The sequence below is a fragment of the Pelodiscus sinensis genome, chromosome 3 (genome assembly GCF_049634645.1).
Source record: "Pelodiscus sinensis isolate JC-2024 chromosome 3, ASM4963464v1, whole genome shotgun sequence".
NCBI lineage: Eukaryota > Metazoa > Chordata > Testudines > Trionychidae > Pelodiscus > Pelodiscus sinensis.
In genome coordinates, this window is record NC_134713.1 from 13,472,951 (window position 1) to 13,545,039 (window position 72,089).

Consider the following 72,089-nt stretch of genomic DNA (forward strand, 5'->3'; position numbering starts at 1 on the left):
CCAACAAGAAACATTCATTTTGAATCAATTAAAATGCATTTTGAACAATTTTAAATGAAATTCATTTCAATCAGAAATTGGAAAAAAATTGAAATATCTTTTTGTGAAAACCTTATTAAAAAAGATGGTTTCTTGAAATGAAAAAGTGTTGACCAGCAGAATTAGAAATATTGTTGGCTTGCTTCTGAGTAGTGTTGAAAGCTCACAGCAAAAACTAACTTCAGATTTTAGCTTCTTCTGAGAAATCTAGGAGTATATATATATATCCCCACTACGTACTTTTCATTTCAGATTAAAAACAACAGAGTTCAGGTTTGTCTACATGGTGCTTTTTTTGTCCGCACTAGTGTGTGTGGGGGGGTGCATTCTAGCACACACTAGCTAACTGTCCCATATCAGCCCTGATATGGGCTGATAAGTTCCTAGTGCCCTGGGTTTCAACCATGGGCATTTATATTCTTGAGGGTACACAGAGGTCTTCTAGGGAGTACAGGCAGTCCCCGGGTTATGTACAAGATAGGGACTGTAGGTTTGTTCTTAAGTTGAATTTGTATGTAAGTCGGAACCGGTACATATTGTAGGGGAAACTCTAGCCAAACATTTCTCCAGAGCTCAGTTTTATTCTCCCACACCTCACTTCCCTCAGTCCTTTATTCTCAAGCTGAGGTGTCTGCTGAGAAAAGCCGCTCCACGTCTCCCTGGTCTGCTGGGGGGCGGGGGGAGGGCGCTAGCTTTGCGTCTTCCTGGTCTGCTGGGGGGAAGCAGCTAGTGCGGGGTTGCCTCACCCCGTTTGTAAGTAGGGATCTGATGTAAGTCGGATCCATGTAACCTGGGGACTGCCTGTACTTCAACACATGTGGATAGTTGCCTACTTTTACAACAGGCTACATAAAAAGCACTAGCAAAGTCCAAATTAAAATTTCATACACATGACTTACTTATACTGCTCTATATAATATGCACTGAAAAGTAAGTATGTTCCAATTGATTTATTTCATAATTATATAGTGAAAATGAGAAAGTCAGCAATTTTTCAGTAATAGTGGGCTGTGACACGTTTGTATTTTTATAAGCAAGTAGTTTAAGTGAGGTGAAGCTTGGGGTTATGCAAGAAATTTTATTACTGAAATTCAATGGAAACTAGGGCCCAGATTCTCAAAAGTATTTAGGTGCCTAACTCCTATTGGCTTGAATGGGGGAAAGAGACCTATATATATGGGTCCTGGAGGGTTTGGGCTGAGGCAACTAAGCGCTATTTGAATCTTTGAAAAATGACCCTTTACCTCCAAAATAAGCCACCTGATTTTCAGAAGTGTAAAATCAGGCCATTTCTTTGAGGACTCAGTTCTAAGTTCCAATATTTGAAATTCTTGGCCCCAACCAATAAAAATAAGCAGTATAATAACTAAAAATTTCATTGCTAGAGCAGTGATCTTTCTTGAGGTGAAGAATACATAATCCAGTTGGGTAGGCCATTTTTCTGGAGTGATATCATCCTGTGTTACAGCATGATTTATAATGCATAAGTGAACAGCATATGCTTCCCATTCTTCTTGGTTATTCTGGAAAAAAGGAGCATACCATAAGCTATTTTCTACTTTAAACCTTGAATCTCCTTGTTAACTGTATTTAAACACCTAAAACAGTTTAGAATTAAAGACTAAAAAACTAAACAGTACATTAAAGAAAACCCAAATTTAATGGAAGCACTTAGAGTATCAGTTTCTGCACCAAAAGCTTATAAAATCTAAATAATGAGGCTACAGGAAAAATTACAAATTTATTTTCCTCCTATTTTCCTATATCCCAAGGCAATGCAGATGTCATACCTTCTCCATTTCCCTGCTTCTTAAAATTATGCTCAGATAAAAAGGCAAATGTCTACTTAATATTGATATAAAAAGAGATTGACTTGTAACATCTCATCTTAAGTGCTCTGTCATTACAGAAATTGCATTAGGATTTGAAAATCAAACACCATGGCGCATAATGCCTTTGCAAACCTATCTAGGCCAGAAGCCTAATCAAATTAGCAACACTTCACTGCTAATGAACATTGGTAGGCATTCATTTTAAACAGCCCTGATGAACAAATATATTGTTAGTACTTTGTAGTTTAACTTGATCACATATATGGCACCGTCTAACTTCCATTGACATTAACAATGACAGGACTGAAAGTACTATCATCCTTTCTTGGCTGGAGTTGTTAGCCAATGTTGGGGACTTAGTGGTTCATTTCTGTCAGAAGACAAAAATGATGATGAAGTCAGGTATTTCTATAATGCAGCCCTGCTTATGAACAAAGAATGTACAAACACCTGTCCCAGAACACAGCAGGAATTAAACGGGATAGTTTCTTTACTCACAGTTCTAAGCCTCTTTCAGCCTGCTCCCTCATAGCTTCCTCCCCATCCATGATCACACCTATCAGACCCCTCCTTTGCTCCTCTGCATCCTTCTCTTTGTTCTGCTCCTTGCTGTTTCACATTAATAATTGATCTAACAACCAGTATTAAAAATATGTATCAACTTTTACCCTCTTTTATGAAGCTTTAGCATCTTCCTTTCCTCATTATCTTTTCACCGTGTATCAGAAATAAAATGATGAGCCAAAATTCCCTACCTAAATCGTATCCCTAGTGAAACTCCTGGTTATGCTCCAATACTCTAACACGGTTGTTCATTTTTAAAGTGCCATCGGACTCCTTGTTGATTTGTTGAAACAGACTAACACAGCTACCCATCTGAAAGATATTGTACAGGTAGCATCTTTTAACTACATTACATCTGCCATGCTTTGTAAATATAGGTCTTATTATGTGGCAATAACTAACCTGTCCAGCAAGTGGTATATTTCATTTTGGGAAGGTGGGACTTCCATGCTTTTTAATAACTTCCTAGAGCAGATGCCCTTGTTTTGTCCTCTTTGTATCTATTCTCTTTCTAGCTAGTGACACTTTTGCTAAACAGCAGTACAATATGGCCTAGCAGAGTGTATGTGTGCTGGGCTGGAACTTATGCTCAAGGTTACATAGAGATATTCAGTGGCAAGGGCAGGAATAGAACTCAGCTCTCCTGTCACTTTGTCTCTCATCTATTCAGATGAGGGATCTATGGGAAGAGAACCACTCTGTTTGTACAGCACCTAGCACAATGGAGTCCTCACTTTGGTTGGGGCACCTAGATGCTACTGTGATTTAAAAAAGGGGGAGGGGGAATTGAATGATTACTGCCTTTTGGATCAAGAATGAAAAAAACTTCATTCTGCAGAACAATAGTTCTTCTTTATTTTTCTCCTCCCCCCCCCCCCCCCCCCCCCCCGTTGTGCAAATTCGTCTATGAGTATGTGCTGGAGCCGCACAAAGAGAAAACTGCATTCAAAGCAATACCTTGGAGTATTCAGTTCTTTGCCATCTTCAATTCAGAGTGAGAGTCTGTGCCGTTTCCTCTAAAATGCAACTGTGGTTTTGCAGAAGCAAAAATCAGAGTTGTTTACCATCAGTCTGCTGTTCCCACTACAAACCTGCTTTAGATTCTGTAGCCTCCTTTTAAGAACTGCATCCCAGAAGACCCAAAAGATCTAATTAATACAGGTATGGAGAGAAATCACAGTTGAGGAGAAGGAGACAATGAAGTGTTTTAGAGCGAGGGGCAAGAGATGTCAGTAGCTATTTGATAAGTGAATGTCAGTGGGGCAAAGAGATACAGAGAGGCTGTGTCAGATGGCTGTAACTGCAGAGAAGGCAGCCCTCATATTAATAATTTTGATGATAGGCAGATCAGCACAGAGAAAACTGGGAGAGGAGGGGAAACTAAGAATGGACAACAGAATATAAAAGGTTCCATGAGACAGAGGGGGCGGAGCAAACTCATATTTCAAATACAAAGGACAATTTTGAATTGCAACCCAAATCAGTTTTTGTAGGAAAGTTGTGAAGGTGACAGTAAAACAAAGTAGAGGCTCATGTCCTTTACAGTGTTGTTTCCCCATTATTGGCTCCTAACTTGCTTTTATTAATGCCCAAATTTCTATAAGTGTCCTTCCGGTTGTATTCTGGATTTGCAATAAAACACCTATCAATAATCTGTGCTAGCACTCCAACAACATTCATCCAGATTAAGTTAAACTGAGGCTTGCTGAGAAACAAAATGTGATTAAATGAAGCTTATTGCTGCAGTACATGAGTCACTGTTGGGAAATTTAATACAATGCATTACACATTTCTATTTGGGCTATAGGGCCAGCTCAAAGGATTCAAATGGAAACTTCAAGTCCACCAAACAAGACCCAGAGACAGGCAAGACAATACCTCAATGGGTCATACCAGTTCTATTTTGTCCTTACATTAATAAAAATGCCTGGTTCTCTCTTTAACACTGGTTGAAACCAAGAGTAGTTCCACTGAAGTCAATGGAGTTGCGCCCCAGAGTAAGTGAGAGGAGAATCAGGTTCCATGAGTCCATCTATGAATGGGGCAGGGGGAGAGGAGAAAGAAGCAGAGTTTATTAATAACACAAGCAATTAATTCAATTTAGGTTAATTGAAACTACAATTGAAAGGGAAAACTAATTTCAGTTCTACCTTGTTCATCATGAATGCTACTCCCACTGAAGCTCTCCGGCAGCAAATCCAGTTATAAGCTGTGCATCATCAGGACAAACTCTCCTTAAGTGATCATTCCCAGAAGGCCTGGCACTCTTTCTAGCTCAGCTTTTTTTCCCACTTTCAAATTAATCCTTTAATTGAGGTCTCTCACAGCACTGCCCACCTGCTTCTACATACATATTTTACATACCCTTAAAATTTGGAAACCACAGGTAAAGAAGAGCCATGTTACCAGTGCACAGTTGTGACTTGTCAAACACCACCGTGTGACCTGTCAAACTACCTGTTTCTAAGAGGTTTACAAATCGCGTAGCTTGGTTATTTCTAAGATGCCCATTGCCAGGTGATTTAAATGCTGGACACATGCATAACACTGAAACAGCCAATTATTTCAGCTGGTAAAGTTATCCCAGCAGTTCTGTCACATGGCAAGTGCCAGCAGTAGAGGACCTACATCTGTGCTGACATCAGTTATCTAGACTCCTGGAGGTAAGCTCTTGGAGCAAAGTCCATCTTTTTGTTCAGTGTTTGCACAGCCTCTTGCACAGTGGACTTTAGGCTACTGCTGCAGTATGAATAAAGAATAAGCAGGGATTGTTGTGTTATAGACTGGGACCAGGCATGTCATCTATTAACTCTTGTGAAGCAACTCTCCCCAGAAGAGGTTATAATATGCAAAATACATGGAAATCCATATTTGCATATGTAAAACAGTTATATAAAAATAACAGTCCTTCTTTTCCATTGGCATAGAAGATACACACTACACCTTTCCTCACTTGATTGGTTTGTTGCTACACTCTCATCTGAATCATCGCCAGTCAATACAACAGAAGACATCTGCCTCCAGTCCTCATGGGTGTATACAAGTCTGACCATCAACAAAATCAGCGACACCCAAAAGTAGTTTTTCCAACATTGCCTGTATCACTAAGTTTTGATTTACCGCCAGTAACCTTATTTCAGCCTTGCCAACTCCCACTGTGTACTGAATACAATAAAATCCAAGAAAGACCACAGAACAAGGGGAAAAGAAAAGAAGGGTAGAGTTTTCATCTTGTACTCTCCTACTTTCAGATGAAGGACTACCCAAGAAACAGGATCCTTGAAAGCATGGAAGGACGTTAAGAGAAAATACCAAGCATCAGTATAGAAACTAAAGGTTTCTCACAGGTCCACACACTGAGCTGGACACATATAGGACCTGATCTTCAACCTAGGTATGGAAATTAGATCTATAAACATTCCATTCTGGCCATAACCTCATCAAGATGATAAATCATGGCCCATCTAAATAGTGCCCAAATCTGATTCACCCATAAGAGTTCTCAATCCATTATAATTTCAGCACACCCCAGGTTGGCAAAACCACCCAACTACAAGGCCAGTTCACCAACAAGCTGAGATTAATAATACAAGAAGTTTGATGTAAAGGGGTTTTCCTTAGAATGATTCTTAATATCTCCCTATCAGTGACATCAGGGAAAACAAACAAATTGATTTAAAATTACAGTTTTGGGCTGTTTCTCAGAAGCAGATATACCAGGAGACCTTCATTTCCTTTGTTTTGGAATTTTTTCTCCCTTGGGCTGCTTTGTGCTATGTACATGGATCCCATATTCACTCAATGAGTTAAAGAGTTAACTTTGGTCTTGAGATAAATATCTATTCTTCAGGAAGGAGAGAAAATAATAAATCAAGAAGCACCAAGTTGGGGGTGGGAGGAGAAACTCAACAGTTCTTTGGCCAACTAATGCTTCTACAAACCACAATTCAGGAATGAGGAAGGGTGGCAAGTACTGTATGTATCTGCAGCTAAGTGAAACTTAAGCAGGTCTTGTAGTCTAGAAAGTAGCCTGGCCACAGCTAAGTCAGATCAGTGCTAGAATAAATTGCAGCAAGAAATTCTTGCTTAGTTATAATCAGGATGATTTTTAAAGTGGACCTTAATTATTCATCTCCTTTATTTGTCTTTCATCAAAAAGTATTGATGTAATGGGTCAAAAGAGGAAAAAGAAAAAATCATGGTCTTTTTTAATTAAAGGCTCATTAACACTTAGGAGAAAGAATGAGAGCTTTAGAAGTAGGTTGCTAATTATTTATAGATTGGTCCCTTATGAAAGATTCTTCATTAATGACAATGAGTGATTTGCCACATCACCCTATTCACCTGTTTCTTCTTCCACTTTTCCTTTTGATGTTAGTGACAAGTCACAGGATACTTAACAATGTCAGAAGTTACTAATGAATTTAAATCCAGACCCACCAAATGTTACTTGTGCTCATCTGTATTCTCCTTCTGTCTGTGGAAGCAGGAAAGGGAAAAAGGAGATTTGCATGCAACTATCTTAGGCCTGTTAAAAGTGGAGCAAAAAGACAGGCTAACCCTAACCTAACCAGGCGATAGTTGTAAGGGACCAGGCGATAGTTGTAAGGGACGCTGTCTCTGCCTAGACACTGTCTCTGCCTCGCTTTAGAAGATAAAGGAAGGACTGCTTGGCGGAGATGGAGTTCACCTTTCCAGGAGCGGGAGGGCCTTCTTTGGACACAGACTGGCTAACCTTGTGAGGAGGGCTTTAAACTAGGTTCGACGGGGACAGGTGAGCAAAGCCCACAGGTAAGTGCTGAATGTGCGGGACTGGGAGATGGGTTGGAAATGGGGGGGGACTACGGCCTATAATGGCAAGGAGAAAGGAGGGTCAGGGCACAACAGGGAGGCAAGATCAAATCAGTATCTTAGATGCCTATATACAAATGCAAGAAGTATGGGTAATAAGCAGGAAGAACTGGAATTGCTAACAAATAAATACAACTATGATATCATTGGTATTACAGAAACCTGGTGGGATGGGACGCATGATTGGAATGTTGGTATGGAAGGGTACGGCTTGCTCAGGAAGGACAGACAGGGAAAAAAGGGAGGAGGGGTTGCCTTGTATATTAAAAATGTACACACTTGGACTGAAGTGGAGATGAATGTAGGAGATAGCTGTGTAGAGAGTCTCTGGGTTAAGCTAAAAGGGGTAAAAAACGAGGGTGATGTCATGCTAGGAGTCTACTACAGGCCACCTAGCCAGGTGGAAGAGGTGGATGAGGCCTTTTTTAAACAATTAACAAAACTATCCAAAGCCCAAGATTTGGTGGTGATGGGGGACTTCAACTATCCAGACGTATGTTGGGAAACTAACACAGCGGGGCACAGGCTGGACTGCATTGGAGACAACTTTCTGTTTCAGAAGGTTGAAAAAGCTACCAGAGGAGAAGCTGTTCTGGATTTGGTTTTAACAAATAGGGAGGAACTAGTTGAGAACTTGAAAGTGGAAGACAGTATAGGGGACAGTGATCATGAAATAATAGAGTTCATGATCTTAAGGAAAGGTAGAAGGGAGTCCAGCACAATTGAGATAATGGATTTCAGGAAGGCAGATTTTGATAAGCTCAGAGAACTTGTAGGTAAGGTCCCATGGGAAGCAAGACTGAAGGGCAAAACAACTGAGGAGAGTTGGAAGTATTTCAAAGGGACGTTGTTAAGGGCCCAAAAGCAAACAATTCCGCTGTGTAGGAAAGATAGAAAATATGGCAAAAGACCAGCTTGGCTTAACAAGGAGATCTTGCATGATCTCAAAATAAAAAAGGAGTCATATAAAAAATGGAAACTAGGACAAATAACAAAGGATGAATATAGGCAAGCAACACGGGAATGCAGGGGCAAGATTAGAAAGGCAAAGGCACAAAATGAGATCAAACTAGCTACAGGCATAAAGGGAAACAAGAAGACCTTTTATAAATACATTAGAAGCAAGAGGAAGACCAAGGACAGGGTAGGCCCACTGCTTAGTGAGGAGGGAGAAGCAGTAACAGGAAACTTGGAAATGGCAGAGATGCTCAATGACTTCTTTGTTTCGGTCTTCACCGAGAAGTCTGGAGGTGTGCCTAATGTAGTGAATACAAGCAGAGAGAGGGTAAGTTTAGAAGATAGGATACACAAAGAACAAGTTAAAAATCACTTAGGAAAGTTAGATGTCAGCAAGTCACCAGGTCCTGATGAAATGCATCCCAGGATACTCAAGGAGCTGATAGAGGAGGTATCTGTGCCTTTAGCTATGATTTTTGAAAAATCAGGGCATACAGGGGAGATTCCAGAAGACTGGAAAAGGGCAATTATTGTGCCCATCTATAAAAAGGGGAATAAGAACAACCCAGGAAACTACAGACTGGTCAGTTTAACGTCTGTCCCAGGGAAGATAATGGAGCAGGTAATTAAGGAAATCATATGCAAACACTTGGAAGGTAATAAAGTGATAGGGAATAGCCAGCATGGGTTTGTGAAGAACAAGTCATGCCAAACTAATCTGATAGCTTTCTTTGATAGGATAACGAGCCTTGTGGATAAGGGAGAAGCGGTGGATGTCATATACCTAGACTTTAGTAAGGCATTTGATACAGTCTCGCATGATATTCTTATTGATAAACTAGGCAAATATAACTTAGATAGGGCCACGATAAGGTGGGTGCATAATTGGCTGGATAACCGTAGTCAGAGAGTTGTTGTTAATGGTGCTAAATCCTGCTGGAAAGGGATAACAAGTGGAGTTCCGCAAGGGTCTGTTTTGGGACCCGTACTGTTCAATATCTTCATCTATGATGTAGATATTGGGATAGAGAGTACGCTTATTAAGTTTGCAGATGATACCAAACTGGGTGGGGTTGCAACTTCTTTGGAGGATAGGGACATAATTCAAAATGACCTTAGCAAGTTAGAGAAATGGTCAGAGGTAAACAGGATGAGGTTTAATAAAGAGAAATGCAAAGTGCTCCACTTAGGAAGGAACAATCAGTTCCATACATACAAGATGGGAAGAGACTGTCTAGGAAGGAGCATGGCGGAAAGGGATCTAGGGGTCATAGTGGACCACAAGTTGAATATGAGTCAACAGTGTGATGCTGTTGCAAAAAAAGCAAATAAGATTCTAGGTTGTATCAACAGGTGTGTTGTAAGCAAAACTCGTGAAGTCATTCTGCTGCTCTACTCTGCACTAGTTAGGCCTCAGCTGGAGTACTGTGTCCAGTTCTGGGCACCACATTTCAAGAAAGATGTGGAGAAATTGGAAAGGGTACAGAGAAGAGCGACAAGAATGATTAAAGGTTTAGAGAACATGACCTATGAAGCCAGGCTTCATGAACTGGGCTTGTTTAGTTTGGAAAAAAGAAGATTAAGGGGGGACATGATAGCGGTTTTCAAATATCTAAAAGGGTGTCACAAGGAGGAAGGAGAAAATTTGTTCCTCTTGGTTACTGAGGACAGGACAAGGAGTAATGGGCTTAAAGTGCAGCAGGGGAGGTTTAGATTGGACATTAGGAAAAAATTCCTAACTGTCAGGGTGGTCAAATATTGGAATAAATTGCCAAGGGAGGTGGTGGAAACTCCCTCTCTGGAGATATTTAAGACCAGGTTAGATAGACATCTGTCAGGGATGGTGTAGACGGAGCTTGGTCCTGCCTTGAGGGCAGGGGGCTGCACTCGATGACCTCTCGAGGTCCCTTCCAGTCCTATTATTCTATGATTCTATGATTCTATGATAAGGAAGGAATGCTGACTTAAGCAGGAACCTTGAGATAAGGTAGCATCTAGAAACAAAGAAATAACTGTTAGCCATTGATTCATGTAACAGGAAAGTAATATATATTTGCCTTTCAACTGCTTGTATTTTGAAGATCTGCATAAGGAAGGGAAACTCCCTGTCTGACTGCAATCTTCCCTTGTAACTGCTCGAATAAACTGCCGCCGACTTGTTGCTTACAAACTCAGAGTGAGGACGTGTTTTCTTCTACATGTCCTTGCACAGTCCTCTGGGGTGCAACCCTTTCCTAACTGACAGAAGCCACCCTAGGAACGACTAGACAAATTTGGTGGGGAATGCAGCAATACCAGCTTCATAGCAGTACAAAGAGCTGTCTTTCCCATTAAGGGTGGATTGACTCAGACTAGAAAGGTGCAATATTAACCATGGAAAGGAGTGTTACAGAGAAACTGTAAACATTGCAGCAAAACTTAATTTAGGCCCCAAGAAAATCAAATTGGAAAACAAAGAGCAAAAGGCGTTTTTCTGGTTTTGGGGTTTTGTTTTTTGTTTTTTAAGGCCACAAGAAACTTAAGTCCTTATTATAAGTATGCTACTACTAGGGCCCAGAAAGAAGGGAACACAGTTTTATAGAAAGAAACCATTATTGCCACCCCCAAGTGTTCAAAACAATCGAGAGCCAGTCACCCTCCCCAACCCAAAGAATTCATAACATTTTAAAGAAAACAATGTTGGGGTCTTATACTTTCTGGTGTCACATCCTTTGGGGTTCACATTTTCAGGTCCTTCACCACAATGATGACTTGAAGCATCTTTTTTCTAAAAGTGAAAGCTGAGATTTTCACAAGCTGATAAAAATCGCAAAAAGTGGCAAAAAGGGGAGAATTGGAGCATCCTGGGTAAGGACCGCAGGGGCTGCAATATCGTTCCCAGTTCCATGTATCTCAGGGTGTGTCTAAGCTACACCCCTCTGCAAATGCTTCAATTCTCAAGCTGAGTGGGAAACAGTTTTCCCAACCCTATAACATTTTAAAGATGTTGAAAAAAATGTCCAGTTCAGAACTGGGATATAGAAGTGGTATCAAACATTTTCCATGATTCAAAAATCCAAATTTTCAGGCTGTTCAGGTTAGTCTGAATTCAATCTTTTAAGTCTTGGGGTTTTTTTAAAATGTAAATGTATAAAATCTACAAACAAAAAGTGATTCAAAATATGGTGTATTAATAGACTTGAGATTATTTTAGAGAGAAAGAGAGTCAGAAACAGTTTTCCACCAACAGTTTCAGTTTCAAGAAATTGTTTGGATACTTTAGAACAGTATCTACCCAAGTTAGATTTATGAGTATGGCTCTATTAGAGCAGTGTATTATAATTAACATTTTGAAGGCAAATTTACTTTTACTTAGAGCATTAAGTTTTCAGATTACAGTGCCTATAATAGTAAGAAATATTAACACTGCAATCTGCTATCTTGTTTTTTCAGCCACAGTAACACTTGACATCTGCGTGTTCTCTCAACTGTAAATATAAAATTTAATTTAAATTTAATAAGAAAAACAAATCAGAAAATAAAGAGCAAAAAAGGGGGGGGGGGAATTTAGGCCACAAGAAAGTTAAATAATTATTTGTTCAGGGGTTAGTGGTCTGATCTACTTAGTTAGCCTTGAATGTTTTTTATGTAATGAAAGATAAAAATAAAAGGGTTGCAAGTAATTAACAGGCAGCTGCAGAGCTAAAAGCAAAACTGGAACGCTTATCTAGATCTTGATCCAAAGCCCATTAATATCAATGAGGCATATCCAGAGGACAAGGGCATTTGGCATGGAAAGTTTGGGGTGTACAAAGAATGCAAGATCAGGTCCTTACATCTTTGCAAGTGTTGGAATGAGAATTCATCATTAGATGCTAAGATGAGAACAATTGTAGATTTCTATATACAAAGGGACAATATTCAATTGTGTGTCATCCTAGTATACAGTGTCATTCCCAGGATATTGGAGAGACAAGGGGTGCGTCTAGACAGCAGTGCTATTTTCAGGATACTTCTGGTGTCCCGAAATAGCATTTTCTCCCTCTTGACAGCACACCCGTTATTTCAAAATAGCTTTCTAAATAACGGGCATGCTATTCCAACTTCCCTGTAAATCTCATTCCATGAGGATTAAGGGATGTTTCAGAATAGCTCTCTATTTTGAAATTAACTCGAAATAAGCTACACAATTTGAGTAGCTCAAATTGCATAGTTTATTTCGAGCTAAGGGTGCAGTGTAGATGCACCCCCAAAGAGGCTGAGATAATATGTTTTGTTGGTAATATCTTCTGTTGGTATGAGACACAAGCTGCATGCAGTGCTCCTCCTCCATCTAATATCCTGGTGTAAATCCAGATTAACTCTGTCATCCATGGATTTCAGATTTACACAAGATCAAAATTAGATCCAGGAACTGCAAAGTTTTCCCATGTGGTTGTAGTTAAAGGGACTTAAGTTTAAAAAAAAAGTCATTTGTCAGTCATCTGGACATTTCTGACGAATGAGTATGATCGCATATACCTGTATAATAATACATTGAACATAAGCTGTTTTTCATTAGCATATATGCCAAATAATTTTTTTCTTATAAAACCAGATCTACTGCCTACTGTGTAGATTATGCTTAACTCTGCCTTAATACTCCTGGACATTAAGGGTTTCTGGTTCTTTGATACTTGCTAAATGTAGACATCTCATAAAAAGGGATTACTGTAGTATATGTTTGAATGATTCTTGCAGTGAATTTTGTTTTCTTGCACAAAAAATGATAGCTAGATAGATTCTGCTTTTGCCAAACCAGCCATGTGCTGCCTGGGTATGTTGAGGTTTGCGGACAGCATAATGAATATAACAGGTCAAAAAGAGTGAATGGAATTTGCATCCTGAGGGAAACATCAAAAGTTTCAAAATGTTTTTTTTTTCATGGATCAGGATAAAATGTGGAAATGTAAATAAAATATTAAAGAATATGACATTCTGAAAAATTTCAATTCAGAACGATCAAAATTAAGTGTATTGACATTCCTATTAAAATAAAATTTTGAAAATCCTTATTTATTTTCTTTTAGTTCATTTAACCACCTGAAAAAAATTCATTTGGAGTTGGCTTGGTACCTCATGTTTGTGATTTCCTCTATGGACTGGGCTCACACCTCAGAATACATATTCCACAATGCACTATAATACAGCAATTCCAATGTCGTTTTATGTAGATTCAACCAGAGGTGACTGCAATATGCCATGGGTGATGTATTTCAGCCGGGGCCCAACCCATAAAGGAGATGGGGACACAAAGTACTCAAACTACAACTCCCATAAGGCACCACAACAACTCAAGTGGACCCAGTTGGATGATGAACTTGCTCACAATGACATGTTTCCATTTGTTTTGACAAACCAAAATGTTTTAAATTGGGTCAGCCTAACACAAAATGAAATACTGCATTTCATTTTATCTTTAGCCAGGGTCCTTTATATCCCCTCTATTCTTTCCTTTTTTCCCATAACAAAGCCTTAAATAACCAGTATCTAAATATATCGGGTTAGAATTATTTCAGTCTGTATCATAAGAACGGCCATACTGGGTCAAACCAATGGTCCATCCAGCTCAGTATCCTGTCTGCCAACAGTGGCCAATACCATATACCCCAGCAGGAGGGACCACAACAGGTAATCCTCACGTGATCCTTCCCCTGTCACCCACTTTCAGAGAAAGTGGCTAGGGATACCATTCCTACTCATCCTGGCTAATAGCCATTGATGCACCTAACCTCCATGAATCTATCTAGCTCTTTTTTGAACCCTGTTAAAGTCCTAGCCTTCACCACATCCTCTGGCAAGAAGTTCCAAGCTAAATTAAGCTAATTCAGAGTCATCAGGACACATTCATGATAATACTAAATGTATTTGATTGCAGAAGAATGAAGTGTCTATCCAAGGTTCAAATTAAAGCAGCCCTAGTGTTATGATTCTCATAGCCCATGGAAATTCAAACCTTCTCTCTCCTCTGTCTGCTTATGCACCATGTCTTGAGTGACCCTTCAGAAAAGACAGGGAAAGAAAATCTCTGAGCCTTTGAGTAATGGCCTGGGTGGGGCTGATTTCACCAGTGAAGCTGTGCTGCCTTGCAGGTTAGAGGGAACGCTGATCCCCAACTATCCAACATCACCCCTGGGGTACTCAGGATCTTCTTTAATGTTAAAACCATCATGCACCCTGGCACACAGGTGAGCATGGCCTGTTCCCGAGTAACCCAGAAACGAAAGAGGGGGTTATAAATGAAAAAAAAATACATTTTTCCACAGGAAACTCCCTCCCCTGATTTTACTGAAGTTTTTCAATTTTCAGTTGGGAAAATTGAAGATGCTTTGTTTCATGCAAAGTATTAATGAGTACCCACCTAAGCTGTTGCAGTGTTTCCTAGGCATTGAACTTTGTGCTGGTTGAAGATATATCACGGGAGACATAGTCCAGCCAGAGAGCATGGTCCAAATGAGAGAACAGATGCAAGTGAGAGATCAGAATTAGAATGCCCGTGAAGCATTGTGGCAGCTCCAGCAGACACAAATGACAGTTATACTTGATTTTGACCTTTTTGAATCAAGTTGACAACTATTTGGTCTAAAAAAGTTATGATATTGCAACTGTTGGGATAAAAACAGTCCCAATACTGGAATTTCTAAATGAAATGGAATTTCCATCTTATGATCAGCTGCAGGACAAAGCAACTTCCAGAATAAGTAGGGGGAGAGGGGGAGCACTGGACACAGAGTGAGAAGATCTGGATTCTGTTCTTGGTTCTGCTACTGGCCTGTTGGGTAACATTCAGTAAGTCACTTTACTCTGTGCTTTGGGTTTCCCTTCCTGCCTCTTGTCCATCTCCACTGTAATTTCTTCAGTGAAAGGTCACCATCATCCCCACAGTGTCTAGCAAAATGGAGCAACTGTAAAACTAATGGTAAAAAGGGGCCTTCCTGGAAAATCCCTCACCAGCAGCCTCTTGTTTGAAGAGAGAAGACTCCTGCCACATTAAGCACCTTTGCTAATTGCAACCAGGAAAGAGGGGGCTCTCAGATATAGATTTACCACTTCAGTTAAGGCTTTATAAGGTGAAAATATTGACCTTTCTTGGGAATGATCCAGACTTCACTGAAAGTCTCAAAGGGAGTCTTTGGATTAGATCCAAATGAAAAACTATTACAAGATGGAGAATCAGGTGATCTAGTGTCTATTCCCCTAGATTTGCTCGTAATTTATTGTGCAATTTCACATCTTAATGACATGTCCTTTCAGTGTATTAAATTCCCCACTTATAACATAAGGCTATTACTGCAAAGCAATGGTAGGAGGCTTAATTAACTCCTGTTTGCTTTGTACTTTATGGTGTTTAAATTAAGGATGCCATGAAAAAAAAAGTGATAGAAATGTAGCCGTGTTAGTCTGGGGTAGTTGAAGCAAAATGCAGGACAATGTAGCACTTTAAAGACTAACAAGATGGTTTATTAGATGATGAGCTTTCGTGGGCAGATCTGAGGAAGTGGGTCTGGCCCACGAAAGCTCATCATCTAATAAACCATCTTGTTAGTCTTTAAAGTGCTACATTGTCCTGCATTTTGCATGAAAAAAAAGGCTAATAGGAATATTTCACATTGGTCACTGACAGTGTTCCCTGTAAGCAGTGTACTTGTGCGGAGGCTCAGGAGAGAATCAAACACCGCCCAGCTGATTAGAGGAGTGCCCAAAGCTAGATTTGTTGTTTCTACCGATGGTGCACATTCACACATGACTCAGTGCATATAACATTTATTCCATACATGGATCATAAAGATTAGAGGGAACACAGCTGTCAGTTTCCATTCACGCTGAACCTGAGTTGGAACTGATTCAATGAACCAGAGGTAAATGAACTCTTGATCCTTGTCCAGCCTCCTGAACCATTCCTATCTCCCTTTGCTACTTCTTTAAATGCTGGACATATCTCTCACTGTTTAAAAAGCGTTCTGAGCCATCCAAGGGTTTGTTGTCCTACTCCATTGCTCTGACGTATCCCTTCTGACTGAGGGGCTGTATTCCCCAACCCTTCACGTTAGACCCTGTCATGCTTTGCATAATAAACAGGATCAAGAGGCAGCACATTTGGCTCTTTCTCCAGTAACTGCAATTAGCAAGACTCAGCATGGAGGGAGGGGATACAAAAATGGCCGCAGGCGCTCAAACCCAATGTCAGCTGCTCCTAGTTAATCCAATTAGTTACATGAGATCAAAAACTGCACAAATCTTAACATTATTGACTCAAGTGAGAGGTGACTAGGAAACATAAACAGCAGGAAAGAAAGCACAGGGGAAAAGGCAAAGATTGAAAGAGAATAAAGGAAAATAGACCAGGAATAAATTAACATCTCATATTCTGCTGAATTTAATCTACTAATAAACAGACAAATCTGTCAAATTTTCCCATTTGAATGGATATTTTATACAGTCTCAGCAGAAATGAATATGGGGCATGTGAGGATAACAACAGTGCCCAGTTATTCATTTATTCATCTATTAAGAGTGCAGCTCAAATGGAACTGGTAGTTCTATACAAATTGCTGTTATGACTACCCCTTCATTAGCTAGGTTATGATGTGCAACAGCATTGTGCACAATAGTTTTGTTTGGCCTTGGAATGTACCATTCAGCCAGATTAGGAGTGTGACAAACTGGCCTTGCAAAGACATGTACATGTGCACGTGCTTACCTTGAAGCATGTGAGTAGCCCCACTAGTATCATTGAGACCAACATTATTGCAATGCTCAGGACTGCCTATAGTACATATGAACAAGACTCTGCAGGATCAGTGCCCTAATGAGTAGGCTCTTTGGGACAGGGATTCTCTGCATCTTCATTTTCAGAGCGGTCTGATTCTAAATAGGATCTTTGAGTGGTATTGGTTATTAATAGAATTTGGCAGTGGTTGTTATAGAGGGGAGAATGACAACAATAAATTAACATTTACAACCAACATTTTAAAAGTGGTGACAAAGGGAAGCACATAAAGACACCTCCCAGAATCAGTAATTTCTCCCAGCACTATTAGTGCACATGGAACTTCTGGAAATAACTTTCCAAGTCACCACACTCGGAACTATTTATCTGCTGATGTTGTGAAATCAAATTGGCAATTGCCTTGTATTCTGGATTTTGATCATTCAGGCTTATAATAATAATTTACAGTCAGACCCCATTTTAACACTATCCAGAGGACATACCAGTAAAAGTCCCTACACTGTCCCTACACTCATTGCTCAAGATTCAGTTTCTCCCCCTTTTATACTTGGAGCTGAGGGTGCAATTCTCAACCAAAGGAGATATGCTCTGTCTAGCTCAGTTGGTGCTAGCATGTTGAAAATAGAGCACAACTGTAGTAGGACAAGCAGCAGGAAGGGCTACCTTAGTATATACCCATCAGAGACCACAGACACATACTCAGGGCAGTTACACTGCCCTACCACTTGAACCTCAATCAGAACTACCATGAATAATTCTCCTTGAGCCAGAATCACATCTCAGCTCCAAGTGTAGGCTTAGCCCCTATGCCTCTCCATTTTACTTTGGGCCAGAGTCTGAAACACTTTGTCGTGGTGTGCTACCACTAACACCATGACTGAATTTCTTTCTAGACAACATGCTCTAGCTCCATCAGAACTAGCCGGCTAGATGCAGAAGCTTCTGGATGAAGTTCTCCAGGTCAGACGACATGATCAGAAGGACCCCTGTAGCGTCATGCAGATAAGCAGACTGGTATAAAGATAAACCATTTGTTGTGAAGGTGAGCAATTTACAGAAATAAGGTAACGGAAGTTCCTGTCTGCAGCCAGGGTCTTCACTGTCCTGGATGCCTTTCTTCTCTTCCTAACCGGAGCATGCCACAGGAAACCCAAAGACTGCATGAAGTAGAGATGTGAATGGGTAACCAGGAGTTACTTGGTAAGCATCCCCTAGTAACCTTACTGGGTGATGCCTACCAGAAAACAAGTTAACTGGCAGCCGTGTGGGGCTGGGAGCTGGCAGCCCCAAAGGGCCACTTGCTGGATCCCGCTTAATCAGTTAACCAGTTAAAATGTAACCTTTAACCAGTTAACTGATTAAACGCGATTTTACATCCCTATCATGAAGAGTGTTCAGGAAGCATGGCATTGCTACGTGTCCTGGATGACTTAATACCTTAGCACTTCTCTGGCCTTAAACTTGATAATTCCAGGAAGCCATATAATGGGTAGCATGAGCAAGACTGTCAGAACATCACCCTTTGGGCTTAGCTGGGCCTGCAATGTTTATAATTGTTGCCAAAAGTGCTAAAACAGGGTTAGAGAAGAATAAGAAATCACCATCTCGATACAGTAGAGTACAAGAGGAATATTAAGCCCACTGGATATTCTTCTGAAATATTACATAAATAGGCAAACAGCACAAACACAGGCTTACTTGAGGAAAACTGAAGTTTTGCATACAGACAGAAGATTAACCGAACACCGATATATAAAACAATAGCTAACTTTGTACCAATGCAGGAAGGCTGCAGAAGGCATAATTATTATGAAAAGTTTCTGGAAGAGGATTTTTCTACAGTAATTTCTTGAAAACAGAGACATATTTTGGCAAGAACAACCAGAGTTAGCCAGGACATGTGTCAGGAGAAATATACAAGCTATTAATGCAAGGTCCAGTCACTGTAGCCTCAGGAGGAGCAATCTCATTTAAAACTTGGCAGTCAATTTAGAATACTATTCTCTCCTTTCTAGTCTGCTGTAATTCAATACATATCCAAGGGAAGCATTTGAAAAATAATTAGATGCCGAATAAACATCAATATTTTATTTCACCACAGAGATTTAATCATTGAAATCTAATATTTTGCAGGTTTAATGCTGGAAGTCTGCTTATTTAAATTCTTGGGCTTTTACTCAAATTCCAAAATAAGTGCTGGTGTGTACCGTAGGTGATTTTCAGCTGCAGATGGGTAATCACAGGAACATCCCCCTTTATGCTAAAATGGATTATGCCAGCATAATTCTAGTGAGTATTTATATACTGACAATGCTTAATATTAACTGTCAAATATCAACTTATACATTATAACTTATGTAGCTAAGCAGGAATTACATTACCAGGTTTTGTATAGCGTGTCCCTAACCTCTGTTTGGGACAACAGGGGATGGATCGCTTTGATTTTCTGTTCTGTTCATTCTCTCTAGAGCACTTGGCATTGGCCATTATAGGAAAAAAGGCTACTGGGCTAACTGGACCATTGGTCTGAGCCAATATGGGTGTTCATATGTTTCAGTGTTTACAAGTACTTATCTAATATTTGAGTACCGTTATGTGAGCAAACTGTAAAACTGTACATGGGGTACAAGTGTAATAGGGTGTGCTATCACTGTATATGGCTTGTAATTGTGACTAAGGGTATATCTACACTGTATAAGACCCCCTGTGGCAGAGAGTGTAAGCTTGGGTTAACTTAATTAGTCTCATGGGGCTCAGACGACTGGGCACCCGCCTGGTCTAGTGCAGACATCGTTGACCTCGTCCACGAACTCCGCACTAGGCACAGGAAAGTGGCCGTCTAGGGCAGGAGAGCTGCCAGCCTGGCCACCCAGGAGCAGGTTGGCATGAAAATCAAGGTGGTCCACTGAGACCCCCGACCCTGAGCCCTGAGCTTAGAATGGCCGTACTGGGTTAGACCAAAGGTCCATCTAGTCCAGTAGCCTGTCTGCCGACAGTAGCCAACCCTAGGTACCCTGGAGGGGATGGACCGAAGACAGTGACCAAGCCATTTGTCTCGTGCCATCCATCTCCAGCCTTCCACAAACTTTGGGCAGGGACACCATTTCTACCCCCTGGCTAATACCACTCCATGGACCCAACCTCCATGAATTGATCTCACTTCTCTTTAAACTCTGTTCTAGTTCTAGCCTTCACAGCCTCCTGCAGCAAGGAGTTCCACAGGTTGACTCTTTGCTTTGTGAAGAAGAACTTTCTGTTACTAGTTTGAAGCTTGCTATCCATTTCTTTCCTTTGGTGTCCTCTAGTCCTTCTATTATGGGAACTAATGGAGAACTTTTCTTTATGCACCCTCTCCACACCACTCTTGCTTTTATAGACCTCTATCATGTCCCCCCTCCATCTCCTCTTTTCTAAGCTGAAAAGTCCCAGTCTCTTTAGCCTCTCTTCATATGGGACCTGTTCCAAACCCCTGATCATTTTAGTTGCCCTCCCCTCTCCCAGCCTCTCTCTTCCCCTCTCCCACCTCCTTTTCCCAGTCTCCCCCAGTTTTGTTCAATAAAGAGAGATTCTATTTTTGAACACACGTTTTCTTTATTTTGTACATCAGGAAGGGGGGCTAGGGAAGGGTAAGTGGAAGGAGGTGAGGGATGAATGGGGTACGCGCCCCCGAGGGGAGGACTGGGCTGGCTCTGCGGGCTTCTCGGGGTGGAAGTTCTCCTGCAGCCCCCCGTTTGCCCTCTCCCCCTGGATGGCAACCTGTGGCAAGTGCTGCTGGGCTGATGACCGAGTGCTGTGATGTTCCGTGTGTGGGCACTCAGGGCACTCCAAGCCAGTACTGCTTTGCAAGCGGGGAACCCTGAGAACTGTTTGTCTGGGGTGGGGGTCAGGTCCCTTTAAGCACAGCCCTCGGCTAGCCTGAGACAGCAGCTCCACGCTCTAAATCCTCATCTGATGCCCTGCCAGCACTGCTTCCAGCCATCCTTAACCTCTGTTCAGGGTCCACTCTGTGTGGACATGCTAGTTCGAATTAGCAAAACGCTAATTCTAACTAGTTTTTAAGTCTAGCTGCGCTAATTCGAATTAGCTTAGTTCGAATTAACTAATTCGAACTAAGTTAGTCCGAATTAGCGCTGTAGTGTAGACATACCCTCAGTCAGGGGGCATGTCGGGGTTCGTGGGGGTGGGTGTTTTTTGCTTCTCCCTTTTGTGCAGCCCCCAATTGATTTTTCTGTGGGTCAGCAGCCCCCTACCCAAAAAAGGGTTTCCTACCCCTGCTGTAGATCATGAGCTATTAAATTTTACCCAGTTACATTGCATTAAGTCCCCAAAACCATGGCTTGCAACTACACTTCCAGAAAGGCTTCCAATCTTGATTTAAAGTTATGAGGATAAAGAATACAGCCCATTCTAACATAGCTTGTTCTAATAGTTAATTACTCACACTATTAAAAAAAATGTGCCTCATTTCTAATTTGAATATATTTGGCCTTCGCTTCCAGGCCCAGGTATTGGTTTTTGTAATACTGTTTTCTTCTAGATTAAAGAGCCCTTTCATACCAAGTACTTTCTCCCTGGAAAAGTACTTAAGTACCTCAGATTTACAGGATCTTTCGAAAAAGCCTGCTGTTTTTAAAGAACTGTGTCTAGACCACAGTTTTACTTTTGAAATGGCGCTTTTTTGATTATGCAAATGAAGCACGGGATATTTAAATCCCTGCTTCATTTGCACTTTCAAAGTGCCTCATTTACATCCCTCTGTCCACGGAGAGATGTAGTCTAGACACAGCGTTATTGTGTAACTCTTTCATTCTCCCAACACTGTGGGACTTGGGAAGATGAACTGGGGAGCTGCTCCAAGACAGGAGAAAATGGGCTGTGGAATGGAGTAGGATGGAGTGGTGGGTGTTGGTTTATCTTATCTGACTGAGTCAGCCTGATGATGCTGCATGCCTGGGTAGCCAAAGTCACAACTGGCTGCACTGGATTTTGGGGTAGTGGTGCCATCATCTAAGAAATGCTACAGAAACATCTAGCATGTTAACTTGTTCTGTATTAAACAATAATAATATGGCACTAATTTTACCAGAGAGTAGCTGTAATGTCTGCCTGTTATTATATGGACTCAAGCTCAAGCTGCCATTACTCCGCCAGACTTGTGGAAAAGTAGATAAATGCTTCTGTCCAGGTATAATGCAAAAACCTAGAGCTGAGTATTAGTAGCCGGGGGCCAGGATTTACTGTTACAGGTGGCTTTTGGGGAATGTGAGGGTAGTTGTTGCAATGTAGGGACCCTACCTGGAGTTTGGCTCATTAAGAAACTTTCCAAGAGTACATAGAACATTTAGATCTTTGAGATCTGATTAATTGCCTTTGCAAGTGCTAATAAAATAGCCCACATTTTAGCCCTGCCAGGACTGGGGACCTCTAGAGTTAGACGCACAAATCTCTTCAGTTTATGCTGATATGCCATGCCTGTGACAAACTTACATCCTCTGTGGACCAGGCACAGAGGAGTAAAATACCATGCACTGAAAAAGAGTTACACACTTCTCTGGACAGAATAAATACATATATTTGTTTGACTCCTAGACAAATCCCTACTTATGTGGTAGCCACAACACCAAGGGTTCAGTCAGGCACTGCTAGAGCTAAAAACATTAGGTCAAGCCTCCAGCAAGGGACAAAAAGACCTGGTTCACCTCTCATAACTTCCAATACGGCCAGAATTCTTTCCCATACTAACTACTTGTGGATTATTATGCTTTCAACTGACACATTCACAAAATGCGCAGTGTGATATTAATATGATGCCTGTTATAGAAAGCACAGAGGACAATATGCTATTATAATCACATGTTCTGCTGGCAGAAAAGTGGCTTGTCAACAGGGAATGAATTACTTTAAAATTAAACTCTCTGACTTCCAAATAACGATCACAGATGCTTGTTCCCAATGAAAAGAATACATTTCAATGCTCCTACGTCAAGCCATTTTTAAGATATGAGTTTCCAAAATAACGCTCAACTTTTCAGAAATGGGAAAGCCTCTTATTTATGACATTCTCATAATGTGCATCATAAGAACAGTTTGTCCTATTAATAGTTTAAAAGTTAAACTATTTTGGGAATCTGGAAGTCAGAGCAAGGTTTTGAGGTTTTGCCAAAACTGGGCTTGTAATAGAAAGCAGTCAGATTCTTATATCTGGAAGTGCCACAGGGGCTCCATAATACTTGAATAATTTTCATCCATGGCGGAAATAAAGTGTCTGAGGTAGAATAATGGTGCACAGCCATCCTTGCTCCACAGAGCATGTGTTTAAGCAAATGGGCTTAAGCATATGCTCAAGTGCTTTGCTGCTTTGGGGCCTCCATTAATCCTAGGCTCATGTGCAGTGGTAGTTATGGTTTTAAAATAGACACCAAATAATTTATTTGAAGAGTATAAAACTAATGGAACGAATGATTTGACAAATATTCAGTGAGCTCAAATAGATTCATAGATTTTAAGGCCAGAAGGGACCATTGTGATCAGCTAGTCTGACCTTCCCTATCAGACAGGCCATAGAACTTCCCCAAATTATTCCTAGAGCAAATCTTACAGGAAAATATCCAGTCTTGATTTTTAAGATTGCAAGTGATGGATGATCCATCGTGTCCCTAGGTAATTTGTCCGAATGTATCGAATACATGTGTTATACATATCAGGGGTGTAGTCCCAGGTGGGCAATGGCCCGCTCACTTAACATACAGGCCCACCTCCCCCAGTCCTGGCTCTGCTCCCACTGGAGCATGAGAGATTGTCTCTCTCCACCCAGTATTTCAGCTGGGCCTGCGAAGCCGGGTGGGGGCTTGCAAGCTCTTGTACCCCAATCCTCATCCCTGGCAGCATCACTGGGCAGGCAGGGAAAGGGGCTAAGCCCCCACATCCAGACCTTGGGTCCCTGGCAGGAGCACCCAGGGAGTGCCTGAGGGCAGAGCATCACAAACCCCAAGTGTTGAGCGAGAGGGTGGGGGGGAATGGGATGCACATTTTTATGGTGATCCCCCCCATTTTTGCAGTGATCCATGGTCAGAAAATCTATCCCCCCCCAGCCCCAAGGCCAGCGGAAGGAGGCAAGAGGCATCCCCGTTACTCCTATCCCCCATCATTGCCCACGCATCTGAAGTTGGGGCCCACCACCTGTCCCATCCTGACTATACCACTGACACATACTGCACACAACATTAGTCTGTATTACACTCTCCGTGCTGATATGTGCTATGTTCTTCTCACCATTCTATCTACTAATGGCAAGATATCCCATAACACTTTCTGCGAAGCTGAAGTCAGCTTTGGCACTGTCAAATGCAAAATCTGTCAACGGCAAGATGTATGAACAGTATGTCCCGGTTGAGGTTGGGATGTGCTTCCATAGTCCAACTGGTACTTGGAATGTGGTACCCAAAAGAAAAGATAAGGAAGGAACAGACTGAAACAGAAAAACTAGGAAAAAGCTGATCGGTGGATTTTAACCGTGGGTGAGGTATTGAGTGTGCTCTAGTTTTTAAAAATTCATACTACAAATATAATGAGTTTGAATGCATACTTTAGAGGAAACCATCCGTGTAGCTTGAGCTGAACACTGAGGATTGGTAATGTATTAACTCTTTCCTTTATGTATAATACTGTTTTCACTTTGACAAATACAGTTTCATTAAACTTGGTTAGTTGGTCTCTCCAAACATTCATATTACCAAACCACACAGGTAGGTAGTCAAGCAACTGGTTAGTTTAGACAAAACCTTATTGTTAAAATTATGCCTTATTTCTAGTCTGATTTTGTCTAGTTTCAACCTCTTTATCTGTTAGATGGAAGACCTTTCAACCATTAGAAATCTCCTCTTTTTGCAGATGTATAGACCAAGATCATCTTGTAACCATCTCTTGTATAAGCTAAATATAAGCTTATCAGTCCTAAATAGTGCTCCACAGATCTGTTTTTCTTATAAATGTCCTTGTTCAGTGTGCCTTTTCTGGTTCATAAACGAATTGCTAACCATTCCCGATTTCTGTGAAAGTATTTGAACCTAGGACTTCTGTGCCTATCCACTGTATAGCTCTGCCTAATACCCCCGTAATTTAGCTCACCCTCTCCCAATGGAAATTTTTATTTACTTGAATTAGAGATCTTCCACATTTGATGTACAGTTGAAGACCAAGGGGATATAAAGCAAAGATTACCAAGCAGCTTCCTGATTTTGCAGCATGCTGCACTCTGCAGCAAATCTGCATGACGGTACATTCGCTTCTTGCAGACTCTGATACTGCAGCAGTCACAAGGACAATACTATTAGCATTTCCACGGAGAGCAGAAAATTCCATATGACTCCTTGTTGTCCTTGTGCAAACATACCAATATCTTACCAAGATCCTACCAGCATATCCGACCAAGCTGATAAGCACCACCAAAAAGAAGCTATTTAGGGAAGGAGGCTTTGCAAACAAATTACTGGAAAAAAACTGAAGGGGAATTGTGACAAGATGCTCAGTGCCTATTAGTGAGAGAGTTTCAATAGAAGTCTCAGGAACAAAAAAAAAAAAAACCCAGAAAGCTATACATTCTAAGGTCTGATTAAGGTAACCCCACTTTATGCATATGCTTAACTCCCTGCTTAAAGTTAAAGGCTATAGTCTATGGGCTTAAGTATTTTGCTAGAGGGAGATTTAACACTAAGCTCTAAAAGTGTAGTACATGCTTACATACCTGCTGACTAGCTTTTTCAGAATAAGTGCCTGATAGGAGTGTTTGCACTCCTTTCTGCTGCATGACTTTACAGTTTGATTTCATATCTGTTGCATAGTAGTTGCCATTAATATGGCAAAGTAGGTATCTTCAGTTTTTGTAGTCATTCAGATCCCAATCTATGAGCAAGGCCTGGTGGTGAGGTAATATCTTTTATTGGACACAATGTATTCCACATTTGAGGCTCTCTGCTGGAGATCCCATGGCGCAATGGCATCTTGCCCCAGGACACAGGGAGCTGAGAGCAAAAAAAGTATTGAAAGTGTGTCCTCCAAGCTTGTCTAGAGAAGACTCCCCAGAGCAGCCATTTTGGAATTGGAAGCCACAGAGACTTATGGCTAGAGGGGCTAGCAACAGCCAACCAGGACCCAGATGACAAAAATAATTAGGGGTCTGAAAGAGCTGACACAGAGAAAATTTAAAATATTTCACTAAACATAGATATATTTGTGTAGCTAAAGGATATCAACAACAGGTTGGGAAGGAAGTTCTTTAGGCTGGTACATGGAGGAATAACTAGAAACAATGGGAAGAAAGAAAAAGAGGAAAGCTTTGAGAAAAAAGGAGGACACTAATTCTGGCAGCAAATTTTTTGGAACAGCATCTCAGGAGCACCATTGTGTGGGACATTTAAAACAAAGCAAAATGACATATTTCACGTGACAGACCTGTACTGTCAGAAGAGGGGTTAGGTCAGTAGTTTTCAATCAGGGGTATGCATACCCCTGGGGATACACCAAGGTCTTTGAGGGTGTACATCAACTCATTTAGATATTTGTAGCCTGTTAGCTATGCAAAAAGCACTAGCGAAGTCAGTACAAACTAAAATTTCACAAAGACTTGTTTCTATTGCTCTAGATGGTTTACATTGAAATGCAAGTACGGAATTTATATTCCAATTGATTTATTTTATAACTTTATGGTATAAATGAGAAAGCAAGCAATTTTTCAGTAACTGTGTGCATTTTCTTTTCATTCTAATGTTGTAACTTAATTTGATCTGTATGTTTTCATTTTTCAGTAACTGTGTGCTCAGACACTTGTGTACACCAAAGTTTCATTGAATTTAAAAATTATTTGCTTACAAACTCAGAAATAGAAAAACAAAAGACAAATTTGAAAGGGTACAGTGGTCTGAAAAGGTTGAGACTCATGGGCTAGATGACATAGTAAACAATTTCCATGTGTAGCATTTACAGTTACCTACATTTTGGGCTTGTCTGCACAGAGACCCAGCTCTTAGCATTGCCCACAGTGTGTCGCACTGCTCTCTCCCCTGTCAACAGTCAGCCGTGAAAGCTGCCCAGAGCATGCTGCGCAGTGCTCCAGCACTGATTTAAAGGGCCTGCAGCTCCAGCTACCACTGCTCCTGCAATAGCAGCAGGTCCTAGGGCTGTGCCCCCGTACACACACACACTCCCATCGGCAGGCCTATTTCTAGATAGTGGGTTACCAGATCATGAGACTTCTTCCTCCTCCTGCATACTCCAAGTCAAAAGGTGAAGGGACTTGGGTGTTTGTCCTGATGATTGAAATACTAATGGCTTGGAGAAGCAGGCACATTGATCTGGGTTCCCATTGATACCTATGTACTGTGATTCGTCTCAAGAGATCAATCAGTGCAGCTCAATACTCCCACATGATAACTTATTTATTTAACATGAGCCCTATGTCACAGGCTAGGGACCAGTCCCTCAGACAAATTCACTCTTGCTTGGCAATTCAGTCATTGCCGGTCTTTGGAAGTTTTGAACAGCTGGCTGGGATCTTTGCAGACAATCCTACAGCCCTTTCCGAAACAAGAGGAATTGTATTTCACTTTGTTCGGTGAAGCTGCCCAACCACAGTGGAAGTGGGACCTGTTGAGTTTTTTGATGATGCCATTCATTCACTTAGAATCACAACTCCATCCGGGTATCGAAAAGTGTTGGACTAGAAGTAAAGGCATTGGGCTTTCTGAGTCAGGTCTGATTCTTTGCATGTTGGCTGAACTGCCACTAAGGTACACAGCTGTATATTTTATTGGCACAAATCGAGACCCATGTGCTATTCAAACAGTAGGGAGGATGGACTGCAAAATGCCCTTGTTTCAATGCCATTTGAGGGAGTCAGGAGCAGTTCCTGACAGTTGAGATTGCCATTTAAAAAAGCTTCTTGTTATACCTTCTTTCTTCCTTTATTATTGCCAGGCAAGTCCAGCCTTCCCTTTCCAGTATCATATCTAGATAACACCAACACTATTCCTACACTTATTTTAAAAAAATAAAACAAAGGCAACAGGTTAGATTTGCAATTCACTTACAGGAACTTTACAAAAAGGCCTTTGATATTTATATCTTCTGCCCTCCAAAAATGCAAATTCACCTGAGATATTCTGGATAGGATATCTGAAAACACTCAGCATTGGTTTAACTCTGCTCCCATTGAAGTCAACACACCTTGTATCAATGACTTCTACAGGAGCAGAGTTAGACCAGCCCTGAGTCATTTCGAAAAAATCCATTTTATATTCATACCTGTTTCATGGAGAAAGGATTCATCTACTAGACAACTGATACACAACCCATTGAGCAACACACTGGAAGGGAGGAGAAATTTTACACCCATTCTTACTAGTGTTTTATGGAATCTTTCAGTATATGCAAGGGAGACAGAAGTTAAAGGGTAAAAGACTTACATTTGCACAGCATGGCATGAATTTATGTACTTCAGAAGAATGATTAGTTGGACAAAGCCTACCATGACTCAGATGGTACACCAGCACCTCAGTCAGTGTTAATCAGTATGATTCTACTGATATAAATTATTATTTATTTTCTTTCCATATTGTCTCACATCATTTATTCCTTTACTTTCAGAGACATTCATAATACAAATATGTAGGTTTATACATAAATTCTAGATGCCCTATTATGAAATGTATTTTCAATTAAAATTTTTCCATTCACCTCAGCATTAAATAAAATTTTATTATCTTTATAGATTCATAGATCATAAGACCTGAAGAGACCACTGCGATCATCTAGTCTGACTTTTGGCATACTACAGGCCAGAGGACTTCCCCGAATTAATTCCTGTTAAAACTAGAGCATGTCTTAGAAAGGCAAATGGTCTGGATTTAAAATTGAGTTATGGAGAATCCAACACAGTACTTAGCAATTGTTCCAGTGAATAATTACACCTACTGTTAATAATCTGCACCATTTTTCGAAGTCAGAATTTTCTAGCTCTGATTTCAACCATTGGATCTTGTTATACCTTTTGACCGGTAAATTAAGGAGCCCGTTATCAAATATTGGCTCCCGAATGTAGGTATTTATGGATTATGACCAAGCCAACTTTTAACCTTCTGAGCAATTTACCTGTAAGCCTTTCACAACCTAGCTCTACACTGCCACTAGCAAACTATGAGCAGTAATAGAGAGGTAGCTGTGTTAGTCTGATCTTGCTAAAACAAAAGGAAAACTATGTAGCACTTTAAAGACTAACAAGATGGTTTAATAGGTGATGAGGGCCAGACCCACTTCCTCAGATCATATTCTGGAAGAGAATTGGCATGACCATATATACCATCATTGTATTCCTTTGGTATATATGGTCATGCCAATTCTCTTCCAGAATATGATCTGAGGACGTGGGTCTGGCCCACGAAAGCTCATCACCTATTAAACCATCTTGTTCATCTTTAAAGTGCTACATAGTTTTTCCTTTTGTTTTAGCAAGATCAGACTAACACAGCTACCTCTCTATTACTGCTCATAGTTTGCTAGTGGCAGTGTAGAGCTAGGTTGTGAAAGGCTTACAGGTAAATTGCTCAGAAGGTTAAAAGTTGGCTTGGTCATAATCCATAAATACCTACATTCGGGAGCCAATATTTGATAACGGGCTCCTTAATTTACCGGTCAAAAGGTATAACAAGATCCAATGGTTGAAATCAGAGCTAGAAAATTCTGACTTCGAAAAATGGTTTGTTTTAGCAAACTATGGTAAAACTGACCCCTCCTCCACCTCCATTCCAGCAGCATTCCCAGTTTCTTTCCGGCTTCTCCGTTAAAGAGACTTTCCTCTATCATGATGAATTCAAAACCCATCTGTGCAGATTATGACAGATGATAAATGGCAGCAATTCCTCTCTCCATTTCCTTGCATGCTACCTCTAACGCCAATAATAACAAAAAAAGACCAACCCTCCACATCCATTTAGCTAACAAAGCTGTGCCAATTCTCCATAATATTCATTTCCTTGAATTCTGTCTCCCTGACCTCTACCATTTGTGATGTAAGACAATAACTACTCTGTAGGCCTTGCTGTCTCTTACTCATGCTTCTGCATTGCCTAGGACAGTGAGGCCCCCACGATGCTATAAATATTTACTGCTAACATTACTAATACAGGGAAAAGATATATTAGCCAGTACTCAGAACAGCAAACCTAATCTCACTCCACCCTCACAGACCCAGGATTTCAGCATTCCCCAGAATTCCTATCAGAGATTTTTTTTGAACTGTTCATACCCCTGCTGCACAGACAATACTTCCTACCTTCTCATATTCCTCTCAATACTAAGTTTTCAAAATGGGGGGTGGGGAAGGCTGGCAGAAATATTGTCTTTCCCCTGGCATGCGTGAATTACAAACTAACAAGTGGGCATTTGGCAATCTCCTGCCAACAGACTTGCTGCAGTTGACTCCTCTATTTGCTTTATAGCAACTCATGGGATGCCTCTGGATGAAAGATTGCCCGAATTTCTGTTTTATTAACCTTCTTCTTTATCTAATGACAGTGTGTCATGTTCTAGGATGCTAGAACAATATTTGTCTGATAAAATGTCTCTTGGGAAAAACAGGCAGTTATAAGGGATAAAAGCATGCAAAAAAAAAAAAAAAACTCACCAAAAAACCAGTCAGCTTCAGCAAAAATAATTGCTGCTCTGGATACCTGACTTAGTTTAAATATCCTCTACACCCCTACAGCTGCAAATGCCATTATTTTCCTTTTATTAAAGATCCCCCACAAAGGCAGAGAAATTCGCCTTGAAATCTGCCTTTGCCTGTCTTCCATGTAGATACCATGGAGGATAAAGCACTTGCAGAGGAGGAGCAGAAGAAAGCTGAGAATAACGTTGTTGAACAACTGCATTTGCTGACTCCATATATCTATTTGGGTAGTATGCATTACACCATCACTTTCCAGTACCAAAACTCTTATGAATGATCTATCTTCATTTGCACATTTTATATGATCTGTAACTTGCATATCCATTCTCTATTTGCCATAATTGTCTTTCCTGCATTTTCTCATCAAATTTCCTTGCCATTAACTTTCAGTTCTCTGCAGCTTAGAACTGGAGTCATTTAGAACATGTGCCTCCATCTATTGCCTTCCCATTTTACTAGAAGAACCCTTTACCAACAAACAAAATTACATGACCAGAGACTTCCTAGAGACAGCATTTTGAAATACAGGTGTGAATTGCAATAAAGATTTCATCCATTTCAATTTGGACAGGTTCCACTTCAGTAAATAGGCCAAGTTTTGCTTCCAACCATACCTGTACAGCTCTATCCCAGCCATCTTTGGGAACACAGCCACTCCAGATTTCTCCATTGCTGATTCAATCAGCATGAGAATATACTTTCATGAAATCAGAGATCTGTTTGATAAATTTCTCTGTGAACTTCCTGTGAATTAAAATATGACAGCTTTCACTCTCTCTTCTTTCGTTGCTATTCTATGGGCTGCACTACCCGCATTGATGCAGCTGCACCACTGTAGCACATCTGGTGAAGATGCACTGGGCCGATAGAGTGACTAAGTAAGGACATGACAGATGTCTATACAATTATGACTGGTGTGGAGAAAGTGAATAGGGGAGTGTGATTTCATGTAACACAAGAACGAGGGGTCCTCCAATGAAATTCACAGGCAGCAGGTTTAAAACAAACAAAAGAAAAGATTTTGCCACTCAACCCCAGGCCCAGCTGTGAATCATTGCCAGGAGATGTTGTGATGGTCAAGGCTATAACAGGGTTCAGAAAAGAACTAGATAAGTTCATGAAGGATAGTCCCATCAGCGGTTATTAACCAAGATGCTCCAGGATGTAATCCCATGCTCTGAGTGTCCCTAACATCTGTTTGCCAGAGGCTGGGAATGGATGACAGGAAATAGGTAACTTGATTACCTGTTCTGTTCATTTCCTTGAAGCACTTGATATTAGCCACTATCAGAATAGAGGATACTGGGCTAGATGGACCATTGGTCTGAACCAGTATGGCCATTCTTATGTTCTTAGCATAAGAATTTCCAATAGGAATCTGAACATCTGCAGCTGAAAATCAGCTTTTTTGGCCATCCCAGCTACATTAGTATCATGAACAAAGCCTTAGGCTGCGTCTACACTGGCATGATTTTGCGCAAATACTTTTAACAGAAGAGCTTTTCCGTTACAAGTATTTGTGCAAGAGAGCGTCTATACTGGCATGTGCCTTTGTGCAAAAGATTTGCTTTTGCACAAAAGCATCCATGCCAGTGTAGATGCTCTCTTGCGCAAGAAAGCTCCGATGGCCATTTTAGCCATCGGGCTTTCTTGCACAAGAAATTGATGTTACCTGTCTACACTGGCCTCTTGCACAAGAACATTTGCGCAAGAGGACTTATCCCTGAGCGGAAGCATCAGAGTATTTGCGCAAGAAGTACTGATTTTGTACATTACGTCAGTGTTCTTGTGCAGGTACTCGCGGGCAGTGTAGACAGGATGCTGTATGGATGCTTTTGCACAAAATCTTGCCAATGTAGACAAAGCCTTAGTGTAAGAAACATCTGTTCAGCATAGAGCATCCATAGAGATAAGGCATCAGTAATTTTTCCAGTCTATGGCCCTCTTGTAGATTCCAAACCTCCTATCACTGTGAAAGCCCATCTCTTTAACATCAGTATTCTTCTGGTAATGCCGTATGGCTGTGAAACCTGGAATATGACACTTGCAAAAGTATCAAAGCTGCAAACCATCCAAAGAGCAATGGAAAGACACATGGCGGGTGTAAGTAGGCTACAGCTATTGATGATTTACATGCAAGAAGCGGGGTCAATGATATCATCCAAGTTATGTATGACTAGAAATGGAAATGAGCTGGCCATACAGCAAGACTGAGACAACAGCTGGACAGCGCGTATACTCCATTGGTATCCATGAGACATGAAAAGAACAGGAGGAAGCCTCCAGTACATTGGATGGTTTCTTTATGGAGGATTCATGGAAAGACATGGACGACAATTGCGTAAAACAGGAGGGCATGGAAAAGTTGTGATCTGCATCAGTGGCGACACTATCCATATCAATGAAAGCTTCCAAGTATTGCAAGTATGGCCCTAGTGATATAACAAAATCACAACTCTATCCTATCCTTGGAGGCACAGTGATTAGGTTTTACAACTCATTTAAACGAAGGAGAAATATAGTGTTCCAGTAATCTGTTCAGAGTTTAATTTCTTAGCGTAATGAATTGTTCTTCCAAGGGTAGGTCTCTCTACCACGAGTTCTTTGTATTGTAATTAGACTATTCACTGAAATAGATCATCTGGAAAGCTCAGCTAATTGTAAACAGGTGAATACTAATATTACGTTGTTAGATATAAGCCTGAGTGACAGGGTTGGCATTTTAAACTGAGGGTAACTATCATCCTTTTTTAATTCAGAGGATAAATTAAATCTCAGTTTGTATATCTGTTCTTGGCTGCATCTGCTACAACAACGTACACACAATCCACTGACAAAAAGCTTCATTAATGCCCAGTGGAAATTTCCTTGTGGCATCTCATGCCCTTCTAGAATGCCAAATTCGGGGACATTCAAACCTCTGAAAACCAGGAAGTGAAGAAACGACTCAGAAAAGAGCCTGGTATATCTCCAAGTCTGTCCTTGGACTTGCCATTCCTATGGTTATTTAGAAATATTTACACACAGAGCAGTGAGATATTTAATCTAAAACCTTCAGGACATAGAAAGATCTCTGTAGTTTCAGACCTAGCAATACAAAAATTGCATATATTTTCTTAGCTATGGTAAATTAGCAAATCTCCAGTTAAGACAGTGAACCTATACAGGTTTATACCTGCTAAGAATATGGCCACATGGGAAGGTGTCATAGGACATGTTTACCCCACAGCACTCTCTTCTACTCAAGTACAGCACCACCAATGCTCCCTGTCTCAGCTACTTTCCCCAAGATGGGTCTCCCCAGCTTTTCATACAGAGCTCAGTTCTGGAGATGTACATGGCTCTCCAGCCAAGTCACAGATACATTTCACCTCTTCCAGGTTAACAAAAGTCCAACTAAAGAGTCTCCCAACAAACATAAAGCTTTGAGAGGCATCTCTTCAGCCCTCTCTTTGGGCCCAAATCCCAGCCCTTTTCTAGGCTACCTATGAGTTTTCCCCTGCTCTAGTAGAAAACACTCAGCCTCACAACTTGTTCCTCTGGAGTACCATTCCCAACCCCTGCTGTGCTTCTTTCCTTGGATCTTTCCTGCTCTGATACAGAGCACAGGTCCCCTCCAGTCTCCTGTCCCTTGAGTACCTAGCCTCCTGCAGCTCCTGGTTCTGGGTTTCCATAGGAACCTGCTCAATGCTGGCAGTTCCACAATCCAGACTGACTGATCTCTTTTAGCCCTTTTCTGAAGCCCAGTGTTCAAGAAGCCAATACCTGATCCCCCTTAGTCCCACCTGCTCAGGCTGAGAAGCAGTTAATTCGTTATGGCTCAGGAGTCACTCCCTGTTTCCCCTTAAAGGGGCCAGACAATGGGACACAAAATCCGTTGGTTAGAGATAGAGACTCGGAAGTCCGAGTTCCTGGGTTCTCTTCTTGTCACTGAAGCGCTGTTGTATGTTGGGTAACTCGTAACCTCCCCCTGGGGTCTGCAAGTATGAACATGCTGAAAGACATATTAGCTCTCCGATTTTAAATGGTTCCCATCATGGTAATATCCTTATCCATAGGTAAACACTCAGAGGAAAACCACAATACCAGGTGAAAAGAGCAGAAAGAAGTTTAGCCCCACCCCTTTCCTTGGCCCAGTATGAGGTTGTTGAAGATAGGAGAAGCCTGCCTTGTGATTTATTACACAGCTTTGGGAAACTGGGCTTGAGCCTCCTTTGTGTGCTCTGCTTTGTGTGTCAATGTGTTCACATCAGACCAGACCCACTCACACAACCCTCCAGGAAGAGGCCTTATTCTGTATACAACATAGAGCAGGATTACAGTCCAGCAGCCTCCTCTGTACTTGCCTGTTATGCGCCTCCAGCTGAGTCAGTGCTGACACCACCTCATGGGTGGAGCAGGGGACACAGGGACATTCTGGTAGACACAAGGAAAGTCTCCCAACCCACCACAGTCTGTAGTCCACAACTTGTAGCTTTCACGGCTGCTGTTGAAGCACACTGATTTCAGAAGGATGGACTTAGCCACCCAGTTCATCTAGTAACTATAACTATGTGTTCTCCGTGTATGGTGTGCACAGACAGCACAGCCGACCGCACGCGAACTGCCCAATGATCATAAGATCCGATAAGATCTTGGTTATTCAGTGGCAAAAAGGCATTTGGTGGCTCAGTCTTATTTCAAGGGAACTGATGTTGACATCACAAAACCATTACCAAACTCCTCATTCATTGGGATCCTTTGTAGCTGTCAGAGAGGCAAACAATTCATGGGTATGGAATCTGAGCTACCTCCAGGCCACGGTATAGTACACTATGAGGAAGTCTGTCCTGTCACTATGGATAGAGAACTTAAGTCTCTAGAGCTGTGGCATCCTTCAATCAGCTCTAATTTAACAAGAACAATTCAAAAAGAAGGAAAGGCCTGGGCTCTTATCACTGCCACTCTGGTAACCTTCTCAAACAAACAAAGACTAAAAAAATAAAAGAAACCACCACCTGACAAAAGCTGCAGTCCTGGTAAGTGATGCAACAGCTAAACTTTAGAGGACAGCACTGATTTTTAGATGAGATAACTTGGATCTTTTCTGATGAAAAGGAATCTAATCAAAAATAGCCTAAGGACACCCAACTAGAGGAGATACTATGGTGATAATGACTTCAACAACTCTAGTCAGCAAAAGTCACCATTTGCTCAAAAACATACACATTTCTTGTACCTGCTCAGTTCTGGGCACTTTTCAAAACATTGCCATTTGGCTGTTCCACTCAATAAGTGCCTTGCTCTGCACTTGCAACTGTACATTGCAAGGGGAAAGTCTATAGAGCAATAGTTCTGCAGTGTAACGATAGGTAAACAGGCACAGCTGCAGAAAATGGGTCATTAAGAAAGCTTGGAGAAAGGATGCTGGGTGCTGGCCATTCAAAGTGAGTGTTTGTTTTGTTTTACACTCTGGCATTTCCATTTAGTTTTGATTTGTTGGGAAGGATGTGGCTGAAAAGAGAGAAAGCCCTTTGTTTAGTTTTTGGAATCTATCCCCTTTTAATGCTTGTGCTGCAGTTTGGAATGACTGCCTAGCAAGCAAGATTGGGAGGTGTTCTTTCTGGAGAAGATGATGATTCAGCTCAGAATGGGATGACTACTTATAGCTGCTTGCCTTTGCTTCTTCTGGAATAGTAAAACTATCAATGAAGGCAAAAGCCCTGGCTTTCCTAGTCAGAGTGAGGCTTTCTGTACCTTATCTTCTACACAGCATGAGTAATGCAAGCGTGGATAATGTTTTATAACTTACTTATTTTTCTACCGCATGTGTGGACAGCTTTTAATTTAGAAATACACATAATGTATTTAAGGCTTTGGGTATCTTTTAAAAAGATATTTAGTTTAGCTTTGTCCATAACTGGAGTCTATTTCAGATTCAGTTGTGCGGTAGCCCTCCTCATTAGCCCTGGTTGGTTAAGAATATTATTACAGACCTGGCTGTAAATTTTAGCTCCCATAGCTGTCAGTCTCAAAGGGCAGGACTCTGCCTAGCCCATTTGCATTCAAAACATGAGGGAGGGGATCTTACTTCTTAGCAGTACCCAGAATTGGGAGGTACCTCTCTACCATCTGCTCTTTGTGGCAGGTCCAATGGTGTAATGATTGGCACTTAGAGTGTGTCTACATTGCACCATTTTTTCCGGAATAATGGCTGTTATTCTGGAAAAACAATACTAGGGTCCACACTGCAATTGCGTTATTTCGACAGAAAGTCGAAATAATGGATGGCTTTTTCCAAGGATATGTCTAGACTACATCTCTCTGTTGCCAGAGGGATGTAAATTAGAATGCCGACATTGCAAATGAAGCAGGGATTTAAATCTCCCGCGTGTCATTTGAATAAAAATGGCCGCCGCGTTTTGCCGAGTCAGCAGTTTGTCGGCAAAAAGCGTCTGTCAGGACGGTGATAGGGCAACAAAGAAAGCCTGTGTTAGCCAATCCCTTATGCCTTGTTTTACTTATGCTTTGTCGCCCGATCCCTGTCTTGACAGCCACTTTTTGCTGACAACTGCTGACTCAGCAAAACACGGTGCCCATTTTTATTCAAATGAAGCGCAGGAGATTTAAATCCCCGCTTCATTTGCAATGTTGGTATGTCTAATTTACATCCCTCTGGTGACAGTCTATGTAGGCTAGACATACCCCAACAGCAGTAAACCTCATGCCACAAGGAATAAGCCCTTTTCCGAAAAAGCTTTTTCAAAAGAGGGTGTGTATAACAGTTCCATTGCTTCTATGTTGAAATAGCTCCTCACTAGGGCCATTCTACAGTTATTCCTCCCCAGTGCCTCCTGGGGCTCTAAACTGAGATAGTGCATTCACATTAGGGGAGCCTGCTTCAAACTAATTTTGAGGCTTCCTTGTAGTGTGGATGCTCTGTTTCGAAATAAGCTTTTCCTTTATACATAAACAGGACACCTCCACCCCACTCCACCCCATTTTTTTTGTAGATTTCCTCTTTTAGATTTTGTAAGCTCTCCATTGACACCTGGTTTAGCTCAGTGTTCCCTCTAAACTGTGCACATTGGCAGCCACCAAGAGAAATTAAAATGCTGCCCAGCTGATTAGCAGAGCAAGAGCACCCACAGTGGCCACAACTGGCTCCATGGGTTTCTACTGAGGGTGCACATCAAGATGTGCCTGAGTGCACATAACAATATGTATTCCACACACAAAAGGACACATTTAGAGGGAACTAGCCTGCTCTCACTCTGTCACACAAAAATTTGTGATCACTCGACAAAGAGAAGCCACAAGTTACGGAGGGCAAGTTTGTGCTATCTCAGTACATCCTTGTGGTAAGGCCAGGACAAGATTTTGCCATAGGCAGGGAACACTGGTCACCATTCTGTGCACTGTGCATCCCCTTACTGGCCAGAATAGGGGCAAATTGATTGGGAGTGGGCAATTAAGTCAGAAAGGGGTTTCCGTTCGTGAGCTGGGGCTGTTAAATGGGAGGCGGGGAGGGAGAGCGGGGAAGGCTGAAAATAAGGCAGAGGAGCTCAGAGAGGTGCAATCCCACCCTGTACATAAGGTTAAAGCTTGGCAAGAACTTTATCATATTGGCACACGAAGCTACATACGATGTTGTAAATAAAGTACATTGTGGTGAGCTTATGTAAGACTCCAAGGAGACATCCAGTGGGAGAGAGCGCAGCCTGTGATACTGAATATCTTGAAAAATGCTATGGTCAGTATAAATAATGTCTGTACTGAATGTGACTACCTTACCTGCTGACAATTACCTTTGAATTAAAACTCTAATTAATGTTTCAATTAGATCACATGCTGCAATATGTTGTTAAATTATAAACACTTCATTAATGATTCATAGAGCCATTTCTCCTTGCCTGTTATAAAATATGCAGTTAAATATTTCAGTGCTATTAATAAAAGATGCTTAAAGTCCTTTTTGAGAGGATAACAATCTGTGCTGTTATAATAATAATAACAGGAGGCAGAGAGGCTTCTAGTTTGCTCATTGTTTCTAGTTGCTTACTGCACTATTTTACTGACTGAAGAAGGCAAAAATGCCCTGAGCTGTAATTGTCGAGCAATCACATTATTTTTAAAGGAACTTTTGAACCTTTAGAAATAATTGGGTTTGATCTTTTTTTCCCCCTGTAACCGGACAGGCTAGAAATATATTTTACTTGAAAATCTCAATTTCCTTTTTTTTTAATCCTCTGTTTCCAGGCACTAGGGATTTAAGAAGGAGAAAACAGTATTATGAAATTCACATAAAAACCCTACAAATTGGCAAGACCTACTTAAATGCACCTATAGATTTTTCTCATTTGAAAGCAGTGGGGTCTGGTCATGTGAGTGAAATTCTGGGTGTGTTTCAGTCTTTGCAGGGTGGGATTCTGACTTTAGCACGTGCAGCCAGAACTCTGCATGAACACATGCTAAAGAAGGCCAATTATTAATTTAGCTAAAACAGCCAACCCACCCAGCTGAGACAAGTAGGTAATTATGTCAATAACATCACTGGCAAAATGCAGAGTCCTACCAGTTGATGCTAAGGGTTAGTCAGTTAAGGACAACAACAATCTTAAGGCCATGTCTACACAACCACTTACAGTGGCAAAATTAATTTTGCTCAGAGGTGAGAAGAAAACACTCTTCTGAACAACAATGTGCATAGCACTATGTCGGCGGGAGATGGTCTCTTGCCATCTTAGCTGCCACCACCCATTTAGGTGGTTTTATTAGAAAAGCTCTCTCCTGTTGGCCTACAGTGGGTACACAAGTGATTTTAAAGCAGCACAACATCGTCCATATGGCTGTGCCTCTGCAAGATCGCTAGTGTAGACATGGGCCTAATCTAGAGAAGCAATATGTCACAGCCATCTATTAGATGGCAGGAAAATTACACCAAGTTATGGTGGTGATGGGGCAAACACACGCCATCTCTCGGGGAGTGAAAACAGGGCTCAATTGCTTGTCCATAAGTGACAATCGCCCTTTTTGGGTCACCAGTGAGGACTAACTCCCAACAATCTAACTCCAAACCACAGTCCTTCATCAGTGAGATGAAGTGCCCCGACATATCTAGGAACAGTAGAAGTTGCCTGTCCATATATGAAGACAGACACATTTAGTCACTTGATTACTCATTTCCCTGCAAGGGGAAACTTGTCCTGCGCATCAGTGATCGCCACAGGTTCAAATCCCCATCAGGGCACTACTTATGATATTTGAGTTGTTAGTGAAAATGATAACTACATTGCTAACCACAAAGCACAGACCTTACTACCACCTCAGGTAACTCCATTAGCTCTTAAGGGAAGCAAGCACCTCTCATACTCTGTGGATCAGTCTTACGGGGAACACACATAGTTACTTATGTTAGCTGTAGGAGAATGACTGTCACATATGGACAAGTACATTAGCTCCTTCTTCACTCATGTTATCTGTGGAAGGAGCACAGCTATTCAGGATAGGCAGGACAGACCAGTGGGAGAAAAATGCATGCTTGATTGCTTTTGAAAGAGACTAGCAGGAAAGAGATGGGTTCTTAGGGGAGACTAAAGGAAATTCCTAGATTGGGAGATTGGATCAAGACTAAGCACCAGTGGGAAGGCTGAGCTGAGCCAGGCTTCTTTGTGCTGATATGTGCAGTCATATTATTTGACTAAAAGACACAGGACAAACTTTTGGTTTGTAGTAGTTTAAACAACTGGGCTACGTCTAGACTGTCATGATTTTCCGTAAATGCTTTTAGCGGAAAAGTTTTTCCGTTAAAAGCATTTGCGGAAAACAGCGTCTAGATTGGCACGGACGCTTTTGCGCAAAAGCACTTTTTGCGGAAAAGCGTCCGTGCCAATCTAGACGCGGTTTTGCGCAAGAAAGCCCCGATTGCCATTTTTGCCATCGGGGCTTTTTTGTGCAAAACAGTTTTTAGCTGTCTACACTGGCCCTCTTGTGCAAATGCTTTTGCACAAGAGGGCTTTTTCCTGAGTGGGAGCAGCATAGTATTTGCTCAAGAATACTGACAATCTTATATGAGATTGTCAGTGTTCTTGCGCAAATTCAAGCGGCCAGTGTAGACAGCTGGCAAGTTTTTCCGCAAAAATGACTGCTTTTGCAGAAAAACTTGCCAGTCTAGATGCAGTCCTGGTGTCTGAAGGGTCTTGTCCTGTTTTGTTTCCTGGCCCTGGGTCTGTGCATCCCACATATGTCTCCCACAGAGACGGATAATCTGGGATTTCCCTCTCAGATGGCCTGTATCTCAGTTTCTGTTGCTAAGATTCCAGGCCACATGGGAAAATTTATCAGATAAATCCTTAGTACTTTTTCCTGAAGTCAGAAAATAATTCATGGGCTCAGATTTCAGGTGAGAAGGAGCATTATTGATCATCTCTAGTCATCCCTACCTATCAGCTATTAACAACTGGAACAATTTTTCTAGGGATGTTGTATATTCCCTGTCACTTAAAGCCTTTAAATCAAGATTGGATGTCCATCTAAAAGAGATGCCCGAGCTCAACCAGAAAACTAGGCTTAATGCAGGAATCAATTGTTGCAATTCTCTGGCTTTTGCTATGCAGGAGGTCAGAACAGACGATTTTTACAGTCCCTTCTGACCTTAAAATCCATGACTGTGGATCTAGTCTGGCATTCTGCACAGCACAGACCACAGAATTTCACCCAATGACTTGTATACTGACGTCAATAAGATGTGGCTGAAAACACATTTAACAGCTCAGCTGGCAAAATGATGGATCACACTTTTAAATAAAAGGAGATTACTAAAAGTCTGCCTGACTGCTCCATCTCCGTATCCTGTGCATCATCTCTTGTCAACCTATCCAGCATTTGCTTCAGGACATGACACAATAACATGAGTACCAATCTCAGGGCACACAGTGCTGAACTAGGGCACAAACCCCACATTTCACCAACAACTTATTAAGTCTAAACTCTTCAGGCACTAGACTATCACCCAGGGTTTCTTTTCCAAAGAAAAGCTTCTTCAGACAGTCCTGAGGTGTTTACTTTTACTTAACTTCTTATAGCTAACTATCACAAAACACAGAACTCATAGTAACCTCTAGTGGATTACCAATTCTCCTACCAAATTACTTCTTATTAGCAAAGTATTTCTAGTCATAACAACAATAAAACTTATGTCGGGGCACTTAAAACCAAGGTTGCTATTTACTCACTCTTCCATTCTTATGGTATGCTAACTCTTTGTCACATCCTCCCATTCTGATAGCATGATTGCCATTTGATAGCTCTTTGGTCTCGCCTCTCAGAGTCCTAACAATTATTCCTAGCAAAGTGATGTTTGGTTTTCAGCTAACAGGAGCCGGACACCATAAAATGTCTGCAGGCATGTCAGGTTTAATTCTCCCCTAACAATCATAGCCTTACCATGGGGTTACAGACATTCTCTTTGAGTACTCTGGTCAATCTTGTCACCCAAGTAAGTTTACCTTTGTGTGCAAAGTATACAGCAAAATTCAGATTACTCTCAATACCCAATGGCCCGTCAGTTTTATATTAGATCTCACACCAAAGACAACACTTGTACCTAATCCTATAACTAACTATTAAGGATATGCTAACTAGGAAAAAGAAATAAGATATTTACAAGATTAAAGCGCATAAACATAAAAATGTGACACATCCATGCCTAGGGAAGGACTAAATCTTGAAACTACAGATATGTAAGTAGAACAGGGAATGTAGAACAGGGATGTGATCAGGTTATTTTCTTTATGTTGGGGTTTGCTGGATTTCTGTGTGTTGAGCCATGTACTACCTCACTCTTCTCTAGACTGTAACTTTAAAACTGAATCTCAGGGAAGCAGTTCTCTGTGCCTTTAATCTTTTTTTTCAGTCTTTTCGGTCTCTATAAAAATAGTTTTACTAAGTATGGTTGTCTTTGTTTTGTTAATAAAAATCATCTTTTTGAGACCATGGTCTAAATCTTGTGTCCTAGAAGGCAGGAGGTATTGTGTGCATGTGCCTAAAATCACAAAAGGATTTTTTTAAAGCTCTCTTCAGGGTTAAATAGTTAAAGGATACCACAAAGAAAGAAATTCCCAAATATATCTTGCTAGTTTCTCAAAGAGGCTTTCATTTACAGGGTGGCAGCATACCACCCAAAGTCAGGGAAGCTATTTCAAAATTGACTCAAAATAAGCTACGCAATTTGCATAGCTCAAATTGCATAGTTTATTTCAAGCTACGGGTGCAGTGTGGATGCACCCTAGATGTTTTCTCTCAAATGCACTTCCAGGTACTTCTGTTACCAGCTCAGATAAGGCATGTTATATACCGCACTAACTAATGGCTGAAGATTGTATTATATTTCTGGCAATCAATCCCATATAGAGATGAGGGTATCACGTTTATGTTAATAAGAAAGAAGGTACTTCTCAGAGCAATGGCCCTTAGAGGCAAACTGGAGCACTGACTCAGTTCAGACTGGAGGAGTGACACTTTCCGAATCTGAATCACCAACATCATTGTGTGCACCAGTATTTTGTGTTGGTTTCTGGAGGTCGCCTAGCCAAGGCAAGAGTAGGCCTGAAACTGCCTAGCTCATGAAATCCAACAAAATCACAGTCTGAAATGGCATATAAGAGAACTTTATTCTTTTGCACAGAATACTTATTAGCATAAATATCCCTGCATAGTCCTGACCCAGGAAAAGTCCTTTCAGGTGCTGAGATGAGTTGGTTTTCCTATCCCATATGGATTTTTGAGTCTGAGGATTGTTCGTGTTCCAGTTCTTGAAAAAAACCTCAAATCTCAATTTTCTATCAATCAACATCTGAAAAAAAAATGCTGGATCAGGTCAATCAAAACTCTTTCAATTTCAACCTTTTTTTTCTTTTAACTGCAAATGATATTTGACTTCATTTTAAAAAATGTCAACCTAGAGAAACTGAACTTGTTAAAATAGGTGCCATTAAAAATAGGTGTTCTGACCATTTCAATACTATTTTTCAAAATGGAAAGTTCATCAAAGCCAACCATTTCTCCAGACCACCTTTCATTTCTATGAATCCACTTTTCCAATGAAATAGGTTTAATCATAACACCATCTCTGTTACTGTGTGCCCTCACACCACAGTCAAAAGCTACTGAAGATTCTTGCTACCTCACAGAATCAGACTCAAGCTCCCTTCAAGGTATTAGTACATAGCTCATTCTTTGGCTCAGAGAATCAGTCTGACAGCATTATATTGATGCACTAAGGGGGAATCACTGTTGGTTTATTTAGAAATAATCCCAACAACCTTGCTTTCAGAAGAACATGCTCTTTCTTTCATGCTATGTACTGTATACCTATTCATCTGCTCTTACCACCCATATTCCTCCCATACAACTAGGCTTCATTACGCTAGCACACTATTAAATATTTACTTCCTGCAGCATAATGAAGGACTTAATGGCTAAATTTGCCATTTCTGCCAAACACACATAAACCAGAGCAGGATTTAAAAAGTTATAAGATCCAGATGGTGATGAATAAGTAATGTTGCACCCTGGGCCTAATTGCTCTAGATTCCTGCAGAACATAAATTATATGTTACAAGTGCTGCTCCCTAATTGTTTCTTGTTGGTCTATACAAAGAAAATGTAGCACAATAATACTGTTGCAGTTGCAGGGAATTTCTCTTTGAAAACTTCTTTGCTTTTGGTTAATAAGTAAATTAAATATATTCAGTGGTACCAAGCTGACATTTTAAAAGTTCCCTGAGGAGAGGGAATGGCAGCCTTTGCCCGACAACAAATGTGAACTTCCCTGCAGCAGGGGCATCTTATTGAGGTAAAAACCGTCTGTAAGATGCTATGCAGTTGTTATGACAAGCTCCTCTTCCTCCCTAACTCAGTCCCTGCTTCCAGTGAAAAAAGATGCATAGTTATTATGCAGCTCACTCAGTGACGTGCAGCCTATATCAAGAAGATGACAGATCTAAAAATGGCTAATGTGATAACAGGAGAGGAGAGAGAGCTTAGTCCTGCCATAAACACAATAAAATAGCCATTAGTGTTTATACATAAGAGCTTCTCAGGATAATATTTTCACTCTATATAAAGGAAAGTCTCATGTGGTAGAAGCATTCATAATATATTTCACGATAACCAAAAGGTTGTACTTCTTGGTTCATTGATTTGTTTTGGGGTTGGTTGGTTTGTTTGTTTGTTTGTAACCTCTCAAGTAGAAATACCATCGTACATAAGAACAGCCATTCTGCCTGGGACCAAATGTCCATCTAACCCAGTATCCTGTCTTCTGCCAGTGGCCAATATCAGGTGTCCTATAGGGAATGAACAGAACAGGTGAGTTCATTGAGCGAGCTGCATTACTCAAATGATGCATCCCAAGTTTCCTCTTCCCAGCTTCTGGCAATCAGAGGCTATGGGCACCATTCCTGCCCATCCTGGCTAATAGCCATTGAAAGTCCAATCCTCCAGGAATTTTTCTAGTTATTTTTGAATCCTGTTATAGTCTTGGCCTCTGGAAAAGAGTTCCATGGGTTGACTGTGCATTGTACGAAAACATACTGCCTTGTGTTTGTTTTAAACCGCTACCTATTAATTTCATGGAGGTGATCACTAGTTCTTGCATTCTGAGAAGGAATAAATAATTCTTCCCTACTTATTTTCTCCTCACCAGTCATGATTTTATTGACTTCTATCATATTATCTCTTTTCAAAGCTAAAAAGTCCAAATCTTATTAATCACACCTAATTCCAAAGCTTTTCCGTGTCTCTCATCATTTTTGTTGCCCTTTTCTGAACATTTCCTAATATATCTTTTCTGAGATGGGGTGATCATATCTGCACAGAGTATTCAAGATGTGGGTGTACCATGGATTTATATAGAGTCAATATTGTATTCTCTGCGGGTATGTCTACACTACCCTCCTAGTTCGAACTAGGAGGGTAATGTAGGCATACCGCACTTGCAAATGAAGCCCGGGATTTGAATTTCCCGGGCTTCATTTGCATAAACTGGGCGCCGCCATTTTTAAATCCCTGCTCGTTCGAACCCTGTGCCGCGCGGCTACACGCGGCATGAACTAGGTAGTTCGGACTAGGTTTCCTAGTCCGAACTACCATTACTCCTCATTCCACGAGGAGTAATGGTAGTTTGGACTAGGAAGCCTAGTCCAAACTACCTAGTTCGTGCCGCGTGTAGCCGCGCGGCACGGGGTTCGAACGAGCAGGGATTTAAAAATGGCGGCGCCCAGTTTATGCAAATGAAGCCCGGGAAATTCAAATCCCGGGCTTCATTTGCAAGTGCGGTATGCCTACATTACCCCGATAGTTCGAACTAGCGGGGTAGTGTAGACATACCCTGCCTTATTATGTTTCCCTTTCTTAATGATTCCCAACATTTTATTCCCTTATTTGATGCCATTACACACAGAGTGGATGTTTTCAGAGAAATATCTATAATGATTCCAAGATCTCTCTTGAGTGATAACAGCTAATTTAGACTACTATTATATGTAGTGTTGGGATTATGTTTTCCAATGTGCATTACTTTGCATTTATGACCATTGAAATTCATCTGCCATTTTTGTGTCCAGTCGCGCATCTTTGTAGCTCTTTGCAGTCTGCTTTGCATTTAACTATCTTGAGTAGTTTTGTATCATCTGCAAATTTAGGCTACGTCTAGACTGCAGCTCTTTTCTGGGATGCCTCTGGTATCATGGAAAAGCAATGCCGTGTCCAAGGATCGCACCTGCTTTACCAAAAAAATTTCAGAAAAGCGGATGCATTCTTTCACCATCCTTGTAAACCTCATTGTATGAGGAAGAAGGGATGTGTTGAAAGAGTTTTCCAAAACTTGCAATTTGTATCTTTTTCTGACTTTTCTTTGTAGTGTAAACATAGCCTCAGCTTTCTCACTGTTTATCCCTTTTTCCAGAGCACGTATGAATATGTTGAATCATGCTAGTCCCACTTCAGACCCCGGGTAAGGCAGGGGTCATCACTATTTACGCTCTTTTGAATCTGAAAACTGACCATTAATTCCTACCCTTTATTTTCTATCTTTTAACCACTTCCCTCTTATCCCATGGCAGCTTATTTTGCTTAAGAGTGTTTGGTGAGATGCCTTGTCAAAGGCTTTCTGAAAAATCTAAATACACTATATACACCAGATCCTCCTTGTCCATATGCTTGTTGACCTACTCAAAGAATTCCAGAAGGTTGGTAAGAAATGTTGACTTTTCCCCAATAAATTATGTTCATTATACTCATATTAGGAAGTGTTTGTATAATTCAGTGGTACCTGGAAAGTATTGCCCAGATCACTTAAGACTGGAAATTAAAACAAAAACACTTAAGAGATGATTGAAGGAAAATATCTTGCCTTGATTATTCTGGGGCTAGTTTCGCTCTTACTCAGATATGAATGAAAGCAGAATCTAGCCCTCTATTTTTTAAGGAATGTACTTTTGTACTAGACTTCTTCATGCAGGGAACCAGGAGTCACATAAAGGGCTGATCTAAAGACCATTAAAATAAATAGACATCTATTGACTTCAACGGTCATTCAATAAAAACCTCAAGTAACCATCCAACATCAGGAAATATTCACACAACAACCACAAGTGGTGACTTACAGGCAACATAACATGAGCCGATAATCTCAGGTTAAGGTCATGGAGCTTACAATGTACATGTGTTTGTACAGGACCTAGCCTAGTGGGGCCCAAGTTTATGACTGGACTAACACAGTAATAAAACTGCATACATGCGTATAATAATTCTGAGTATACCTAAGCGAGTGATTGTATGTAAAATACAGGTACATGCAGGATGGCTCTGAATGTTATGCTTTTTGCAAACTACTGCCCACAATGAGCAGAAAATTGAACATCATTTCCCCAGAACTTGATAGTTTTGAGCTTGACATTTCACAACTGCTTACAAACAGACTTGGTTCTATTGCTTTTTGCTGTACCTCTGGTGACCTTGAAAACATGTCGGGAATGTGCCACCTGATCTTGCATTCTGAGCGTTTGTACTGATATTTTCTTCAGTATAAGAGAAACACAAGTACAAAGAAGATTTAAAGGGACCCCATCCAAAGAAAGAAGTTAGAGCTTTATTGATATTACTGTGTTCATCATTTGATGAGACAGGAAGCACCAAGAATGGATTTTACAAAGACCCCAACTGAGAAATCTTCCCCAGTCACCAAAACGCTTAATCACTTGCTTAAATTCATCCCTATGTAAAGCTGAATGTCTCTAGCTCATGGCTCAATTAATTTTATTAAGAGAGTTTCTTCTATTCTTATTTCTACAGAGCAGTACCATCCACTGGGATGACTCATGGAGCAAGGCACTACTCAGCATGGGCAGGTCTACATGGCAGGGTAAAAGTACTATGTCAATTGCGTAGCTGAAGTCAAAATAGCTTAATTCAGCTTTTGGCACGGTCTACATAGCAGGAAGTCAAAAAAAGAACGCTCTTCCTTTGACTTCCCTTGCTCCTCATGAAATGAGAGTTATAGGAGTCGGAGTAAGAAGTCCTCCAGATCACTATTATTTTGAAATAACGACTTGCAGCGTAGACGTGCTCTTTGTTATTTCAGAATAACTGACGTTATTCCAGAATAATTCTGCTGTGTAGACATACCCATCATGAGAAAGGGTATTAGAATCTGGTCCTTGGCTAACTCTCTACTAGTGAGTAATAGAGTGAATATGATTGTTTCATCCCAGCTCAGTTCTTATTCCTGTCTGAAGTAGTGGATAAAAGAGTATCATATAAACATAACCATCATCTTCACCTATCCCATGCTCCTATCCATGGAAGAAGAGCTCTGAGCTTAAGAGGGGAAACATGTGGACACTGTCTATGTGGTGTGTTATTAACACCTTTCACATCCCACTCTCGGTTGCAGGTCAGCATGGAAATTACTTTTCAACTTAAGAAAAAGGCAGAAAGAGAGAGAAAGGGAGAGAGAAAGCTCGAAACATGCTACATTCCCTGAATGATACACATGCATCTTTGTGATAGGGAATGTCACAGGACATTCCGCAATTCCAAAAGCAACACAACACCCCACCACAATTCCACCCCTGTTAGCTACTATGGCAAATGAGTCCCTATAAATATCTAAGCACATCACTGAAGAAAAGCACCAAAAATGATTAAATATCTAGAAAACATCACCTATGAGGGAAGACTTAAAGAACTAAGTTTGTTCAGTCTGGAAAAGAGAAGACTGAGAAAGGACATGACATAGCTTTCAAGTATATAAAGTTTGTTACAAGGAGAAGGGAGAAAAATATTCTTCTTAACTTCTGAGGAAAGGGCAAGAAGCAAGGGGCTTAAATTGCAGCAACGTAGGTTTTAGTTGGATATTAGGAAAAAAATCCTAACTGTTAGGGTGTTTAAACATGGGGGCTGTGTCTACATTGGCATCCCTTTCCGGAAAAGGGATGCTAATGAGACACTTCGGAATTGCAAATCCACGGGGGATTTAAATATCCCCCACGGCATTTGCATTTACATGGCTTCAAGTAGGAATAAGGGATCTTCCGGAAAAGGGCTTATTTTCCTGAAAATCGCGTCTACACTGGCGCTTTTCTCCGGCAAAAACCCCGAGCCGGAAAAAAGCGGCAGCCATGTAAATGCAAATGCCGCGGGGGATATTTAACTCCCCCATGGATTTGCAATTCCGAAGTGTCATTAGCATCCCTTTTCCGGAAAGGGATGCCAATGTAGACACAGCCTGGGATAAATTGCCTAGGGAGGGTGTGGAAACTCCATCATTAGAGAAGTTTAAGAGCAGATTAGACAAACTCCTGTCAGGGGTGTTCTAGATGATGCTTGTGCTTGCCATGAGCAGAGAAGACAGGACATCATGACCTCCAGCTCTATGATTCTAGGATCATTGGTGTGTTTATTTTCATAAAAAGTCCCATGGAGTTAAGAAGCGTTATCCCGCATGTACACAGGAGAATTAAGCCCACATCACCGAGACACCAAATCGACACCCTAACCACTGCACCATCCTTCCTCATGACTTTTTGACGTGCTGCATTTCACTCAGTCTCCCTACCCTCACAAACACAAGGAATTCCCTCCAGAATAGCTTGGCACATGCTACAGTCCCTGAATGATACACATGCATCTTTGTGACCGGGAATGCCACAGGGCATCCTGCAATTCCAAAAGCAGCATAACACCCCGCCACAATTTCACCCCTCTTAGAGAAAACACAACTGAGTTGTCTGCTAAAAGGCAATCATCTCCCAGTATTAAATCACAGGTAGCTTAGTACAATGGTCAGCTTTCTTATTCTTCCTTACAAGCAACAGAGAGTACATTTACACTGCGGGGGTTTTCCAGGATACCTCCAATATCCCAGAAAAACTCTGCCACATCCAGGAAACACATTTGCTCTTCCACTTTTTTTTTTTTGCAGAAATGCAAATACGCTCTTTCGGAAGCTCTGTCTTCCTCATTCCATGAGAAAGAAGGGATCTTCAGAAAGAGGGGGATTTTCTGAAATTTGGCCCAGTGTAGATGGGCCAAATTTTGGAAAAGCCTCTTCTGAAAAAAAATTGAAAAAAGCTGTAGTGTAGATCTAGCCTGAGTCCAAACTCACATGTATGTTCCTTCATGTCTCACTGCACTTCAGATTTTCACAGTTATCCACACACAAAATTATATTATGAAGACCTCCCCAGTAAATTTGCCTGCTCTTCTTGATTTATTATTATGCTTCTTAATCTGGTTTTGTAAAGTATTGCTAATAGAGTAACTAACATATATGTGTTTGGGGAAGTTGTTTTTTTTTTATGATCACAGAATAACAGTTTTAAACTACAACACAAGGATGGGAAATGGCAAGCAAAACAGAGCTGCAATTCAACAATCATAAACAAGCTTCTGTTATTAGCAATGGGTTTTTTCCCCCCAAAGGACTCCTTCTTATGTGGCACTAAATTAAAAAAAAAAGTATTTCAGTTCCTGCCAACTTACTGTTAACAAGTGGTATGAGAACACACGCACATTATCTAAGCAAATTAAAAAGAAACAATTATTTAGATAAGTCATCCAAAGGATTGGCGCCTGTTAAATAAACCTGACAACTGACTTTACTGCCTGACCCCCAAAAAAACACAATTTGTTAGACTGATCATCTCTGACAAACTGGGCTGTGAAAAATGCTTCCTCGGCATTGTACAAGTGTTGGTTCCAAAACTGATAGACTTGTCATCGTCACAGATCTTGGATTCCATGGTTTAGACCAGAGAGTGATGATTTATTTTATTATTATTTTGCTGAGCTGAAGAATCCCTATGCCTAGGGATTTAGATCACTGACTAAGAAGAGTGATGAATTGGACTGTAGAGATAAGAGCTCTCCTAACCCCCCCTCTTCCTCTCCCGACACAAAAACCTATTTTTAGAGTTGAGTTCAAACCAGCCCTTGGGATGGATTCCTCAGCCTTCTTTTAAAACATCCTTCAATTGTGACATTTTGCTCACAGCTGCCATTGGTATATTGGTGCCCTGAAAACATACCTAGGAGGATGGTAGAGATATTTCCAGGTGCTGATACTATTAGCCTCAATTTATTTTGGCTGGCACACTAGTTCCTTTTAACACCAGGGTTCTTTCTTCTCTCTAGAGGAAAGAATCTCCACAATCTCAAAATTTACCCCTAAACACAAAGCCATCACACTCACGCCCTGTGCATGTACACAAATACTGAATATTTGTTAGTGCTTCTGACCAGGGTTTTACGATCCACTATGAGGGAGATTCACTACCTATCACTTGCCAGAGGAAACAGCACCAAACTGTTCTCAAGGTCATCGTAATCCCAGGGCTTGTGGCAAAACCATAAGTGAGCTTATCTATGGGGCTATATAGAGTTGCTTCACGAGTCTCGGTTTGCCTCCTCATTTTCACCCTGCTCTGAAGGGAATGTTTTTGCATCAGCTCTCTATATAGCTCAGCCTATGTCCCTTGGTATACTGGCACAGATGTGCTACCCAACATTCTGGAGAAGCTGAAGCTAAGGTTGCCACTTTTTCCTACCCACACGTGTTCCCTCCTTTCTGTCAGAGCAGGAAATGGAGAAGCTGCTCTGTGCATCTCTCTGGGACAGGCATAGAATGGGAGATACATGCCCCCCTTTTTCCTGGCACAAGTGCACAGGCTGGGTAATCGGGCCCTCTATTTCTGTTGAGAAAATCTCTACCACCATAGTCTAGTTCTTGCAAGTGGAACCCCATCTCTTCAGTGCATGAGGCATGACGAACTCCCTGTACTGCTAATGGAATGCAGCTCCCAGCTACAAGAGTTTAGTCTTTCCATTCCACCAAGGTCCTTCCCAATCATGGACCCTCTCTGTAACAAATTCAGGTTCTCTTTATTCCCCGTTTGTGAGTCCAGACCCAAAATGACAAATTTGGGTGGTGGTCATGGCAAAACATGAACTCAAATAATTTCAAATGTAAATCTGTAGCAAAGAGCTTGCTTTCTAGTTTGACATGTTTACACTAAGGCTTTATACAGGCTATGTCCAAATGAAATCTTTGAAAGAGACCTCCTAGATTTGTACAGATGTCAGAAGTGTGAGGAGGGAGGAAACAGAAATCCTTACACATTTCATTCCAAATGCTGAATTTAAAATGGGAGAAAAAAATCCTTATTTCTCTGACATTTTAAACCATCAGGAAGAAATCAATTAGCATGGATATTGAGTGATAGATGTTAGAGATGGAAGAGGCCTATTAGCTTAATATAATTCATCTCTGTCAATGCAGCAGGATTGTTCCCTGCAGTATATTTCTACTGGCTTTTCTGGTCTAACTTTTATGACCTGCATAGTTTAATAGCCCATATAGAAGAGTAACTGGTTGGTTGACTTGAATTAATTTTGTCCCCTATATTGTTGTGTTTACTTTGCAACAGAAAGTGAAAGTTGAGGTTTCTATGCATTCCCTGATGTCCATAGATGGCCCCACAGAAACATTTTTGCTTTGGACAAAACATTAAATCTCTAAGGCTAGATCTACACTGCAGCGCTTTTCTGCACCTCTGAAATAGCTATTCCCGAAATAGCTATTCCGTGTCTTTTGATCATGGCCATTATTTTGAAATATAATGGGCTCGCTATTCTGATGTCCCTGTAAACCTCATTCCATGAGGAATAAGGGACATTTCAGAATAGTGATTCATTTCAAAATAAGTGCTGTGTTGTAGACAGTGCCAAATTTCAAAATAAGCTATTTCAAAATTAACTCTAAATAAGCTACACAATTTGCATAGCTCAAATTGCATAGCTCATTTCAAACTCTGGCTGCAGTGCAGACACACCTTAAAAGAGTTTTAAAAAACAGTATTGAGGCAATAACTATCAATGCTCAGCATAGATGGAAGGTCCTGTTATTAGAATGAATGATGGTAGAATCCTGAAAAAAGTCCACAGCGGTGATCTGAAACTCAGGAAATGCAGAATGGAAGATAAGAGTAAATGCTTTATAGACACCTATTAGTACAGTATCAACTTGTGTGACTTAGTAACTTTTAAGATTGAGCCAAGGACAGACCTGAATAGAAAACAACCATTAATAGAGACTGTAAAGCCTTTGAGAACTCTGAAATGAAAAAAAAAACTGATTGAAAAAGGGTGGAGCATCATGGAAAGTCTCCAGTGGGAGAATACATATTCCTATATATGACACCTGTTTGTGACCCTGCCTCTTTACATTTTGGGAAACACAGCCACAACAGAACATGCAAGATGTTGGCATCATCATCAGATAGAACAGCTAGCCATACAGTGAAAATGTAAATCTTCTACAAAGCTTAAGGTAACTCTTTGAGATGTTCCACAGGCATATATTAACTTGGAACAGCTCGGGTCTTAGTTCTTGTCTTTCTACATTTTTAAAGCATGTGCAAAACTGATACAGAAGTCAGATAAGGAGGATATTTTTGTACAGTGTGAGTGCAAAAGGAATACAGTGTAGATTAAGAAATGGGACTCTGAAGAAGTCTGTTTTTGAGCCAGTCAGGATGGACAGCTAAGCCTGATTTTTTTTTGTCTCTAGTGTCTTGTCTGTCTCTCCTAAAATTAAAATAAAAAAGGATGCTGACGTGCTGTGTGTAAAATGGAAACATTCAGATTCAATGAAGTGTGACCTACCACAGAAGGCAGGAGATGCTGACACCTACATATTTGCTGAAGGCAGATTTTTTTTAAATGTATTTAGGCACCTACAAGATGCAGAAAAAGCACTTTTGAAACTGCTACCAGGCACCTAAATTACTGGGCTTTATTACTTAGTCCTTCCTAGAGTGCAGGAGACTGGACTAGATGCTTTATTGAGCTCCCTTCCAGTCCTACACTTCCATGATTCTAAAAATACCACTACAGATTTGTCCAACACTCTAACTATGAAGGACAGGCAAACTGGATATATAGACGATTTAAAAGCTTTAATAATGAGAAAGCACTGGCATGGCTGTAATGTGTAACTTGGCACATAGCAGCTCTACAAATATAGGGTGGGATGGATTATAATGTAAAAGAACATAAAGTTCTGGGTAAAGATACAACAGTAGTAACAATAATAGTGAAGCTCTTTCTTGATTCATTGCTAATTTGGCCTCTGGCCCTTGTAAAAACATACTCTTCCTAATGTCACTGAAACACGTCATCCCACTTTGGAAATATATTTAATTCCGATTGTTTCTCTTTCTCTCTCTCCTCTCCTTATACACCTACCATGCTGATGACTAACATGGGTTAACTGGAAAAGGCACAGCCCCATTCAGAAAAAATAGATATTTGACTGACTCATTATGACCATTTTTACAATTACAGCATCTACTAACAAAACATGTCTTTAGAGAGTGGAACATACCAGATTTGGGAATTGTTCTTAATTCTTGTACAGTACTTTTTTCATCCAGAGGTCTCAGAGTTTTATAAAGGAGTATGTATAAAAATAGGCAAAATCTGAAAATGAAATTTATTCAGAACTCAATAAAAATGTATGTAAGACTCAACTGCGTGATATATCATGCTGTTAAGGAAAATGGTAACAAATGCCTCAGTAACTTCAGGACACTCCATTGACTCTTTCCTTTGCCTAAAAGAAGATTATAAAATAAAATTCACTAAAAATTTTCCGCTGCCACTCCAGTGCAAGTACAGTTTTCAGGACATGTACTGCGTGACATATGGATATTTGTATATAAAAATAGATATACTGTACAGGGTTTCCTCTAACTCAAACTCTGAGAACTGCCACTTAGGACGGTTGTTAATGGGGAAACTTACACATATAAAAAGTTGTTTTTTAGATTGCTGAAGCTATATTATACAAGATTGCACTCACCCTCTCCTTATTGGTAAGTCAGCACAACCGGAATCTGCAGAATCACAAGAGGGGCACAGGTTTATAAAAAGAACATTCATTCCCCGGAGAGGATACAGAATAGAGATGGGTGGAAAATGATTTTCCTTTCCCATAAAAGTGTGACAGTTAAAAAACTTCTCCATTCCTCATTGGGATGAAAGACAGCCTTTTTCTCCTTTGCAGTAAGTGAGAGAGCACCTCCTTTCCAGCCTACAGATTAACAAAGAATCTGGGGGGGGTCAGGACATTCAGGTGGAACATAGGAGAGCTGGGTTCAAGCCCCTACTATGAATGATGCCGACCAGGAACTTTCGCATGGGTATCCTGCAGCTAGCATTTTTAAATCAGCAGGTCCTGATAACTATAATCCAAAAGTTTAAAAGTGGAGCACTAATGCTGATTTTCAGTGAGTATTGGAGCACTGAATGAGTTCCAGAAGACTAATGTTGAACTAATTTTTAAACGAGATGACCCAAGTAATTACAGGCTTGTTACCCTGACATCACCTCTGGATAAGACAATGGAACAGCTGATCGGGCACTTGATTAATCAAGATTAAAGGAGGTCAATTTAAGTAATGCAGATCAGTGTGGGTTTATGGAAAATAAGTCCTATCAAAGTAACTTGATATCTTTCTTAATGAGATTACTAGTTTGGTAAATAAAGGTGTTAGCGATGATGCAATAAACTTATGTAAAGCCTTGGTATCACAAGATATTTTAATTAAAAAACTAGATCAATATATAATTAACATGGCCATGCTACTGCACAGGTTAGTGGGAGCTTGTGTGGGAGGTCAAATTAGATGACCACAATGGTCCTTTCTGGCCTTGGAATCTCTGAACTCCAGCTTAGCATCCCAATCACTAGTCTACTGTGGAGTAGGGAATAGGCAAGCTGGCTACTGCTGTCTGAAGGTAGTGGAAGGTATCTGGCAGTGGAAGGTATCTCAGATGCTCTTTCTTCTCAGTCACCTGGTACCAAGCTTCATTCCTGCCCCTTTTGTAGCACTGGGGTTGGGGAGGGGAAGAGAGATACAGGCCCGCCCACTCCATCACAGGGACTCTGTAAATAACAGTTGTCCACAGTGTCCTTACTGTCCACTGCTACTCGCTCCCTGGGCAACTTCCCTGAGAATCAGCTTCATCCTTGCCCTCTTTCAGAGCTTTGAGATAAAATCCTCATAGCACTCTGTCCAGGGTTCTGCAACTCACCACAGCTCACCAAAACTAGTCTTCAGCCAGGGTATGTCTACACTACAAAGTTAATTCGAACTAACGGACGTTAGTTCAAATTAACTTTGATAGGCGCTACACAAGCGCTCCGCTAGTTCGAACTTAATTCGAACTAGCGGAGCGCTTAGTTCGAACTAGGTAAACCTCATTCTACGAGGACTAAGTCTAGTTCGAACGTACTAGTTCGAATTAAGGGGTGTGTAGCCCCTTAATTCGAACTAATGGGAGGCTAGCCCTCCCCAGGTTTCCCTGGTGGCCACTCTGCTGCCCCCCTCCTGGCTGGCACCCAGCCAGCAGACCCTGCACCTGGCACGGCTTGAGCCAGCCACCCGATGCCCCCCAGCCCTCCCCGTCTTCCCGTGACCAGGCTCGCGGCTCCCGGCTCCCGGGAGCTTGCCCAGGACCGCAAGAGGTGGGCACCCGCCTGGTCTAGTGCGGACATCGTGGACCTTGTCCACAACCTCCGCACTAGGTACAGGAAAGTGGCCATCTAGGGCAGGAGAGTTGCCAGCCTGGCCACCCAGGAGCAGGTGTGCATGAAAATCAAGGTGGTCCACTGAGACCCCCGACCCTGAGCCCTGAACTTACAATGGCCGTCCTGGGTCAGACCAAAGGTCCATCTAGCCCAGTAGCCTGTCTGCCGACAGCGGCCAACCCTAAGGACCCTGGAGGGGATGGACCGAAGACAGTGACCAAGCCATTTGTCTCGTGCCATCCCTCTCCAGCCTTCCACAAACTTTGGGCAGGGACACCACTCCTACCCCCCTGGCTAATACCACTCCATGGACCCAACCTCCATCACTTTATCTCACTTCTCTTTAAACTCTGTTCTAGTTCTAGCCTTCACAGCCTCCTGCAGCAAGGAGTTCCACAGGTTGACTCTTTGCTTTGTGAAGAAGAACTTTCTGTTACTAGTTTGAAGCGTGCTACCAATTTCTTTCCTTTGGTGTCCTCTAGTCCTTCTATTATGGGAACTAATGAAGAACTTTTCTGTATGCACCCTCTCCACCCCAGTCGTGCTTTTATAGACCTCTATCATATCCCCCCTCCATCTCCTCTTTTCTAAGATGAAAAGTCCCAGTCTCTTTAGCCTTTCTTCATATGGGACCTGTTCCAAACCCCTGATCATTTTAGTTGCCCTCCCCTCTCCCACCCTCTCTCTTCCCCTCTGCCACCTCCTTTTCCCAGTCTCCCCCAGTTTTGTTCAATAAAGACAGATTCCATTTTTGAACACAATTGTCCTTTATTTTGTACATCAGGAAGGGGGGCTAGGGACGGGTAAGTGGAAGGAGGTGAGGGAGGAATGGGGTACGAGCTTCCGATGGGGAGGACTGGGGTGGCTCTGCGGGCTTCTGGGGGTGGAACCTCTCCTGCAGCCCCCCGATTGTCCCCTCTCCTCAGATGGCAGTCTGTGGCAAGTGCAGCCGGGCTGATGGCCGAGTGCTGTGATGTGCCCAGTGTGGGTACTCCAGGCAATCCAAGCCAGGACTGCTTTGCAAGCGGGGCACCCCTGAGAACTGTCTGTCCAGGGTGGGGGTTGGGTCCCTTTAAGCACAGCCCTCGGCTAGCCTGAGACAGCAGCTCCACGCTCTAAGTCCTCATCTGATGCCCTGCCGGCACTGCTTCCGGCCATTCTTAACCTCGGTTCAGGGTCCACTCTGTGTGGACAAGGTAGTTCGAATTAGCAAAACGCTAATTCGAACTAGTTTTTTAGTCTGGATCCGTTAGTTCGAATTAGCTTAGCTCGAATTAACTAATTCAAACTAAGTTAGTTCGAATTAGCGCTGTAGTGTAGACATACCCCCAGCTCTGCAATCCAGCCTACACTCTGAGCTGTCCAAGGTACCACAGCCTTCCCTATCAGTCCTTAGGTCTGCCTGACTTGAACTCCAGAGGCGAACTGCCAAGTACTGGCCCAGCAGCTTCTTTATACCAATTTGCTGGGCCCTGATTGGCTGCGGTGGGAGCAGTCACTCTAGGTTGCCTGGAGGAACTCTTTTCTGCTCTTTTCCCTAAGGCAGGGTGTAGCAAGGCCGCAAACCTCCAGCAAGGGACCTCAGTTCTAGTCCACCCTGCCAAAAAGTGTATACGAGTTTATAGTTTCATTGTACCTTGTGGCCAGTGATAGGGTCAGAGGGCCAGCTCCCAGAGAATTAAACCCAGGGACTAACTGGTGGACTTTTAACCTGGTAGAACAAGGGAGACTTTAAGCCTTCGCACATTAAGGTGTACCCTGCTCTTTCTACCTCAAAGGGAAACTGAATCAGGTAAATCCTCAATATTGGTTATTTGGCACTGAGGCCATTTAACATTTAATACCTAAAGCCATGGCTGGCATTTTGCAAGGGCTGGCTAATGGCTCCCTTTTCCCCTTATTAAATTTAAAAAGTTATGAAGTTGGAACCTCCCATTTCATACTCCATCCCTGTGCTGCATTCTTCTGCCTGTTTTGACCAGTTCCTATACAACCGTTTCCTACCATGTAGTTAGGCATTTGTGAAGTTCGGTAAAATCCTGGACTGAAAGGTAGCATGCATGTATCAGCATCATAATTTTGGATATTTCCTGGTTCCACCATTCTAACAGACGACTAACAGTAATCCTTGATAGTTCGCAGTAATTCCATTTCTAGTAGAACCCAGCAGATAAGTGAAACTGGATAATAAACCAGATGTCCAACCTGTTTAAAGTGGTGTTAAACCTTTCATTTCAGTGGAGCTTCAACAATTCACACCAGCGGGAGAGCAGAATCAATCATGTCCAAAAGTTAGTGAACTCAAAAGAATATGGATTCAGTTTAGTTTCAGGGCAAAGATTTTTATTTATCATAACAGTTCAATTCTCCCTGCATCAGCTGAGCACACCATTTAGATTAGAAAGCACTTGTCAGTTAAAGCTGTAGCTAGCATTAACAGGACAGTAGACACTAGTTTTATTGAATGATGCTGTATTTATGGCTTTTATAAAGCACTTAAAGTTGATGTGCATTAAGAGTCTCCTGCTGTGATTCTATGAAAAGAATCAAGTTATATTTAGACCTTACAGTTTACTTTACAAGTAAACCCAATAAAACTCCCTTTCTAATTGAGCATTTGCATGCAAGACTGACAACCTGTCACATTTCCACAGGCTCCAGTAACTACATGGAACCTGCATATCACAAAGGCTCATAGACTTTGAGAGACTTGGGTCAAACAGATTTCAGGAAAACCAGAGTCTGAAGCAGGGTCTTACCTCATGTATATTCAGGCCCATCCACTGCCTTGATTTCCCTTATTATGCCTTCTCAGGCATCCATCAGCTTCCAGCTGAATTAAGGTCACAGAGTTGAATTAGTCCTCTAGTGAAGACACAAAATTTCCTGGAAGTTCCGGAAGGAAACAAGAAGCAGTCTTCCACCTCAGACTCTGGCTGGGCACAGTCCTTGCTCTGAAGGTCTGTCCTCTTCCATGACAGCATTTAGGCCTTCTCCTAGCTCAACCATCCAGTTTTCCAGGGTGCTAGTCATCTCCTTTTCCCCCATATAGACAAAGGTAGCTGAGACAACTCTCAGAACCTGTAGGGGAACACTTCAATCTCCCTGGACACTCAATTGCAGATCTAAAGGTAGCCATCCTGCAGCAAAAAAAACTTCAGGACAGACTTCAAAGAGAAACTGCTGAACTACAGTTCATCCTCAAGTTTGACACAATCAGCTCAGGATTAAATGAAGACTGTGAATGGCTCGCTAACTACAAAAGCAGCTTCTCCTCTCTTGGAATTCACACCTCCAGATCAGCTACTAGAAGTGGGCCTCATCCTCCCTGATTGGATCCACCTTGTCATCTCCAGCCTGATTCTGGCCTACATATTTATACCTGCCTCTGGAAATTTCCACTACATGCATCTGACGAAGTGGGTCTTTGCTCACAAAAGTTTATGCTCCAACACTTCAGTTAGTCTATAAGGTGCCACAGGACTCCTCACCGCATTTGCAGATTCAGACTAACATGGCTACCCCTCTGATACTTAACTCTCAGAATGACAGCATAGGGAAACTCAAGCTCTGGGTTCACAAACCATCAGGCCACCTGCCTAATAACTTAAACTGCCCTGACTTTCATTTCCAGGGCCAACTCCTATTTACTCAACTAAGGCATCCTCATTGACTTTTCTTTGCCAGTCCTTTTCTCTTTAACAGAGCACGCACTCCCATGTCTACACTCCCCAGGATCTCTTCTGAATGCTAAGAAGGTACCCTCACCTCTCTGACTAGACCTGTTTTCAGTCACCTGATCCTCTAATTATGTGACCTCAGCACTCTTTCCCTGCATCTGGGGTGAGGGTGAGGAGGAACGTTCATTAAGAGTTCAGAGTTCATTAGTGGTCTTTGAGCTCATTCTCTTCAAAATGGGACTAGATCAAAGGGCATTAATGAACTGTTAATGCACATCAGCAGGGTCCACAAAGACCTATAATCCATAGCAGGCAAGTGCAGAGTAGATTCTAATTGTTCATATGGAGAAGCCATGTGCTAGATTTACACCCCAGCTTGCTGGTAACTTGTTAGTCAAGTAGACAAGTCCTAAAACCTAGATCCTTGAAAGATATTTAGGCACTAAACTGATTTCAGCATATAGATATCTTTGAGGAACTGGGCCTAAGTGATTCATGCCAGCTTAGTTGGGAAGACTCTGGGCAGAGAAGGGTTTGCAACCCAGGATTCCAAGGTTCTGGCCTAGCAACCTACCCATGGCATGGTCCTACTTCTCTTTAATGATGACGTGTTGTGCTTGGAAATCGATGCCTCATCCAACCTTAATTAATGTTTCTTTTTATTTGTGGTTCTTTTCCCAAGGGGTGTCTTAAAAGTTCTTTTCTCCAGTCCCTCCCCCCCTTGTGTTTTTCAATTTGTCCATTTTACCTCTGCTGCCAGAGTAATTTTGGCTCTCACAATGATATAGTGTTGGTGCCACACAACACATGGACATCAGAGGATTGAAGTAGCCACAGTGCTTCTGTCACTGTTGAATTCTCACTGTTGGTGCAGGTCTGTATGTCAGCCATGACACCAGACACATTGGAATTAAATACAGACAATGACAAGCAAGCAAAGTGGCTTGGTAGTCTCACTGTAGTCCTTATGTAGTTATTTGTGAAGAACTAGGCTCCATCAGATATAACCTCACTGAACGAGTGCCATCAGCAGTGTTACCTAGTAAGAAGCCTGTGACTCACTATGTCCTAGACTACAATCCCAAATGAGAACTCCACAAGACCCACACTTTGAAGGAGTTTTGACACTGGAAGAACTCACGAATCAATGCATTCTTTGCTGTCTCAAAGGAGACAACTCTGTCATTATAGATTCAGCCACCTCAGATCTAAAGAGAATCATTAACTGTTCTATTTACTCTTTCAGTCAGTTGCACAAATTCAATATGTAGAGGGCATTGTTTCAATTTTGTATCCTTTGTTCTGATGAGAGTGGTCTTCAGATAGAGACACCTAATTGCCAATGTGTACATTTTTGGGGAGCCCAACTTGACACCCCAAAACCCGTGGCCACTTTTGAAAATGTCGATCTTAGTAGAGACACTTTGGTAGGTAGGGAGGCTGAAATCTTAATTCAACTTCTGTGGAACTCTCACAAAAGGATCATTGGGAAGGAGCTTGACCCAGAGTCCTATGAGCAGGTGTCGTCTGGTGGGGTCTGTTGACCCCCTTTGTCCCAGTGGGAGATTTACATAACCCATCACACTTGGATGCCCAGATTCTGAGTTGCAACAACAATTATGGAAACGTGGCTGAAATTTGAAAACCAAATCAAATGGATACCTTATCTAAATTTGATTTTTACCTGCCATTGGAGGTTTTTAAGAAAAGGTGATGCAGGCATATTTAATCCTGCTTCAGTGTGGGGGGGTCTCATCCAGATGGGGGCCTTTTGAACACCCCCCCCCCCCCCCCCATCCAGCCTTACATTTCTATGACAGCTTGTGGAACTCGCTTTTGGTTTTTAAAAATATTGTCCCTTGGTGTGGTTTCTAATTAAAAGTTGAAAGGTACTGAGCTGTGAAAAAGACTTAAGATACTCAAAAGAGTAGATGAAATAAATGTGCAATTTGCATTTTTAAAATGTTTGAACAATGACTCTGTGCCTTGTGAATAATTTTAATGAATAATTAGGGAGACAGACTAGAAAGAAGCAAACATGTCTTAAGGGTCATGTATCTGTTAATTTCTTTAACCTTGGGTAAAAGATGGCCTCTTGCATCTGGAGAAAGAATCCACTCACACTGAACTCCAAAATCTCCAACTCAGCATTTCTTCCAAATGGAAGTCCCTTTGCCATATTTAAGAAGAGGAATTACCTCAGGAAAAAAACCCACATATGCTAGGTCTTGCTATTTTAGTTCCTGTGTCAGTAAATGTCACTTTCAGCAGCTTGTAATTGGCATTTAATGGTGCATCACTAAAACTCGCAGTCTGGTTTTTATTGTAATTTCTCTTAAAAATTACATTCAGCAGGAGTTACAGCTTCTTTTGCCAAGAGTGAATTAAGCCCTGGGTGTGCTGAGAACTATGCTGGGCAAAATTAAAATAAGCAGGACCCAATGATCTTATGACCTCCCCGTGACTGCTTTTCCTATTATACCATTTTTGCTATGTCCAGTCTGTTGGCATTTTGCACATCCTCAATCCCAAAATGGGAGAAGTTACACTGAAACTTTGACATTTGAAACTTTCATCATGCACCATTACACTTATACCCAACATGAAACCTTCATCACCCCCCACTTAGTTTTATAGTCTTTAATTTCATCTGTCTTACAGCATTGTTTGTATTGTTAAATAAGACCTTGGTATTATGCAACTGAATTCACCTTGCCAGACAGGTTACTCCTGGAGCACAGGTAGAATTTTCATGTTGTAGAAGTGTATACCTCACCACTGCATGCCCATGCTGTAGTGGTTCTAAAGATTAATAGTTAAATATTTCCTGAAAGCACTGCAAACTTTGCAAAGTTTGCATAGGGCACCACTAAATTTGGGACACCAGTAGTGAACATAAGAACGGCCATACTGGGTCAGACCAAAGGTCCATGCAGCCCAGTACCCTGTCTGCCGACAGTGGTCAATGGCAGGTGTCCCAGAGGGAGTGAACTGAACAGGTAATGATCAAGCGATCTCTCTCCTACCATCCATCTCCACCCTCTGACAAACAGAGGCTAGGGATACCATTCCTTACCCATACTGGCTAAGAGACATTAATGGACTTAACCTCCATGAATTTATCTAGTTCTCTTTTAAACCCTATTGTAGTCCTAGCCTTCACAACCTCCTCAGGCAAGGAGTTCCACAGGTTGACTGTGCTCTGTGTGAAGAAAAACTTCCCTTTTTTGTTTGTTTTAAACCTGCTGCCCATTAATTTCATTTGGTAAACCCTCATTTTTATAATATGGGAACAAGTAAATAACTTTTCCTTATTCACTTTCTCCACCCCACTCATGATTTTATAGACCTCTATCATATCCCCCCTTAGTTTCCTCTTTTCCAAGCTGAAAAGTCCTAGTTTCTTTAATCTCTCCACATAGTGCTCCAAATGTAATAGTGTCCTCTGCCTAGGGTCATTACTGGCTGTGGGCAGCACCGGCTCCAGCAGCGATAATCTCCAATACCCTCCTGTGCCCCACCCAATCCCTCAGCCCTTTGCTCTGCCTCACGACACCATCGGACCCATTCCCTCAGTCCCCAGTCTCCCTGCCCCAATCCTCAAACTCCCCCCTCCACCTGCTGACCCACAGCTTCGGCCAGCTGTGCCACTCCTCCTTCCACCTGCTCTGCCTAGCACAGTATGCCTGCTCAGTATGACTACTCCCTCACTAGCCTCTCTACTCTCCTCCTGTTCTCCCTCAGCTGTTCTCCCCACAATTCCAAGCACAGCCCTGACACATGGAGTGCTCCCTCCTCCCCCCCCCCCCCCCCCCCCAAGGGATGGAGGTTGCAGGTGCTTGGGCTGTGAAGGGCACCAAAAATCTTAAGAACGGCCCTATCTTGTCCTAAATCCTATTCTCATCTATGCCCACCCACCACATCCTAATATGAAGAGATGTGGGTGGATGTATCATCTGTAGGATGTACTAATGCAGCTATGGAAACAGGGAGAATCCTTCCCCTGCAACCATCATATCTTATTGCAAGAATCTTGCTGAATGAATGGAGTAGGAGGACCACTGTTAAGGAAATCAGGAGAAGATTGCAGGTGTGTTTTCTGAGGTGTGAGGAGGGTGTTGCGTTATTGGATTTTAAGGTGAGCAGATAGATGCACCTACAGGTGGTGTTTGCCCCAAATTCTGTACAAAGTGGACATGTGAGTTGTCAAATGAAAGCTTATGCTCTACTGATTCTATGTATGATACTTATGTACTTGAATGATGTTTGTATGTGAAGTTATGAATATGGGCTCTGTTCTTGAATTTTGTAAATGTTCTCTGTCTGGGAGGCTGTGTCCAGACTCAAGGGTTTTTTCGAAAAAAGTAGCCTTTTTTCGAAAAAACTTCACCTGCGTCTACACTACAGTCGAAATTAAATCGAAAGAACGCGGCTTTTCTTTTGACGGCGGAAAACCTCATTTCACAAGGAAGAACGCCTTTTTTTGAAAGTGCTCTTTCGAAAAAAGGTGTTCTTGAATGCAAACAGGGCTTTTTCAAAAGAGAGCATCCAGACTGCCTGGGTGCTCTCTTTCAAAAAAGCGGCTTGCTTTTTCGAAAGTACTGCTTGCAGTCTAGACGCTCTTTTTCGAAAGAGTCTTTTTCGAAAGTATCTTTCAAAAAAGCCTCTTTTGAAAGAGGCTTGCAGTCTAGACATAGCAGGAGGGAGCAATGGGCCTGGACTGCCTATTGTGAGGAAGGATTGTTCAGTGCAGTGTTTCCCAGTTTCATTTGGCCACTGAACCCTTTTAAACTCAAAATAATTTTGCAGAACCACTAATAACAGTCTTAGATATGGAGCTGAAAAAGTAGACCACAAATAAGTTAGGATAAGAATAAACAAATGCTAAACAAGGTCATGAGATCTACAATTAGTTTAATTGCACATAATTAAAAACAAAAATCACATTTAATGTGTACAAAAATATTATTTTTTAAATCATAAAATGTTATTGTAATAGAATTTTCTCATAGAACCCTTATGTTCACTTCGAGGAACCCCTGGGTTCCGCGGAACACCATTTGGGAAACACTGGTTCAGTGAATGGCTGTGCTAACTAGCACTGCTCCATGGACAATAGCTCTCAGAGTGGCTAATACCCACCCGTGGAATGCGTCTGGAAGTCTGCAAACCAGCCAGTGCCTCATGGCTACTTGGATGTGAAACACAGACAGATCACTTGATCATGTGACCAGCTGCAATTTGGGAGACACCAGAGCTACATCTAGACTAGCATGATTTTCAGCAAATGCTTTTAATGGAAAAGTTTTTCTGTTAAAAGCATTTGCGGAAAAGAGCATCTAGATTGGCACGGATGCTTTTGCGCAAAAGCACTTTTTGTAGAAAAGCGTCCGTTTTTGCGCAAGGAAGCCCCGAACACCATTTTCACCATCGGGGCTTTTTTGCACAAAACAGTTTTTAGCTGTCTACGCTGGCCCTTTTGTGCAAAAGCATTTCCGAAAAAGAGCTTTTGCCTGAACGGGAACGTCAAAGCATTTGCTCAAGAAGCACTGATTTCAGACAGCAGAACGTCAGTGCCTTTGCTCAAAATCAAGCGGCCAGTGTAGACAGCTGGCAAGTTTTTCCGCAAAAGCACTTGCTTTTGCAGAAAAACTTGCCAGTCTAGACGCAGCCCAGGAATATAAAAATCCCAAGAGGGCATTTCCATCTTATCTTCAGTCTTGCTCCTGATTCCAGATGCATCCTTGCTAGGAGCAGAGCTGGGAAGGATTTGCTGACTCATCCTAATACAGGATGTACACTAGAGACTTCTAAGCTGGCAGTTTGTAACATCCCTGCTAAGAGCCTACATCAAGAACTTGGTGATTGATGTATGTAATGTAATCTCCTTAATCTTACTCTCAACCTTTTCTTTCCTTTGTTAATAAACCTTTAGACTTTAGATTCTAAAGGATTGGCCCAGCGTGCTCTTGTGGGTAAGATCCAAAGTGTAAATTGACCTGGGACTGTGGCTGGTTCTTTGGGACTGGGAGGATCTGTTCGGAGTTGGTGAGATCGGGTTTTATAACCTCTCACCTGTGTGTAAGCTCCGAGGCTGATTGTGGCACAGGGAGAGCTCAAGTGTCTGAGGGGTTTTGCTTGTGAGGCTTCCTACTGGCCAGATTGGCAGCTGAAGTGCTCTGTGTGATTGGTTTGTGGCCTATTTGGGAAAGGTCTCCAGTCGAGGGCTGTAAGTAGCCCTGGTTTTGAGTAATTCACCCTGAGCTGATGCCCAGACCTGGCCCGGTCTGTCTCAGAAGGGTCTAGAGATCTTTACATGAAACCCAAGGAAAATCCGTTATGTTTTTCAGCAAGCAGCAATGGCAGCTTTTAAGGTGATAATGTGTATTTTGGTTTGGCCTGACACTGGAGAGAGATCCACATACTGTTTGGCTACGTCTACACTGGCATGATTTTCCGGAAATGCTTTTAACGGAAAAGTTTTCCGTTAAAAGCATTTTCAGAAAAGCACGTCTAGATTGGCAGGACGCTTTTCCGGAAAAGCATCCGTGGTCAATCTAGACGTGGTTTTCTGCAAAAAAAGCCCCGATCGCCATTTTCGCGATCGGGGCTTTTTTGCGGAAAACAGTACTGTGCTGTCTACACTGGCCCTTTTGCACAAAAGTCTTTCGGAAAAAGACTTTTGCCCGAACGGGAGCAGCATAGTATTTCCAGAAAATCACTGATGATTTTACAGGAGATCGTCAGTGCTTTTCCAGAAATTCAAGCGGCCAGTGTAGACAGCTGGCAAGTTTTTCCGGAAAAGCGGCTGATTTTCCGGAAAAACTTGCCAGTCTAGACACAGCCTTTGTGTTTTTGTGTTTCATTTCCATCATGGTGAGAATTTCCTGCAGTGCTAAGAGATACTTTTTTCTGCAGGGGAATTGCTAGATTTACTTGGACAGCTCTGGGTGCCCAGCTGGTTGTATGTTCTGAGAGATCAGAAGGTGAGTGACATGCAGGCAGGCATCTGGTTAACCAGACTGCTGTTTGAAATAGCTGGCCTATGGAAAATTTATATTCCAGCCCAGCACAAGAGCAGTTAATGTGTCCTTGAATCAGAAACTACAATACGTTTTTTAAAGCTCTTGTTTGGTTCAGAAAGTTGCATGCCCTATTCATTTTAATATCACTAAGCAAACAGGGACCCTCCTCATCCATTTTGTGTGCACAAGGGACCCACATAACAATTCTGATCTCACACAGAACAAAAGGTTATCTGCATTAAACTCATGTGCCAGGCTGCAGTGCAGTGCTGCTGTAAAAGGCAGTAAGAGAATGTTCAGTAACAGAAAGAAAACAGAGGACTGCATTACTTTGAAAAAGAGCTAGCAGAAAGGTTGAGGTTCTGCTATTCCTTGTTATCCCCCTTCTCCATCAGTGGCACAGAAGAGGGCATACAAGAGGATCTGAACTCTTCCAGCCAATAGAATTATACCCATGTAATTGCTAGCAGGTGAAATGGAACCTGTGACCTCTGAAGCTTAGTGCCTGAGCTTAGGGCTCTCAGCTAAAGCTGTAAGGCAGACTCATTATTCTCACTGAAAGTGGGTCTCAGTGCCACTTGGGCTATGTCTTGACTGTAGGCTTCTTTCGGACGAAGCTCTTCTGGCAGAGATCTTCCGAAAAACCTTCTTCTGAAACAGCACATGCACACTGAGGAAACATATCGAAAAAGCGATCTGCTTTTTCAACAGACAGCATCCACACTGAGGGTACATCTAAACTACATGGCTCCGTCAATGGAGCCATGTAGATTTGTTTGTTTGGCAAACGGAAATGAAGCCGCGATTTAAATAATCACGGCTTCATTTAAATTTACAAGGCTGCCGTGCTGAGCCAACAAACAGCTGTCCCCTGTCGACATGAAAGCCTTTTATCGACCTCCCCGGTAAACCTCATCCTACGAGGCATAATGGGGAGATCGATAAAGGGCTTTCAGGTCAGCGCGGGAGCGTCCGGACTAGCACGCTGAGCCGACAAACAGCTGATCAGCTGTTTGTCGGCTCAGCACGGCAGCCATGTAAATTTAAATGAAGCCGCGATTATTTAAATCGCGGCTTCATTTCCCTTTACTGATCAGCCTAATCTACATGGCTCCATCAATGGAGCCATGTAGTTTAGACACACCCTGAAAGAGCAATCTGCATGGGACTTGGAAGGAGGAGCACAGGTTTCAGGAGGGAAGAGTTTGGGGAAGGGATCAGCAAGTTAGTCTGCATGCACATGACAAGAGTTCCAGCTGCAGTTGAAGCAACCCTATACATAACTCTCTTAATAAAGAACCAGTTTGGAATTAGTTTAATTTTAATGGATTCCTCTTGTTATTACGCAACATAAGAACAGAGGTGGGAGATACATGGGGCAGAGTGCTGAAAGGTGAAGTGCCTAATTGACCCTAACAGAGTTTCAATTAATGTAAGAGGTTATGACCTCTGGAGTCTTACACTTTGTTTCTGAATATGACACAGAATACAATGATGATTTCTATAGCTTTGCAAAGTTGCATGTGGCCATCTGTTCATGCAGTCTCCAGCTACAGTAGTCCTTCAGCCTTTCCCCTTTGTACATATTCTTCAGGTATAAAGTCTCTCTTCATCTCTCTGTATTTGCATATATGAAATGATCTTTGATTTATCTAGCTATATAGCTGCTGTTATCCCTTTCTATTCTGTGGACTAAAGCTTTAAATCTCTTAGGAGTCTGTCAGCTGTAGTCAAATAGCCATTTTATGCTTAATTCATTGCAGGCTGTTACAAAGGAAAGATACACATTCTCACTGGAAACTTTTACATGCTTTACTGGAAACTTTACATTTGTTTGTTTAATTAAAATAAAAACACAGTGATGCTGAATTTGTATAAAAATGAAGTCCAAATCATGTATTCCTTGCACATTTACATCTTTTATTTATTTTAGAGTAAGTTGAGAATGTGCAAGGAATCAGCCCAATCCTGTATTTTCTTAATTTCATTTCTTCACTGTTTTCCAGCTGTATGACTCATCCTTTTGTGTTTTGTCAAATTTGCAGTGAAAGTGCATTATAAATAAGAAGTGGATAGTATTATCTTCTATAAACATAAATTTGTTTGTTTTAACAATTGTCTAAACAAGGAGTAGGACTGAGTGGACTTGTAGGTGCAAAAGTTTTATCCTCTTCTGGTTTTGAGTATAGGTATATAACAAAAAAATGATTTTATAGGTTGAATTTTCATATTAAAGAGTTTGCGCTACAGTACTTGTATGAAGTGAATTAAAAATACTGTTTCTTGTTTATCATTTTATAGTGCAAATATTGGTAATAAAAATAATACTATAGAGTGAGAATTGTGCACTTTGTATTCTGTGCAGCAACTAAAATAAATATATTTGAAAATGTAGAGAAACATCCAAAATATTACAATACATTTCAACTGATATTCTATTATTGTTTAACAGTGCTTTTAATCATGATTTATTTTAGTTAATCATGTGAATTAACTGTGATTAACTGACAGGCCTAATAATGACATATTCTAATTACTCTCACTTAAAAATGTGCACTTATTTCTAGTCTGATTTCAGAAATTTCAGACTCAGCAAATATCTTTAATCTCATCTATATCTTGTGAGACTTCAGGATGGGATGTAGAATTTTGTAGGCATTTTCCCCCCTACAAGATTAAAATTCTTAAGTTACTGTTTCTAGATTCCTTTAAAAATACTTCAGGGTATAAAAAGTCTAAATAACACAAGTATATCAAATGGCTGAAAGTTAAGTTCTTGGCTAGGTGATAAATCTGACAAGGAGTCTGATGGAACTTTAAAGACTAACAATTTTATTAGGGCATAAGCTTTCATAGATACAACTCACTTCCTCAGATGCTGAATAGAAAAGAAAAATGAAAGGGATACAGTGAAGGAAGTGTGACCTCAGAGCTAATTAAATCAGAGGAGATGTGGCTTATCTCCAATAGTAATAAGAAAGTGAGAATTGCTGAAGAAGTCACACTGAAAAGTCCTTTTCCTGTCCAGTAACCATTTAGATTTCGTTAGACATTTTGCTCTCCTAACAGTCACCAGTAAATCTGAGACAGTAAATCTTCTTCCTTTTTTATTTTTTGTATGCCATCACAGCGCCAGCCAGTTTCCAGTGCTTCCAGGTAATTTCTGATAATGCTGCTTCCAGCAAAGTAGCTAAAGGACTTTAGCCTGACAAAATGTCAACCTAGCAAGGCCTAATGCCTTCTCAATGTGCTGTTTCTAGCCCATTTTGCTTTTCTCTGTGGGTTCTTGTCAATGGAGAGAACTTGTTTACTTAGGGATGGTGCATAAATAAGTTGAATTTGTTGTCCCACCGGCCTGGGCTACAGTAGAAAATTCGGACAGCATCATTACATCACTCAGTGCTGTGAAAAATCCTCAGCCTTGAATGATGCAGTTAAACCAACAATTTCTAGAGAAGACAGTGCCCGGTGGACAGAAATAGATAGCGAACTCCTCCCTTTGGTGTACGTAACATCGTCACTGATGCACCACAGAGGCATAGTTGCAGCATTTTAAGTGTAGACAAACCCTGAGACACAGCTCACCTATTCACTGAAAGTCTCAGAAAGTCAGGCAAAGTCACTAATAATCAGGCAGAAAAACTAAAATGGAAATGCAGACACTTTGCGAGGAAAGGTTCTTAATTTACTTTTTGGGTATATTTTCACTGCATAATTCGCCAGGGTGGGGTTAGTCTTGTCCAGGTGCAAGACCTTTGAAGGGATGATTTGGCAAATATGACAATGTGCAACTTATTAATTCCACTTTGATGTTTATGAACTGTCTGAATCTTTGTGTTTTATGCCTCTCTTGTATGCTCTCTGCCTCATACTCCTTGTTTTAAGAGACAGGTGGTGGTTCCTACATGTCTCTTGATGACTAGACTCCTTGTTACAGACTATAAGCACCTGAATAAATCTTGCCGCAGGGAGAACAAAAGGAATAACTGTATCCTAGATAAAACCATTTCCCTAATTTCTCTGAAAGGGTGACTGGGGATATGTCTACACCATGGGATAAGGTCAAATTAAGATGCACATTTTCAGATACATTAATTGCATAGCTGAAGTCAAAGTATCTTAACTTGACTTTTGGCGCTGTCCACACTGCAGGAAGTCGAAGGGAGAACACTCTCCCTTCAACTTCCATTACTTCTCATGGAAGCAGGACTATCGCTATCAACCGGAGCGCTCCTCTCAGTTCAAATTAGCTGTCTTCACTAGACCCACTAATTTGAACCCTGGAAGATCAACAGTGGCAGCTTCGATCTTCTCTGTAGTGTAGATATATCCTGGGGTTTGAAGGAATGGAATTTCCCCAGCTGCAGGACAAAGAAACTAGGAATCAGAGTTATCACTTAAGAAGTCAAGAGACAAAAGAAGTTTGGGCAAGAGCGGAAGAAAGTTTCATGTTTTCATAACAGACAAGCTGATTTTTGGATTTTTTTTATTTGTTTTCCTGTTTTTATTTTTTTACAACAGAACTAGTCTGTATTTCC